At 42.9% G+C, this 72,089-nt stretch overlaps 1 protein-coding gene across 2 annotated transcripts; it reads right to left on the reverse strand.

Annotated features, from left to right (window-relative positions):
* Nucleotides 1-466: 466 nt before the first annotated feature.
* On the reverse strand, nucleotides 467-38,403 carry CCDC83 (coiled-coil domain containing 83). 2 transcript variants are annotated; one of them, XM_061628908.1, is made up of 10 exons: nucleotides 38,288-38,403; nucleotides 35,260-35,344; nucleotides 31,999-32,167; nucleotides 21,261-21,428; nucleotides 19,135-19,226; nucleotides 18,098-18,166; nucleotides 9,675-9,796; nucleotides 6,288-6,358; nucleotides 2,167-2,345; nucleotides 467-783 (listed from the first exon to the last, which is right to left on the reverse strand). In XM_061628908.1, the coding sequence occupies exons 1-10, from the start codon at nucleotides 38,386-38,388 to the stop codon at nucleotides 607-609; spliced, it is 1,233 nt and encodes a 410-aa protein (XP_061484892.1). In that variant the 5' UTR covers nucleotides 38,389-38,403; the 3' UTR covers nucleotides 467-606. The 2 variants fall into 2 exon arrangements, with proteins under 2 accessions (XP_061484892.1, XP_061484891.1); XM_061628907.1 differs by having other exon boundaries at nucleotides 2,167-2,351.
* Nucleotides 38,404-72,089: the final 33,686 nt, after the last annotated feature.

Genomic DNA, 72,089 nt, shown 5'->3' on the forward strand with positions numbered 1-72,089 from the left:
GTTCCTGCTGCTAATCTTCCCTGGGGAAAAAATCACATTGGTTTTCCTGGGGACAGTGAGTAAAGAAATGCTGCTTTTGTGTACACAAACATGAATTTTAAACACGGCATATGAGACAATGACCAAATTGTGAACCAGTAAGTCTATGATTCAAATTTCACCCCCTCCACAAACTCACAAGGTCGATTTAAACAAGCCACTATCCCAGCCTTTTCCTCTGCAATAAAGGAATTAATGTCCTGCCCTTACAAGTTGTTTTTAAGAATTACTGAGAATATGTGAAAGGCTTAGAATGCCCTGAAAACACTTAAAAATGCAAGTCAGTGTCTTCTCCCATGAAAGTTGTGGGTCCAAGAGCATTTCCATGGAGGGGGAAAAAACTGCATCAGAACCACTTGTGATAGTAATTCAGATCCTGCATTTGAGGCACATGAGTTAGGGGAAAACCATATATGCAATTTACAAATTCTTGTAAATATATCCAATTTTAATGTTTTAATATGAAAGTTGGCTGCAAGTGTCACTCATGGTGGGGAAAGAGCCCCAACAACCTAAATCCTATTTTTTTAAAATAAAATAAAATCCTAGTTTCTACCTTCCTCCCCTTTAAGGAAATACGGATTTGATCATCCGGTAGGTGATGTGGTGGGGTGGCCTGCTGGTGTCACATTTTTCTTCCAGTTTTGTTTTGCTTGGCATTTCTCTGGCATCTTCATGAATTGGCATAGCTTGGCCCACGGCGCTCATTAATTTCACCTCCAAAGACCCCAAATCCTTGTACTCCTGGAGTTTAATGGAGAAAGGTTATCATGTTACTCAGTAGCATGACCCAGTGTTCTAGATAATAACTATGTCCCAGATTTTTAAAAATGAAAAGTTCATGTCATGAATCACCATGGTGTAATGGCTATTGGAGTAATAATGACCAGGGTTCAAATCCCCACTCGCCCAGGAGCTCACTTTGGGCCAGTAAACCTAACCAGTCTTCCAGGGTGGTGATGGATAAAATGATGGGGAGAGCCATGTTGCTGTTTTGGCTCCTTGTGATGATAGAATATAACTTGCCTTACCCCAAGCATGCCCACTCAACTGCTTTGATCTGCGGAACAGGTACCACAGAATATTTATTCCACACTTGTAAGAAATCAACCTACTCTTTGGAATTCCCTGCCTACTGACATCAGGCAGATGCCTTCGCTGAATGCTTTTTGGTGCCTGTTAAATATGTTTTTGTTTAGACAAACCTATCCAGACATGCAGAAGTCAACATGTGTGCTTAGCTGTTTTTAATGTTAATTGTAGCTATTTATTTTTAATCCCTGTTTTAACTCGTTTTTAGTTGACCATTTTAATGTTTTTTGTTTTTTTGTAAACCACTTAGAGCAGTAGTTTCCAAACTTTCCCCCCCACAGGCCACTTGAAAATTGGCAAGGGTCTTAGCATACCAAAAGGATTTTTTTTCTGCCTACTGTAGAGATTCTAATGTGCTGTGCTAGATGCTATATGGTTTTTTAATGTATTTTCATTGCTGCTTTTATTTCTTTAGGTTGTGTTTTATTGTATTACAATTTGAATTCCATAAAATTTGGTAAAATTCAAATTGTACGTATTATCCACAGACATTCTGCAGACCACCTGCATGAAGTTTGTAGACCACAGTTTGGGAACCCTTGGCTTAGAGCGTCTATTTATAATCAAGCGGTATTTAAATTTTGTTAAATACGTAAGTATGCAAGGAAAAAATCTTAGGTTGCTTCATCAGAAAACAGCCAGCCCAAGCATAAAGGGCATCTAGTCATCTTCCCGGAGTATCAAAGCTCCAGGAGTGCCTTCTCTGCAAATGTCTGAGGCTGCAACCTAAACAGAAATTGAGGAACTAGGCTGCTTATCAACTCTTGGTCATTTTGTAGCACTGTATTCAGCTAAGTCCTACTCAGAGTAAACCCACTGATATTAATGAACCTAAATTAGTCATGTTAACTTCAATGGGTCTGCTCTGAGTAGGACAACCCATGACCTGCTATTATGTTGCTCAGCACATTATAAAGTTCAAAGGATATGCTAGTAGCTAAATTGTCTAGGTCAGCACATACTTTGGTGCCCCTTGCATAATCCACAATAACAATTCCAAATCCCAATGCATAGATGAGGAAAGTAGGTATCTACCTTGAAATCGTTTATGTCTTCATACAGGATGGGGGGGAGACACTGATCGGATAAATCTTTTTGCAGATAAATAACTTCAAATTGGTCTCTTAACACTGGTTCCGTTGCCTCCTGACTTCCTTGCTGATCTACAGCAACAATGATCTCAGATACTGAGGATCCACTGTCAGCCTCGACCTCTGCTCCTTGGGAGAGAAAACACTTCTGTAATGACCTTCTTACCTTTGTTGCAGCAACAGAGGGAATTCTGTTCAGTGCTACTTGCCATCCAGTCTCCATCTATTTTGAAATGTCATGCTGTGCAACAGAGGTGGGGGATCTTTCAGCCATAGGGCCACACTTCCTTCTGGGCAATCTTCCAAGGGCCACAGGTGGGTGGTGGGAGATGCCAGAGGCAAAAGTGGGCAGAGCAATTAACATAAAGTCAGCCTTTGTACAGTAGGCTGGTTTCTACACGAGCATGCCTCTCTCTAGCCTCCATCCGGACAAGCAAGAGGCATTATCAAAGTTGGCAGATGCATTCCATCCAAGCAAAAACATGGGGTGCAAAACAGCCAGTGATCGGCATGGCCTGGGCCAAGTTCCAAGGGCTAGGTGGAGATGACGGAGATCACATTTGGTCCCTCCGACGGAGGTTTCCCACCATGCTGTACAACTATGAAAGTTGTACAACTTGGGTTCTTTGCATTACCGTCCAACCTCATAATGGAAAATTAAATTGGGTATGTGCAGATATGACAAGTAGCCTTCCCACCCCACCTAAATGTGGTTGGTGACTTGTCTATGACTGATATTTATTCTAACTTCAGTCACGGGCCAAACGACTGACTGCTTAGTCCTCTTCTCCACCTCTGACTAACCCCTAAGGGGGGAGGGAGGGAGGGAGAGAAAATAAGGAACCTGTTGCCCTACAATTCGCATCTGCCAATGCTGGATGTTGAAATCCAACAACATCTACAAAATAAGAAAGTGCGAATTTGCTTGATCATCTTGTTTTATAGAGGTCACAGAGTTTCCATGCTGCAAAATTGTGTGTGTGTACATGCAAAACCCACATCTCCCTAAGCCACAGAAATCTTAACAGCTCTTAGCGTCTTCCCAAAACTGCAATTCCCAAGGCTGGCTGGGAGAAGCTATGAGAATTAAATGAGCATAAAATGGATGTGTAGGGCAATATTGACTAGGCATTGTGTCTCACAAATCTCAACAGAAATTCCCAAACTAGCCGTTTGTCCTGTAGCTAAATGACCACTTAGCAATCCACAGCTATTCAAAACTGTTCATGGCCTGTTACTAATTAGGGTAGTTAACTGAGCTCATTTTCACAGGCAGATGAGGATGGAACAGGCTGCCTGGCCAAATCCACTGCTATGCAGTGCTGCATTTACAATAATGACCTCAGTCTAACTGTGCATCAGTCACCTGCTTATCAGGGATGGGGATGAAATCTGAGCATAACACCCCCATTTCACTCCTGCTCAAAGTTTATTGGCAAGGTTATTCCTTTTCTAGGGCAGCTTCAATCAGGCAGCCCAAGGAAATGGATCAGAATAAGGAACTACCATGGGCACATTGGTGTGTGTTTATTTTAGTGTTTCTCGTCTAGGCATGGATTTGCACAGTATAACCCTGCTTCCATAGTTGGTTGGCCCTTGCTGGATTGCTGCAAGTGCACATTAACTGTACAGTAATGATTGAGCTTGCCTTAATAAGTGATTCCATGTGACATCCCCCAGGCCCAAGTCCAACTTCCTAGCTTTTGGATTACACCAGGACATCTATAATAGGGGAGTCCCAAAAGCAGAGCAAATACTTCTTTAAATTGCTTAGCTTAGGTTCATTCTGAGGCATTCTCTTCAGCAGGGATGGGGAAACTAAGTCTAGCATGTTGCTAGACTTGGACTACAACCATCATTATCCCTAACCATTGGCTATGCTGGATGGAGCTGATGGAGGGCGATAGTCCAGGAACATCTGGAAGGCTGCCAGTTCCCCACACCTGCTCTACAGCTATCAAATGGCTACTAGCCACCATGGCTATATGTTTCATTGGAGGCAGTAGACCTTTGAATGCCTCTTGCTGGGAACAGAGATGTAAAGGCCCAGAAAAAAGGCAGAAAAGGGGGGAGGGTTCTGAATTTTTCTCACCGGGCCTTCACATCTCTAGTTGGGAATCACAAGCGAGGACAGCACTCTTGCACTCATGTCCTGCCTGTGGGCTTCCATTAGGCATCTGGTGGGCCACTGTGAGGACAGGATGCTGGACGAGATTGTCAGAGCTGCTTTTATGTTACATGTTAATGTTTATCACCTTTGCTTTTGCCAGTGATCTCCAAAGTTCGGGTTAGTGGGGGACCAAACTAAACTTGACAGCTACAGTTAATTTATTAATTGAATAACTTGCACCCTGCCCTTCAATTTGTCTGTTCACATCTCTGCCTACTTCATGTCTAACCTGGGAAGCAGGTGCAGGCAACTGCACCTTCCCCCACCCTCCCTGCCTTATCTTCCAGGCTGGGAGTTCCAGCAGTCTATCACCTGCGGCACTTTTCTCCCAGCCCAGCTCTCTTCTGTCATCATCTAGGCTAGGAGGGCAGGGAGGGAGAAGGACTTCAAGTGATGGGACTAGAAGTAAAGGCAGGGGAGGATCCAGCTACCCTCACCCATACAGCCCTTCAGCCTCTGTTTGTATAGAGTCCCCTGCAGTGGGTAGGGAGAACTACCCTTGCTATATCTATTGATGAACAATGTATAAATTTATTGAAAAATATATATGCTGCTGTTTTGTTTGTTTTTACTATGTTGCATTCTTACTAGCAGCCTTGTACGTGGTGGGGAGTCTAAGGGCTCGTTTATATGGGATAATTTTTTGTAGCAAATATACTGCATTTACCTGTGTTATAGATTTGCACTGTCTGCAGTTCCTGCTCAATGTTAGTTGCCAATCAGTTTTTCCCATTCACACAAGTAGGCATTCCTCTGGGAAGAATTGGTCTTGCTGTTTCCTTGTGGCCCTGCCCTCTAATTATACACTTCCACTCCCTCTGTTTACACTCCCTCTGTTTGCTAGGTGACTGAGCATGCTCTGTCTGTTCTACCAGCTGCAGTATGTTCCTTTTTTAAAAAAACCAGAAGTGCTAATCTGTGTTTTCCCATGTTTGGTAGAATACAGATGAAATACACATCTCTGTTTGAGTAGTGTTAGACTTTTGCACACAAGTTAGGGGGAAAAGAAAATGAAGGCACTGTTTGCAGCTACAAAAAAAAAAAGGCCAGCAGAATAGAGGAGAGCAGTTGGAAGTTGCTTATCAGCCCACAAGAGACAAAATGAAAGAAGGGAGGAGGAGATAGTGGGTGTGGCAAGGGGAACGATTGGCACACCCACCTAAAAGCGTCTGAGCAAAGCATCTGCAGGCACTAGAGAAACGGAGTAGAGACTTCCCCCCCCCCGCTTTTCATATTATCAGTGGATTAGATTAATATGGATTTACAGGGGGGGGAAACTCTGATAGCTTCTGTTTGCCAGTAATGTCATGTGAACCATGCCAATTTAAAGATGTGAGTAGCACCAAACAAACAGTAAACCACCATGTAGATAAGCCCTAAGAAACCAAAAAATAAGTGTAGTTTTGAATTCAGTGCTTAAAATCAGTGCTGCTTTGAAAGGTCCAGTCTGCCATCTTGATTCAAAATGGCATCCACCTGAATCAAAACAGAGAAGAAATCCCACCCCTCAGTCACAGGAATAATCATGCAAAATTTAATTACAATATTTTAAGAGGTGTCCCAATGCATAGTGAACAAACAACTTTCCAAAATACATAGGAAATGGGTGGAGAGAGAACTGCTTTAAAAATACCCATGGAAGGACAATCTAGATATTCATCAAATAAATAAATTGGCCCTTACTCTGGTTCATAGTCTCCTAACTCCTTGTTGTATAGGCTTTCTTACACATCTCTCTCGCACTAGGTATCACATCCTGCGAGACTTTCTGGGCATATAAATCTGCTACAAGGGATAATACCTGAGAGCTGCAAGGGCCGGGCCACATTTCCTAGTGCAGTCCTGCTGTAACATTCATGTTACTGTTACTGTGATCTCAACTGAAAGAGCATTACCAGCACTGTCATCCTGTTCCTTGTCTTTCTCAAGAACCTGCAGGCCAGCTCCCTGTGTAAGGAATAACTTCCTAGAAAATTAAAAGGAGAAAAAGCAACATCAAAAGGTTGAGATACTGTTTTCCCTTATAACAGAGAATAATGGTCTCTTTTTAAAGTACTTGCTTATGCTGGCAAGTTACTACTGATTTACTGCTGGAATTATTCCCATGCTTGCCCTTGCTTCTGTTAGGTTCATATCCAGCTATACTAAATTAAAGAGCTGCTGTTCAGGAATGTTGGAAGCAGCTTTATGCAGTCAGACTTCTGGTCTGCCTAGCTCAGTATTGACTCCACCAACTGGCAGCCGCTCTCCAGGGTTTCAGACTGTGTCTCCGTTTGCCCGACCTGAGAGGCCAGGGATTGAATCTGGGACCCTCTGCATACAAAGCAAATGCTCTGCCACAGAGCCATAGCCTTTCCCCCTTGGGATACTTGCAAGAGACATTGCAGGTGCTGCTGGAGCAGATTCTGTCCTCCTGGGCAGAAATATTTTGACAAGGTTTCTCTTGAAAAGGCAGCATCTTCCATATTTCCTTACTCAAGGGATGGAAATGCATGAGAATGCCCCCCTCTCCAGCTGAGAGAAAAATGAATGTAGGACATTGTCTTAAACCAGGTCAAAGTATTTGTCCATCTAACTCACTGTTGCCTATACCAGGGAGTAGCCAAAAACATGCCCTCCAAATGCTGTGGACTCTCAGCTCCCATCAGCCTTGGCCAATAGGGCCAATGGGAGCTCTAGTCCAACAACATCTGGAGGACACCATGCTGGCTACCCCTGGACTCTATATGCACTTGCAGCAATTCTCCAGGCTTCAGACAGGGGTCTTTCTATGCCATACCTGGAGATCTTGGGGACTAAACCTGGGACATTTTGTGTTAAACATGCGCTCTTCCACTGAACAATGTTTTCACCTTTCAAGGTGGGTGTGGGGAGTCCCTGGCCTGTCAGATGTTGCTGAACTACAATTCCCATCATCCCTGGCCAATGACTCTGCTTGCTGGGACTGATGGGAGGTATAGTCCTACAAAATCTGTAGGGCCAAATGTTCCCCACACCTCTTCTAAGGGGACATGCCTCAGTAAGGTCCTAATGTTGTTTTTGCTGTTGTTGGAGGCTGTAAAGCAGCCCATGTTTTGAAGGCTTTTCAGTTCTGCATGCCGTAGGGTTCTCATTGCTTTCATCTGAGTCTTCCCCCATGTCCTACCCAGTCCCAGAGAACACGGGAGCCCAATGAATTGTCCCTTTGCTTTGCCTTACGTGCCTTTCACGTGTCATGTGGATGGGCTCCACGTGATTAAAGGGGCAGTGAGAGGTACTGGCACTATCCCTTACATTGGCCAGTTTTTTCGGCCCTCCTCCTAATAGCCAGTTGAGCAAAAGCCATCTGCAACAGAGAATTCTATAGAAGTAGATTTTTCTGCAGCTCGGGCATCCACAATCAAACACCAGGAAAACTGTACAACATTGTAGGATAGGGCCAGAGATGAGGCCTTGTTGATTCTTGGTTCCATAGAGACCCAATTCCATGATTAATATATGAAGGGGGCTTTCTGTTGTCTTCGGTAGGATTGCCAGGCTGGTTTGTTTACTCTTCTGCCCATTACCAGAAAACTCTGGTCCTTTTGTCCCTACCCTCACACGTTTGCTTTTATCTGCACATCTCAGATGAACGGTATTCTCCCCCTCCCCCCGTCACCATGTGTCCAGCCACTGAACTATAATCCTGCACCATGAACATGGCACTGGCTTGCCTATAGGTATCAGGTTTGCCACTGTAGGAACAGAATGCGGGATAAGATGGGCCTGTGGCCTGATCTAACAGGGCTCTTCTTATGTTCTTTTGGCAGCAGAAGTTTAATGTTATTGAAATGGTACTGCAAACGTCATGGGAAGTATTTCGCTCCCCCATTTAAGAACATAAGAAGAGCCTGCTGGATTAGGCCCAGGAAGCCTGCAAGCTGGACATGAGCACCATGTTCATGGTGCAGGATTAGAGCTCAGTGGCTGGACAAATGGTGTTGGGGGAAAGAATACCATTCATCTGAGATGTACAGATAAAAGCAAATGGAACTGTTTTTAAAGATGTTTTTAACGCTTTTAAAAAAATATATTTTTAAGATGTTTTGTTTTAATATCTGAAGGAGCGCCTCCAGCATCACCAATTATGCCGCCGGACGAGATCAGCCACACAAGACCTTCTCTCAGTCCCACCAGTTAAAATAGCGAGGCTGGTGCGGACTAGAGAGAGGGCATTCTCGATTGTGGCCCCCACCCTCTGGAATTCCCTTCCTTTCGACCTTCGCCATCCCCCCTCCCTGATAGGTTTCCGCCGAGCCTTGAAGACCTGGCTGTTCAGGCAGGCCTACGGGATCCCTGGGGTGGGTTAGCTTTTAATACTGTTATTAATCAGAATTGTAGCGTTTAGTCTAATTATTGATTGTGGCCCTCATTGTTTTATATTGTATTTTATTGTACTGATGTTCGTCGCCTAGAGTGGCTGTTAACTCAGCCAGATAGGCGACTCATAAATAAAATTTTATTATTATTTATTATTATAATATATTTTAAAGCCTGTTTTTAAGAAGTTTTAGAGTGTTTTTAGTGTTTTTGTTTGCCCTGGGCTGCTACTGGAAGGGCAGGATATAATAACAACAATAACAATATTTATTATTAGATTTATATCCCACCCTAATAATAATAATAATACAATTAAAATCAATAAGAATATTTAATGTTAACATGCTGTGGACCACCTGAATGAAGCTTGTGGACCACAGTTTGGGAACCCCTGTATGTATGTATGTATTTATATAATATTCCGCCCTTCCTCTCAGAAATGGCCCAAGGTGGCAAACAAAAACATTACAAGCAGTCTAAAACATCTTAAAACCAAAACATCTTTAAAAATATCTTAAAAAGCAATTCCAACACAAACACAGACTAGGATAAGGTCTCTACTTAAAAGGCTTGTTGAAAGATGACAGAGACAGCATTTGTCTGATATTTAAGGGGAGGGAATTCCAAAGGGTTGTTGCCACTACACTAAAGGTCCACTTCCTATGTTGTGCAGAACAGACCTCTTGATAAGATGGTATGTGCAGGAGGCCCTCGCCTACAGAGCGCAGTGATCAACTGGGTATATAAAGGGTAAGACAATATTTCAGATACAGGGGTTGTTTTATTCTTATGGTATTTTTTTTTAACAATGTTGTAAGTCACTTAGAGACCTTCAGGTAACAAGTGACTAATAATAACTGCCCTGGGCTCCTACTGGAAGGAAGGGCGGAATATAAATCAAATAATAAATAAATGAATAAATAAAGATGATGATGTCTCTTTACCTGGGTACTTTAAGATACTGTAGTCTACGTTCAAAGAGTTTGTCGATGAGATAGATATTTTCCTTCTCTAGTTCGTGAACAGAGGCTTCCAATTCATTCACTTCCTTTCGGTAAGCTGCAACCTGCCATGAGATAGAGAACTCAACATCCAGATCCTATGTTGCTGCCTTTTATCATTGGTCCACCTAGCGAGCCCTATGGTGTGTATTCCAACTGGCTGCAGCTCTCTGTGGTCTTTCCCAGGCATGCTACTCAACATCCGTTCACATGGAGATGTTGGGGATTCAAAGCATTTGTTCCACCTCTGACTAACCTCCTCCCTCCCCGCATAGGAAGCTGCCTTATACCGAGTCAGACCATTGGTCCATCTAGTTCACTATTGTACACACTGATTGGCGACAGCTCTCTAAGGTTTCAGGCAGGGGATGCTCCAAGCCCCACTTGGAGACGCTAGGGATTGAACCTGAAGCCTTCTGCAATGTGCAAAGCAGATGCTCTGCCACTGAGCTACAGCCCTTACCCTATGATCACAAGCAATGGGTATACAGCAATTAGCGGCTTAAATCTATAGGGCTGTATTCCCTAAGTCCTACTCAAAGCAGACCTGCTGAAATTAATGAACCTAAGTTAGTCAGGTCCGTTAATGTCAGTGAATCTACTCTGGGTAGGACTAGCACTGAATACCTTCCTTAGTTTTTGTGAATGGTATTAAATTAAACAGGCTAACCAACGGTTCAGCTAAGCAGTGTAACTATGCTGCCCTCTCTTCTCCCCATGCACCCCTAAACCTGCTCTAGGGGTTCCCCTAGCTCTCTGGAGTAGATTTAGGGGGAAATGGCAGGGAAGTTGCACTTTGCAGCTAAAAGTCATTGCACTCGTGCAACTGTTTAGTTGAATCTCCCCTGTGACTTCTCTTGTGTGGTAGAAGTCCAGTCTCAGATCAGCAGGCATGCTGGCATACCATACAAAGAAAGCATTAGTGTACATGAGAGTTTGCAGGGCTGACCTTGTGGCCTGCACTTTCTCCTTTACAGACCGTGCATGTCGCTTCTCAGATTCAGACAAAAATGTCTTGCTCTGTGGGCCTCTCCAGCAAATACCAACGAAGGAACCTCCCAGGTATTGATATCACCCTGCATGCCCTTTAGATTGGCCCTCAGAGTATTGTTACATTAACATTGGTTTGACCTCTGAAATGAGCTCCTCTGCCCATCTGACTATAGCGCATTAAGGCTGCAATCTAATACACACTTACCTGGGAGTAAGTCCCTTTGAACCCAATGGAGCTTACTTCTGAGCAGACATATATACTGGATTGCAGCCTAAATTAGGTATGCATAATGCCTCTATGTGCATCATGTATTTGACCCGATGTCCTGCATCCAGTAGTAGTTAATGGAGTCGCCTGGGAATAAGCCATAGGGAAGTAGCTCTTTTGCTGCTGGGATAACATGAATTCCACTAAGGCACACCAATTAGTGAAGGTGGGGAAGGGCAAGAAGAAAGAGGCCACAGGCACTGAGCTGTGAGGGTGGTTCCATGCCCCTAGTGGCTTCAGAGGCCAGTGCCCGTTGGCACTGCCAGGGCAGAAGGCAGGGAAGTCCAAGGGTAGGTGGAGCCAGAGTCGGAGATAGTTGGACCCAGAGCCAATGACAGGTGGCACCAACTAATTCTAGTTTCGTCCCCCTCCCCCTGAGTTCTACAAGGGGCAACACAGACTTAGGAAGAGGAAGTTGACAGGCAGGGCCAGCATCTGGACCTGTAGTAAGCAGGAAGGCAGGCAGACGGCTGAGAGCAGCAGTACCCCATTTGTCCTAATTGAGCAGCTCCTGCTGCCCTACTGGTCATGTAGGCTGGTGTACGTGTGTTTGCTGAATCAAAACCACATACAGCGGCGGGCATCACCCTGTCTCAGCATCCTCCATGAGGTGCTACTGCCTAGTCAGCAGCCGCATGCCTGCACAGTGCTGCTGACCCTGCCAGATCTTACTTCCACCGCTGCCTTGCAATGTTCACCCTGAACAGAGTACCCCACCCTGTTCACTTCTTGGCTGTGGTAGCCTCATTTTACAACTCAATCTGCCACTCATCTCTGACCCTGTTGCATATCAAATCAACATACTCTGCATATTTGTGCAACAGGAAAGGCAAGATGCATGATCTGAAGATTGACTTTTCTGTATGCTGACGAGGGACATGCTAGGATTCCGCCCAATTTGGATTTGGTACAGAATTTTCCATTAATTAGCTTATTCTCTATCATTATGGATTGGATTTTTATGTATCAATTTTCTGTGGCTTTTTTCAAAAATGGATATTGAAGTGGATTTCGATCAATACTGAACAAGTCTGACTGCCATTTCCCCTAGACAGGGGGTCACGTGGACAACAGAGAATAGTGCTGTTGTAGTGAAAATGTGCCAAGGACACTGATATTGCAGGAATGAAGGGAGGACGGATGGAACAGGGGGCAGAGCATCATTGTAGCATTGTAACATAGAATAATGCAATGTAACTGTTGCCATGATTGTGACGGAGGTAAAGGTATATAACTGTCTGTAACTAACCACCATTTTGAGGAAGAGAGTTGAGTCCTGTACTCTACTCTGGTTAAGCGCTTAGCTAAATAAACAACCTTAAAACAGGCTTTGGCTTCATTATTAAATCTCCTCAAAAAGAACTCAGTCGTAAATTCCACGACAATCTTGGTGGCAGAGGTGGGATGTGAGGATCTCCTGTCTAGGTCAACCCGAAGGGGGAAGGTCGGAGCGGCGGTTTGTGCACATTCTGAGAGGTAAGAGGACCTCATTTTGATCAAATCCTCCCACTTAGCTCCCACCTCCAACCCCGGGACTCCTGGACGGGCGGTAAGAATTTCCCATAGTTTATCGAAGCCCCTGCGTTAAGGTCCCTCCCTGGTTACATCCACACTCACGACAAAGGGTAAACAGTCCCACAGTCTCTGGTTTGAGTGTTAGGATTGGATTTTCCCCGGTTACATCCACACTCATGACAAAGGGTAAGCAGTCCCACAGTCTCTGGTTTGGGTGTTAGGATAGGTTTGGAGGACGTCCTAATGAGCCGTGAATGAAACTGATACTGTTCCAACTTTTTCTCTCTGTCTGCTGGGGACACCTGGCCTTTCTAAACTGCCCTTCTCCACCGCTTGATCAGTTTCAGCTCCGGACAAAACATGGGTGGAGGTGTGTCTTGTCCTGATGAAAAAAAACCCCTGGGGTACATGTGCCAAAATTATGGAACCCGTTTGGGTCCAAAAAACTGCTCAAAGGCTGGTGAAGCTGACTCACTGGTGGAGTGAGTGCACCTTCAACCGGCCTGAGCTTCAATTCCCGGAAACGGCACTTTTGACATGGACAAGCTCACCTATTTATGGGGAAAACTGGAGAAAACAAAGCCTAGGCATATAGATTTCTGGGTCCTGTGGACAGAGGAGGCAGAACACAGGAAACGGAAATCTATAGTAACAAGTCTTCAAGATTCTAACAAAAAGTTAAAAGCACAACTGGAGGAAAAGAAAAAGAAAACCGAGAAAGAAAAGGAACAAGAAAAAAAATGCATGCCAACGCCCCTTGCTGCCTCTGTACCCAAGCTTGCTAGCCACCGCCCCTTCGCCGCCCTATAACGAGGTACCAGAAGATATTTTGGATATTTTGGGCCCCAATGGCTGGGAATGCTCAGCCTTAAGCTCAGCCAAATGCTATTTTACAGTCAGAGCAGACACCACCTCTCCCAGCTCGAGCGGGTGCCATTTTAAGCTCTGGAAACACTCTAAAGAGAAGAAACACCCCCCCACACACCTGAACTTACTAGAGAAGAATGGCCACTGTCTCCTGAGGAATTAACATTTAAGGAGCAGTTTCCCCGTCTTGTCAATGCAAGAGTTACAAAAAGGGTTAAAAGCAAAGTTTGAAATTGTAGCTACATCCATAGACAGCCGCACCTGCCCCATTTGCCAAATAAAGTTGGGGAGAAAAAAGACAGTGATGGAGGATTTACCTCTATCCAGTTTAATCCGGAAAACTTCCCTGGGTGCTTTCCCCAAGTTCAGCCAGCCGGCATGGTTCAATATCTTCCCGAAACTCAGGGAGGCTCCCAATGAATTTAAAGAAAAGCTAAAAGCCGAGAAATACTACAAACCGAAAGTACAATCGCTCTGCCCTTCCCTGTTAACCCTTCCTTGGCTCCCCACTGCATTCTTGCAGCAGTAGTGTTCAAGAGGACAACCTTCAAGACAACTGGGCTCCTTACGCTCCATCACCCCCACAGTTGTTTCCAAAGGAATAGTTTCAAAAAGGAAATTTTTAAGCATGCTCAACTTTTAACCTGATGTTGTCTCAAACTAATTTCTCCACCTCTGATGCTACCATTCCTCTTACAGTTGTTGGCCAGCCGCAGCATTTCTCATAGACTCTTACGCTTCCAGATCCACAGTTCATCAAGCTGACCTGTCTCATCCACCATCAGGAGAAATAGTGACTGAGTTTGAAGTAGGAGGTCAACTAGCAACCTTTTCAGCTGCTCCACTCACCTATGACCATATCTTTCTTTCCCTGGTACCAGTTCTGTCAATTTCTGTGTAAATGCACAATACTGTTATTGTAGCTCTGATGGGTACATTTGGATCTTCCCTTTTCTAATCCTCATGATTGTTCCTTCTAAAGCTACAGAGGCATTCCCTTGGAATGATGTGGGAAAGCTGCTAACAGTGGAACCAATCGAGATTCGGTGTCCACCTGATAAACCTTACCCATCAGTAAAGCAATACACTCTCTCAGCTGAAGCAATTGAGGACATCCAGCCTGTGATTGCCTCACTGCTACAGCGAGGTATTCTTGTATGTATTGTGCTTCCCTGTAATAGGAAAAAGCCGCTTCGTGGGTTTTTGGGAGCGGCTAAATACTAGGCATTGCATCCCAAACTTTATAGCCTATTGAATGAAAGGCAGAATGTGAGGCTTCCTTTGCGGATTTAAGAAAGGCTGTGGCCCAGACTCCTGTTATGTTAAACCTTTTTTCCTCTTTTGCCATGAGTCTCAGGGTTCTGTTGCAGAAGTACTCTGTCGACCTGGTGGCTAAAGGATACCCTCCTTGGTTACAGCTTTGCTTGTCCAGAAGTCTGAGGACTTGGTGCAAGGACGTTCCCTCGCTGTGTTGGTTCCTCATTCTGTGCATTCTCTCCTGCTGCACAGAAAAACTCAGTTCCTTTCTTCTCAATGTCAAACTTCCTATGGAACTGTTAGTGTTCTTGTACCTCACAGCATTTCTTACTTCAGCTAGTTCACCTTGGAAGGTGGATAGCTTTCCTTATTTACAAGGATATGATGACAATGGAACTATTCTGCTTACCCCACCTAACAACTCTGTGCCCCTCTCAACCCTGCTTCCCTTCCACCCCTTCCTTCTGATGGAGAACCTCATTCAATCTGTCCTCAAGATTGTTTGCAGGTCATTGAACATCTCTCCACCCCTCGCCCCGACCTTCGTGACGTTCCTCTGGATAACCCTGATCTTATCCTTTTCACAGATGGCTCCTGCTTCAGAGATGACACAGGAGTTCTCAGAATTGGCTATGCTGTGTGCTCTCCACATGAAGTCCTAGAAACCTTTTCTCTGCCAACTCTCCAGTCTGCCCAAGCTGCAGAGCTCGTGGCTCTACAGAGAGCCTGCATTCTGGCATCCAGTTGCTCTGCTAATATCTATACAGACTCTTCTTATGCTTTCAAAACCTGTCATTTTGTGGGTCAAATTTGGTCACACAGAGGATTCTTGACTTCAGCTGGCACACAAATTTCTCATTCAGCTCTTATTTCTGCTTTACTGTCTGCTCTTCAACTTCCTAATTCTATTGCTCTCATGCACTGCTCTGCCCACACCACTGCTAGTGATCCTGTTAGTCGTGGCAACCGCATGGCGGATGCTGCTGCTAAGGCTGCTGCTCTTAGTGCACCTCCTTCTCCCCACCTTCCTTCTCAATTGATTCTCCTCCCCTCATCTGTTCCTGAATTACCAGAACTCGCTTTGCTTCAGAAAGCTGCCCCAGAGCATGAAAAAGATCTTTGGGTCCGCTTTGGCTGTCGCTTACATCTTGACTCTGTTTGGAGGAATGTCTCAGGCCGCTTTGTAGCCCCACAAGTACTTCTTTTCCCTCTTGCTCAGGCGACTCACCACTCTTCTCACCTGAGCAAAGGGGGAATGCTATTGCAAATTTCGACTCTCTGGTTTGCTCCTAAGATTACACCTGTTCTGGCCCAAGTGGCATCCACTTGTTCAGTATGTTTAAAACACAATGCTGGCAAACCAGAACGTCCTCTTACTGGCACCACTCCTTGGGCCTATGGACCATTTCAGCATGTTCAATTGGACTTCATAGAAATGCCAAAATGCCAGAACTACAGATATGTATTGGTCATCATCTGTCATTTTCTGGTTGGGTAGAAGCATTTCCATCACGACACGCAGATGCTGCAGCTGTCTCCAAGGCACTGCTTAAACACATCATCCCCCGATTTGACTTACCTCTCTAATTGGATTCTGATCAAGGTACTCACTTTACAGCTAAAGTAGTACAACAGCTTTGCCATGCCTTAGACATTAACCCAGCCCAACCCAATTACAGTCTTTATTGGAGGGTCACAAAGAACTTCTGGTCTACTGCACTAATCTTCCCAAAATGTTGAGAACTCTTTCCTCCCAGGTCCAGGAAGCCGCTCCTGTCCTGCTAGACGTGCCTGCTCATCGGTTCCAACCTGGCGATTGGATCCTGGTTCGTGAATTTTGGAGAAAAGATTGCCTTCAGCCTCAATGGTCAGGTCCTTTTCAGATACTCCTGACATTTACCGCACTGCACATCGCTGAGAGGCCAGCTTGGATACACGCATCCCATTGTCGAAAGGCCCAGCCGCCAGGCGAGAGTGAGAGAGGCCAGCTGGATCCTGACGAGACACCAGGAGGAAAGACCAAGGGAAAGGAGTCCCTTCCTAAGGACCACCATCCCTACCATCTGAGGAGAGGCCCTCGCGCTGCCAGAGGACTTCATGAGTGACATCCTATCTACCTGGGAGAAGTTAGGACTACGAAACCGAAGAGTGTCTGAGAAGACAAGACAAATAACATCTATCCATTCTAGAGCCAATGAGGTGCAACCCCTTCATCAGATCAGCTCCCCAGATAGACTTTGAGCTTATTGAAGTAGTACGTAGCCCATTGGACTCTTTTGGACCTTCTCACACCGAGGTGGGGAGGCCAGTGACTTGTATTGCTGTTTGCTTGCTATTTCTTATAACCACAGTCATAATATGGCTCCTGCGGGAGTTAGGCTTGCTTTCCTAATATTGTATAGCCTCCTTTTTACAGGACATCCTGATTGGAGTAGGAACACATACCTAAGGCTAATGGTCGATCTCGCTAGAGGGATGAACAAGAGTACTTGCTGGATCTGTATGCATACCCATTAACGCAAAAGGAACTTGTTATATTGGACTTCTAGCCCCTGGAATCAGGATTGTGGACACCTTTCCTAAGGGTCTGATATGAAATTATCGAAGGGTAGCCCCAAGTCATAAGATCCTGGAAGCTTATAAAGATCTTAAAGCTCCAGAGTACCATGCAAAAGACCACCCAAATGTTAACACCAGCTGAAGTGAAACAAATGTACTTGGAATGTGATAGACAACGGATGGAGGAAGAAGAGAAAGTGTTATGTATCATGCAAATTGGGATGGGACTCGAAAGGAGTCCCATAGGGAGGAGTGAAGTGGATTTCGATCAATACTGAACAAGTCTGACTGCCATTTCCCCTAGACAGGGGTTCACGTAGACAACAGAGAATAGTGCTGTTGTAGTGAAAATGTGCCAAGGACACTGATATTGCAGGAATGAAGGGAGGACGGATGGAACAGGGGGCAGAGCATCATTGTAGCATTGTAACATAGAATAATGCAATGTAACTGTTGCCATGATTGTGACAGAGGTAAAGGTATATAACTGTCTGTAACTAACCACCATTTTGAGGAAGAGAGTTGAGTCCTGTACTCTACTCTGGTTAAGCGCTTAGCTAAATAAACAACCTTAAAACAGGCTTTGGCTTCATTATTAAATCTCCTCAAAAAGAACTCAGTCGTAAATTCCACGACAATATTTAATCTGTCTCAAAATTATCATACTTAATATTGACATTTTAATCAACATTTACATTTAAAATATCAATATTTCCTTTCAAAATATCAATATTAACAATATTTTTTGTGAGGGGGGAAACGGATTGGTAAAAGCAGTGGCTAGCAGACAAAAAGCAAACTGAAACTGATACCGGCCTGTTAGGTCGATGGAATGCTTTCAAGCTGGCACTGGCTAACAGATTCCGTTTGACTGACAAATCCAGGTTTCCCTTCCAGACATACTTACCTCTTCTTTTAGCCACTCATATTCTTTAATCTCCCGACAGCTGATCTTGTCAATATGCTTAACAGCATTCTGAGGAAAGAAAGAGTGAAATCGCAGTTGAAGATGGAACCTATGCTTTGAAGGATGTGAGAGGCGGGAGTCTAGACAGGATACCCACAGAGGAACATCAGAATTTTTTTAATATCCCCCCATAAAACTTCCTTTTATATATTAATTTTTACATTTGTTACACTTTCCAATTTGTCAAGATACTCACAGCTGCTTACAATGACATGCCATGCAAAAAAAGTGAACAATAAATCATAATGATAAACGTGGCAAAATAAAACATGAACATGATCGTGGCTATTCTGAACGCTAGCCTAAAGAAAACAATTTCATGCAGTGTATGGAATGCCTGAAGAGTGGGCTACATCTCAGATGTTAATGGATGCTCATAAGGTTGGGTCCACTACAGAGAAGGCCCTGCCACAAGACACACCTAGCCTCCCCTCTCCTGAACAGGATTTTAAGGAATATTTAAGGTAGATCTTGGTTGGATTGCAAAAGATTGAGGCCACCACAAAGAAGACTCTGCTGCAATGGCCAACCAATCATTTCTCTTAAGAGGATTCTGAGGAAGGCCTCTAGGGGGTACACAGACATTTGAGGAGACAAGAATGTTAAGATCTCTATTAACCTTCAGAAAGCAAGTCAAAACTTTTATTTGTTAAGCTTTTGGAGTACAGTACAGAGTTTCCTCTTTTCTCACTCCTATCCTACTGCCTTGGTTACTTTTGTTGCTTATATGTTAACTCTATTTCAATTACTGCTATTTGAATGTATTAGGGATACATGCTTAGGGATGCAATCTTATTCCCATTTATCCGTGGGTAAACCCCACTGAATACAGTGAAACTTAATTCTGAATAAACATGAATAGATTTGTGCTGTAAATCTTTCCCCAGAAAAACCTCCCGAACTTGAAAACACTTAACCTTTGGTTAGATCATGCCCATGATTAGGAAAAGACTAAAACTTCAAAGCTGTATCAATACCTCAGTGGCCCATTCCTTCTTGAGCTCCATTTGTTTCAGAGTGTATTTGTCAATTTTTTCCTTTGTTTCTTCTAGAGAAACCCTGAAAAATTCTGAAGGGAAGAAAAACCACCATTAGAAGAAGAAAAATAGAAAAACAAAAATGGTAGAACAGAACATGGGGAAGTATTTTAGAACAGATCTAAATAGATGCCTTTTATGAATACTATGAGAACGTTAAGTTCTTGACAAATTAGCATTGGCTTTTCTCATGAAAAGCTCTGGAGCAGATTTGGGAGTGGTGCTTGAGGAGAGAAGATGAAATCCCATTGCCCAGGTGAAAGTCCTTGCGCTAACTGGATGACTTTGTTGGACACAACGTTGTCATTGCATAATTTACCACCAATTACATGAGTAATGAAAATACAGACTCAATAACGTAATGCAAGTTTTTGGACAACCTTTTTGGATGAAGTACAGTTTCTGCTTTGTACTTTCATTTGTCTTGCAACTGACTTAAAGCCCTGGATGGAATGCATAACACAACCAGCATAGTTTCTGGATGTATCTTAACTTTCTAACAGAGTGTTCAGCCAGTGATATAGAGGACATCTTGCTCAGGATCAAGCACGGCGCACGTAGGGGAGGAAATAATGAAGGCACCTGGATGGATAAAGACGGCACCTAGATGGTTCTCATCTGCAGTAGTGATGGATTAATCTGTCAATTTCCTCTCAGTTTCTCATTTTTCCAATCCTAACTTCAGTTCTCTATATTTCTACATCAGTTTACTTTTTAAAAAAAAAAAAGTCCTCATGAAAATTCTTAAGCATTTTAGTGTGAAATTTTCCTAAATTTTTGTATGCAATTTTGTGTCGCGTACTCATTTTTGCAAAGCATTTCCTCCCAATGTAATGCATTTTTGTGTGCTATTCTCACTAGCACATGCACTTTTATGCACACTTTACAACGGTGTACGCATTTCTGTACACATTGCTTAGTTGGAGAACTGCCAGTTTCAAAGGATGGCTACGATTTGGTTCACGCATTGTTTCAGAAAATGCTAACGAGGCAAGTTTGCCTCCAAATACATACTGGATGGGATTCCTCCCCCACCCCTATCAGCAGCCCATCAGGCTTGGTAAGAGTTGCCACTGACTCCACAGCAACTTTACAGCCACTTCAGTGTATTAGATGTGGGGTTTGGTGAGAGTACCCTTTACTCTTCTAACTTAGAAAGGATTTCCTTTGGCCTGCCTGTGTTCCAATTTTGCTGCCTCATATTGTTTCACCAGCTGGTTGGTTAATTGGTTGGTTTTATTGTGTACTGCACTGTATTTTGATTTAATGTGCTGTTTATTTATTATTTTTACATTTCCATCCCACCTCCCCTCCAAGGAGCTCAAGGTGACATCACACTTCTCCCCACTCTTCATTTTATCCTCACAACAACTCTGTGAGGTAGGTTAGGCTCAGAGATACTGACCAGCCCAAGGTCACCCCAGTGGGCTTCATAGGTGAGTGAGGATTTGAACCTGTGTCTCCCAGGTCCTAGTCTTTGAACTGAAAAGTGGTATATAAATGAATCTTAATAATACTATTAAATAAATTATCTTCCCAATTTCTGTCCAGCAGATGAAATGGGTACTACTGTGTGTCCCAGATATGTTGTTATTTTATTTATTTATTTAATATCCTGCCCTTCTTCCTCAAGAAGCCTGGGGCAGTAAACATAAACAAAACAATCTAACAAGAAAATGAAGAGCATACTAAAAAAAAGTCAAACTTTCCAACACACGATTATATGTGGCGCAGGAGATGAAATATTTTCTAACCATGTCGCCATTGCTGTCTACCTTGGTTGAAGAAGGAGCAGGGGAAATGAGGCAAGAATGTGAGGCATGGGCTGAGGAAGCCCAAGATATATTTCTTCTCATTGGGGATTTAGGAAGTAACCTCTGACTAGTCCCAGGATGGAAGATCTGTGGCCCTCCAGGTGCTGCTGAATCACAGCTCCCATCATCCCTGACTAGTGGCCATGGTAGCAGAGGCTGATGGGACTTGAAGTCCAACAATGTCTGGAGAGCTGCAGGTTCCCCATCCCTGGACTGGGCCTCTAGTTGAAGTACAAATGAAGATCAACTCACCTGTCATTTCTTCAAGATCTTCTTTCAGTTTCTTGATGTCCTGTTCCAGGAATTCAATCTGTTTGGCATGTTCGGTGCTCCCCACATTTTTGTATGCCAGCCAGTAATCCATCTCTGCTTGTTTCTGCAGAAGTTTTTGTTCAATATAATGTATCTGGCAGCGCATGTCTTGTTGGAAGAAGCACTTTATTAGTGACAGTTGTAGCTTACCAAAATTACTATCGAAAAGTTATTATTTGAAAAACCATATACGTATCATCTCCACTTAGGATTTCAGTTCAAGGAAAAAACGCTTGAGGTTTGCTTTAGTTTGACACTGGACAACAATTTCCCTTCCACCTTGTATTCATCATATTCAGCCCTGTTTCCATTCTGCTGCAGTTCGGTTTCCACTAAATACCAGAGCTTGGAAAAGTTACTCAGTCATTGGTGAAGCTGGCTGGGGTTGATGGGAGTTGTAGTGAGAGCTTGGAAAAGTTGCTTTTTTAAAACTATTTATTTATTTATTTATTAAATTTATTAGTCGCCCATCTGGCTGGTTGTCCAGCCACTCTGGGCGACGTACAAGATAAAAACAATACATAAAAACTACAATTCCCATCAGCCCAATCCAGTGGCCAAGCTGACTGGGGCTGATGGGAGTTGTAGTTCAAAAAAGTAACTTTTCCAAACTCTGCTAAATACTATGTTATTTTTCTTCCTGTCTTCTATTTTACGTACATTACATAAGTTACGTAACTCTTTTTCAATGTAAAGGAATCAAACCAATGTAAAGAAAAATGTCAATTATGCATTGTTTGTGGATGTAAAAAACAATAATGTGAACAAATACTGATCATATTCACTTGATTTCTGTTCATGACTACAGATGAGCACACAAACTGCAGCCATTTCAGCTTCCTTTTCTGTTTTCGTCTGAATTCTCTGACATCCCTACTTGATAATGTCTTGGTTTGCACATTGTGTCAGTCAGAGCTTGGAAGATTACTTTTAAAAAGCAATAAATTACAGTTACAATTACTTGGCCAAAAAAGTAGTAATTACAGTTACAATTGCAATTGCTCTGAAAGTAACTGATTACTTTACTTTTTCTCAAAAGTAATCACTACAATTACATTTCAGTTACTTTTTTAAAAAAATGCCTACAAGGTGCTGGCCTTGGCTGCTTCACATCTAAGTAGCCTAAAACAATATTAAAACTAAACACACACACACAGGGGGTAGTAGAAGAGTTTGAATCCCCACATAGCCATGAAGCTCACTGGGTGACCTTGGGCCAGTCACTGCCTCCCATGAAAATCCTATTCATAGGGTCACCATAAGTCGGAATCAACTTGAAGGCAGTACTTTTTTTTTTTTTTTTTTGAAGAAGATGATTATGATAATGCAGCATTTCAAATTAATTCTGTATGACAAGTATTCCATGCCAAGCTTTTTGTACACCGCCCAGAGAGCTATTCGCTATGGGTGGTTTAAAAATGGAACAAATAAAAAAAAATTAAAAAAAATAAAAAACCAAGGAGGAGGTATAAAATGTAGGCAAAAATACTTTTGACAAAATGCCATTTATCCTTTATATCTATATCTATAATTAACAATACAGCTGAATGATGTATGTAAAGTATTTTTTCTCTTTCCCTTTTTTATTAGTATTTTAGTACTACTGCTAAAGTTCTGATGAAAGAATAAAGCATTCATTAGCCACACTCAAATGGTTAGAACACATCACATAAATTCCACTGAAGTTGGAGTTTTTGCCATAGAAAAGGCAAAAAATACATACCCTATGATAGCCCAATAGACAATCAGAACTAATATAAAACCCTATTGCTTCTCATTTGCAAAAGTTGCAAGATCTAAGGTAACTCTAGATCATGTGAGTTCAGGTGATGCATGTTATGTAAATTTGTATAGATATTAGCAGAGATTGTCAACAGTCTGAGATGTGTGTGTGCCAATGTGTGCGTTTACCTAAGTGGCAGGCTTTTACCCTGCACTGAGGTCACTGAGACTTAAGACTTAGTAAAATAAGAAAAGCTATTTTATTTATAGAAATACATAGTAGATAGGAAAGGCATACCTAGTTCTAACTAACTTGGAGGCGCAACACTCAGGTTTGGGAGTTGCCCTCCTGGCTCAGGAGGGAGAGAGCAGAGACAAAGGTGTCTCCTCTCTCTTGGATTACTTTATTGCTTAACTGCATTCTGTGTTTGCCTCTGTAATTCTCACTTTTTTTTACCCACTGTTGGAATGTCTTTTGGGAATGCCTACTGATTATTTGTTATCATTTTGGACTGATTACCTTCAGCTATTATCTCATCAAAGTTGCATACACATGACAGATTTAAAGCACATTTCCACCACCACCCCAAAAAAGAATCCTGGGAACTGTAGTTTGTTACGGGTGCTGGGAATTGTAGCTCTGTGAGGAGTAAACTACAGTCCCCAAGATTCTTGGGGAAAAGCCATGTGCTTACATGTATGGTGTCTACTGGGAGACTCTTACGGATTGATTCTATACTCCCAGAAGTAAATCCTATTTACTGCTATGGGAATTACTTCCAAGTAAGTATGCTTGGAATTGCAGCTTTTAGGTCATGCTTAATAGCCACCTTGTGTCAAACTGAACAGTTTCCAATCAGATTTAAATACTAACCACTTAAACTGGTCAGAGTGTCATTCCCTCTATTTCTGAAGCTCAGGCTGGAAGTGTTGTTGCTTATGTAGCCATGGTATCACCATCCATACCACACATAATAAAGAGTATTAGTGGGCAAGAGGGAACCCCAAGTGTTGCAGAATACAAAAAAGTGAGAGAGAAAACAGAAAGGGGATGACTCCCAAAACAGCCCAAATGAGTACTGAGCATGCTCTGTTATGAAATGCTCAGTGGCTGTGTGAGTGAGTGAGTGAGTGAGTGAGTGAGTGAGTGAGTGTGAGAGAGATGTCTCAGCTAACAGAAAATTATAGAATAGTAGAGTTGGAAGGAACCTTTAAGGTCGAGTCCACACCCCTGCTCAATGCAGGAATCCAAGTTAAAGCACACCTGACAGGCCAATTCCCCCCACAGAACTCCAGCCACAGAATTGTCTGAGAAGAGGGGCTGACTGTTAAACCACTCTGGACATTAGAGCTCTGTCGGGAGAATAGGAGTCTCCTAATAACACTCAGCACCTATTACAAACTACACTTGCCAGGATTCTTTGGGGGAAGTCATGACTGTTTAAAGTGGCATAAATGTCTGGCGTGGGTGTGGCCAGAAGGTCATTCGGAACTGAAACAGCCTTGGTCACTCTGGTGGATGATATGAGGAGGGCGTTGGATAGGGGAGAACATACTTTCCTCGTCGTCCTGGATCTCTCAGCAGCTTTCGATACCGTTGACCATGGTATCTTGTTAAATCGCTTGGAGGGATTGGGAATGGGAGGCACTGTTTTACGGTGGTTCCGTTCCTATCTCTCCAACAGATATCAACGAGTAGCGTTGGGGGATGAGGTTTCAGACCCTTGGCCCCTTAATTGTGGAGTGCCACAGGGCTCTATCCTCGCCCCCATGCTATTCAACATTTATATGAAACCGCTGGGAGCTATCATCAGGAGTTTTGGGCTGCAGTGTCACCAGTATGCGGATGACACGCAGCTCTATCTCTCGTTTAAATCCTCACCAGAGTTGGCTGTGGAAACCTTGTCCAATTGCCTGGAGTCCGTAAGTGGATAGATGGGAGAGAACAGGCTGAAGCTGAACCCCGACAAGACCGAGGTGTTACTGGTGGGGGATAAGGGAAGGTTGGGAAACTTTGACCTGGTGCTTAATGGGGTGAGATTGCCCCTAAAGGACCAGGTCCGCAGCCTGGGGGTCATTTTGGACTCTCAACTGTCCATGGAGCCCCAGGTAGCTGCAGTAAGTCGGGCAGCCTGGTACCAACTTCATCTGGTACACAGGCTGCGACCCTACCTTCCTATACATCTGCTTCCACGAGTGATACATGCCCTGGTCTCCTCTCGATTAGACTACTGTAATGCGCTCTACGTGGGGTTACCCTTGAAGACGGTCCGGAAATTGCAGCTGGTACAGAATGCGGCGGCACGCTTAATAAAGCAAAGCCGTCGCCGGGATCATGTCACCCCAGTGTTGATGGAGCTACACTGGTTGCCAGTTGTATACCGGGCCCAATTCAAGGTGTTGGTATTAACCTTTAAAACCCTAAACGGTTTTGGCCCAGTTTATCTGAAGGAACGCCTCCAGTATCACCAAATATGCCGCCAAACAAGATCGGCCTCACGAGACCTTCTCTCGGTCCCACCGGTGAAAACAGCTAGGCTGGTGCGGACCAGAGAGAGGGCCTTCTCGGTCGTGGCCCCCACCCTCTGGAACTTGCTTCCTTTTGACCTTCGACATGCCTCCTCTCTGATGGCTTTTCGTCGAGCCTTAAAGACCTTGTTATTCAGGCAGGCCTACGGGATTTCTGGGGTGGGTTAGGCTATTATGTTGTATTACTAACGGGTGGTTTAGATGTATTGTTGTTTAATATGGTGACTGTTGTATGAATATGTTTTAAATTGTATTTTATATTGTGTAAGTCGCCCAGAGTGTCTGTTAAGTCAGACAGATGGGCGACTAACAAATAAAATTTTATTATTATTATTATTATCCAGCGAGTTCATGGCTGTGGTAAGATATGAACTCAGAACGTCCCAGCTGCACCCAGCATGGAACTACACTTTCAGCAGCAAATACCAGAAAACCAACTAAATGTGTGCTGTCAATGTGCAAAGCATTTGCTGGGGTGCATTTGGGTAGGTGAAGCAGGAGATAGATGGAAGGGGCTGTTTTCCATGCTTGCCACTTTACCAGTGCAATGCCCCATGTTTTTCCTTATTGACCTCCATCAGCTAGGGAAAAGTGGCCAGGGAAGGGGTTGCAGATAAAAAGTTTCAGCAGCAAATTACCCCCTCTCATCACTTCTCCCTAACAAAATGCCCCCCACATCAGTAGCAGACACCAGCAGGGAAGTTCTTTTTTGAGTTGTAATTCAGCTCTCATTCTGTTAATTCCCAACTACACCAGTTGTCATTTTGACCTACATGCATAGGGAGAAAGACAGTGTAAAGGGTGTGCACAAGGGGGAGGGGATGACAAAGGATTTAGGACTTAAAGATTTAATATTCCATGAGTAGAAAAAAATACCCTATGCAAATGTCTATATTATTGCAGAAAAGTTCAGTTCTACATATGTTTGCCATCTTTTCCTCAAGCACAACTGTTTTTGAGATAACAGTCTTATTCTCTCTTGCCCTTCACCAAAAAGCCATGTTAGTTGTCCAGTATGTGAAATGACTGCAAGCAGGTGCAGCCCAAGACATTTTGCTACTTGAAGCAGAAGAGCAAATGGTGCCCTGCCCCCAAGTCAAGGTCATAGTACCATAGCTTGAAAAGTTATGTTGGCATTTGAGGCAGAAAATCTCACAAGTACCTCTTCCTGACAGTAAATATACAACAACCAAAAATTAAAATAGCTAATAATTTGTTGCATGGTGCCCCAAATTAGTTGCTTGGGGTAGTCATCTCTTGCTGCCTAGTGAGAGTCGCTCTATGAGAGGCACATAACTGAAGCAAAACACACAAACAGAAGTATGAGACTGCACCTAACTCCTAGTCTCTTGCCAGTTCCCAATTTTCACCCTCTCTGGAGGGGTGCAAGGACAAGCGGAGGGGACGCAAAGAGGGTGCAAGGACAAGCGGAGGGGACGCAAAGAGGGTGCAAGGACAAGCGGAGGGGGCGCAGAGAGGGTGCAAGGACAAGCGGAGGGGGCGCAGAGAGGGTGCAAGGACAAGCGGAGGGGGCGCAGAGAGGGTGCAAGGACAAGCGGAGGGGGCGCAGAGAGGGTGCAAGGACAAGCGGAGGGGGCGCAGAGAGGGTGCAAGGACAAGCGGAGGGGGCGCAGAGAGGGTGCAAGGACAAGCGGAGGGGGCGCAGAGAGGGTGCAAGGACAAGCGGAGGGGGCGCAGAGAGGGTGCAAGGACAAGCGGAGGGGGCGCAGAGAGGGTGCAAGGACAAGCGGAGGGGGCGCAGAGAGGGTGCAAGGACAAGCGGAGGGGGCGCAGAGAGGGTGCAAGGACAAGCGGAGGGGGCGCAGAGAGGGTGCAAGGACAAGCGGAGGGGGCGCAGAGAGGGTGCAAGGACAAGCGGAGGGGGCGCAGAGAGGGTGCAAGGACAAGCGGAGGGGGCGCAGAGAGGGTGCAAGGACAAGCGGAGGGGGCGCAGAGAGGGTGCAAGGACAAGCGGAGGGGGCGCAGAGAGGGTGCAAGGACAAGCGGAGGGGGCGCAGAGAGGGTGCAAGGACAAGCGGAGGGGGCGCAGAGAGGGTGCAAGGACAAGCGGAGGGGGCGCAGAGAGGGTGCAAGGACAAGCGGAGGGGGCGCAGAGAGGGTGCAAGGACAAGCGGAGGGGGCGCAGAGAAGGTGCAAGGACAAGCGGAGGGGGCGCAGAGAAGGTGCAAGGACAAGCGGAGGGGGCGCAGAGAAGGTGCAAGGACAAGCGGAGGGGGCGCAGAGAAGGTGCAAGGACAAGCGGAGGGGGCGCAGAGAAGGTGCAAGGACAAGCGGAGGGGGCGCAGAGAAGGTGCAAGGACAAGCGGAGGGGGCGCAGAGAAGGTGCAAGGACAAGCGGAGGGGGCGCAGAGAAGGTGCAAGGACAAGCGGAGGGGGCGCAGAGAAGGTGCAAGGACAAGCGGAGGGGGCGCAGAGAAGGTGCAAGGACAAGCGGAGGGGGCGCAAAGGGGGTGCAAGGACAAGCGGAGGGGGCGCAAAGGGGGTGCAAGGACAAGCAGAGGGGGCGCAAAGGGGGTGCAAGGACAAGCAGAGGGGGCGCAAAGGGGGTGCAAGGACAAGCGGAGGGGATGCAAAGAGGGTGCAAGGACAAGCGGAGGGGATGCAAAGAGGGTGCAAGGACAAGCGGAGGGGATGCAAAGAGGGTGCAAGGACAAGCGGAGGGGATGCAAAGAGGGTGCAAGGACAAGCGGAGGGGATGCAAAGAGGGTGCAAGGACAAGCGGAGGGGATGTAAGGACAAGCAGGGGGTGCCAGGAAGAGCAGAGGGGGCGGGCAAGCAGGCTGAGGGAGTCAGGACGAGAGTAGGCTGGAAAGGGTAACACATACACTCACCTCCACAGCTCTTCCATTCTGTTGCTTCTGCCTTCTACTCCTCCTTGCCCTCCAGCTCTGTCTGACTCTCCACTTCCTCCCTCGTGCCTCCATAGAGCATGAGGGAAGAGCTAAACAGCGCAGAAGCCCAGTTTGAGGCACATATCTTTCCTCCACCATTCCACCAATCACAGCAGCAGATGATTTCCCCTGCTTTCCCCCCCAGTAACGTCCAAATGTAACGCAAAAAAGTTACATTTGCAGCTCAAAAGTAATGAAATTACCACTCGTTCTGTTACATACAAAATGTAACGAAGTTACCTACTCGTTATGCAAAATTGTAACAAATTACAAGTAACTCGTTATTTCTAATGAGTTACTTCCAAGCTCTGGTGTCAGTGTTCAGGCTCTAGGAAAGAGCATCACAGCCACTTAGCTCCTCCCCACCCATTCTGCTGATGCACTGTGGTGCTGTGCTGTAGTTTGGCTTAGGGTGTTATCCGGACCCGGCTTGTAGGTTAGCTCACCCAAACAAACCATGAGCTGTAATTCATAGAACAAACCTTGGTTACAGCTTGTGGTTAATCTGGAGAGAGCTAAATTGCAAGCTAAATCAGTTCAGACAACATGCTCAGCCTGGGGTGGGGAACCTTTTGCCCTGCAACCCCCATGATCCCTGGCCATTGGCTATGCTTGCTGGGGCTGATGGGAGTTGTAGTTGAGCAGCATCTGGAAGGCCAAAGGTTCCCTATCTCTCCACTAAGCCAAACCAGAGGCAAACAGCAGACATTCCTACAAGACAGCAGGCCTGCTACTCCACATAAATTCTTCAAAAAAAGACCCTGCACCCCCCACAATTTGCCTTCAACTAATTCACATCCCTCTCTCTGCCTCTGTCTGTTCCAAACTGCCAAACTGGGAGTTTTTCTGAACAGATGCCTTGGGGCCAAACTAAATCTGACAACGATTACATGAATGAAATAACCATGTATGTTTTTGCTGTGGAAATAGCAGCCAGGAGAGTGTGCACACATAAGCTCCAGCACTATTGGAACTGCAGGGGGGAACGGGAGGGGGAGTTTAACTCTTTACTCTCCTGCCCCTCACTGCACGTTGCATGTGGGGGGAGCCTCCATTGGCAATGCTGCTGCCCCCACTGCATCTGGTATTTACGGAACACGCTTAGCCCTAATGTTGGTGGCTTCTTTTTTTTTCATCGAATGAACTTTATTTCCAATTCAAGCCAGACGTACTGTACAATCATAAACAAACTAAATGTAACAAATCAAAACATAGAAAAGCTGTAGGTATTGTTTGGAACTATCCCACTTACCCCACAATAATCAAAAACTTTCTGCCACTTAACCAAAAAACACACTCTCTCTATAATTACATTCTCTAAATCTTACATAATAAGTTAATTTTGCCATCAATGCATACTCCCATGTTTTATCATACCACTCTTTTATTGTGGGAATTATCACCACTCTCCATATAGCTCTTATGGTATTCAAGCAGCAGCAAACATATAAGAAATCAATTCTATATGATCCTTCCATACTCAGCTTTCTAAGTAATTTAGTAAAAATAATACAGGATGAAATGGGATCTCGTATCCCAAAATTCTTACTACATGAGATTTAATTTTCTTCCAATATGTCTTAGCCACTTCATACTTCCTTCCACCAAATGTGGAAGAAATCACCTCTTTCTTTCTGGCATTTCCAACAAATAGGTGGATAGTTTTTATTTTATTTATTTTCTCTGGGGTCACAATACCAATTCAATATGATTTTATAGCAATTCTCTCTTATCCCTGAGTTCAATGAAAATTTACATCCAGTTACCTTAACTTTTCTAACACCTGTTGGGCCCATTTCACCATATACCCTTTTACTTGCTCATTTTCTGTATCGTACTTCAACAATAAATGATATTTTTTGCCAGCCTATGTTTGTATTTAATATAGCCTTCTCAAATTCTGTTGTTTCTCTGATTTGATTGATTGATTAATTAATTAATTGATTAAATAATTGATTAAATAATTGATTAATTGCATTTATATACAGCCCCATAGCCAAAGCTCTCTGGGCGATTTACAACAATTTCACATGCTGAAATAGGAGCTATGAACGCTCTAAATAAAAGTTCATAATAATTCTTGTATAAATCCTGTAAATCCAATGTCAATCTTATTCCAAAATATTTTAGTTTGTCCAGTTATACTGATATTTCTCTTATTTTCTGCTTTGTTTCGGTTGATATATTTAAACCTATAATCTCTGTTTTACCCCTATTGGTTTTATAGCCAGCAAATATCCCATAATTATTGATGTTCTCCTTCACTCTGGCTTCGTTGTAATTAATAATGCATCACCTGCATATAATTTAATACCAGTTCCTGAGAATCACAAATGGGGAGAGTGATATTGTGCTCAGGTCCTGCTTGCAGGCTTCCCATGGACAGCTGGTTGGCCACTGTGAGAACAGGATGCTGGACTAGATGGGCCACTGGCCTGATCCAGCAGGGCTCTTCTTATATTCTTATAATAGGTCCTTCACATACCTCAGGGTACAAGACAAACTACCATTTAAGGGTTACTGTTTTGAGCTAAACATAGAGACAGAGGAGGCTGCCTTACACAGAGTCAAACTGTTGGTCCATCCAGCTTACTACTGTCCTGCCCGAAGTCAAGTGATCCAGCCTCAGATGCAGCTGTGATTTTTCTCTCTTTTTATTTAAGTTACAGTTACATCAAAAGCAGTGCGCCTCATTAACCTAACTATACTTTCTAGGAACCTTTTCCTGACTAACTCTGACTAAGCATGACTCTGCAGCGCTACAACATTGACTCAGCAATAAACCCCTCCCCTGCATCCCCTTAAGAAGGCTTAGCTTTTGAGTGAAGCCATTGGCTCCTCCTTAATGTCTGTTGAATCTCCCGCTTCTGCTGCCAGCGCACACGGGGCGACAGGGGCTGCCTCTTAGCTTCCCCCTCCGAGAGTAGAGGATGGTCAGCTTGCTTGACCGTGGGAACCTGCAGGGCGCCCCGCTGGGAAACATCAAGTGAAACAGGCGGGGTCTCTGCTGCCGGCATGGGCGGGGAGGGTGTGTCTAACAGAACAGTCTCCAAAGGGGCAGTCTCTGCCAGTTCTGGTTGCACTTCAGTGGGGGGGTGCAGGATTGGGGGGAGTCAAGGTCTCAGTGATTGGGATTTGTGCGCTCTGAGGGCTATTCCTGCTGCTTGTCTCCTCCCCCAGCTCATCCTCACAGTCCCCCATGTCAGAGTCTGGTGCCTCAAAGCCTCCCCTCCCAACCTGGGTCACAACAACTATTTATTGTCTATACTGACTAGCAGAGGCTCCCTAGGCTTTCAAACTAGGGTTTCTCCCAGTCTTACCCGGAGATGCCAGGTAGATGCTCTCCACTGGGCTATAGCCCTTCCCCATACATTATGGATGCACAATTGGTGCTAGGGAGAAAGGATGTGAAAGTGTGATGCATCTAGAAATGATCAAGTTCTATGTGAAAATCTCATCTTCACTGGAGCAGGCCGAGCTTATTCAACGCAGAACATATGTGCTGTACAACTCACCTTTAATAAGTTTTTCCTGATCCTTAACATATTGCCACTTGTCCTTCATGGCTTTCTCTACATCATCCCTGGTAACAATTTCAATTTTCTCCAGTGCCTTCTCCTGTTCTTTCAGGCTGCTGAGGAGTGCTCGGATGTGCGAAATTTGTTCTTCCTTTAAGTGCTGATTCTGAAGAAAGATGTTGTGGGATTAAAATGAAATAAGTAACGCCAACCTCTCCACTGACATGGTGAAGCTGGCAAACAAAAGAGTGCATATTTGATTATCTTAAAGAAAGGTGGGATATAGATTGTGACAATAAATAACAAATGACAAAATCGAATATCCAAAAAAGCAATTCACAATCAACCCCCCCCAAAAAAAAATTATATGGTGACGACTGTCAGAATAATCCAATGGAAATAAATCAATGGATATCCCTCATTCTACTGCATAGCCAATGGCCAGCAATGATGGGAGTTGTAGCTCAGTTTGATACTTGTACAAGATTGCCGTTGACAAAGGGTCGTGTTATCACCCGAAATGTGTTGGGCTTCAATAAATAATTTTTCCTATTCTTAACCTCCTGCTGTCTGCTGGTGTGGCACCTTGAGGGTCCCCCTCTTTTTGGTTCAAGTGTTTTTGGGTGTTTCCCTCCTTGCTTTCCTGACAAAGATTCTCTACATATGAACAAAATAATAACAATGACAATAACAATAATATAAAACACATCAGTTTAAACATCGGTTGGTTCCTGTGCAAGATGAAGTATGTGGCACCAGGACCCATGGAAGAGCCTTTTCAGTGGTGGCTCCAGATCTGTGCAATTCTGTCCCCACTGAGATATCCTTATTGTTTTCTTTCAGGAAACAGGTGAAGACACACCTCTTCCAACAGGCTTTTGGATGAGGGTATCAGTAACTGAAATAATAGTTTAATCATTAATAGTTTACTGCGCCTGTTTGAATTGATAGCACTGTTTTTAATACTACGTTATTATGCTACAAACCACCCTGTGGCCGTTTGGGCAAAGGGCAGCATATAAATGTCTTAACAAACAAATTAAATAAATAAAACTAATTGTTAAAAATCAAATAAAATACCTGAATACTAAATTGAGTTGATTGTATACTTAGTACCAGTTCCTTTTGATATAAGATTATAGAGTAACTGAATTATTGTCTCCTGGATATGTAATCCAGGTTGGAATGTAACTACATGAATGTGTCTGTATATCTATACCTACAAAAAATTTAAGTATTTTTAAAAAAGCAAAATCTAAAAAAAGAAAGAAGAGCATTTACAGGTAGGGTTATATGGCTACACTGCTTTTGCAGTAAGGATAAATAGAAGAACTTCAGTCAGATCCAAAAGTGAGGATGAGGCCCTGCAAACTAAGGTGGGTATTCAATGCTAGTCCTACTCAGAGTACACCCACTGAAGTTAAGAGACATGATTAACTTAGGTTCATTCATTTCAGTTGGTCTACTCTGAGTAGGACTCAGCGGAATACAAGCCAAAGGCTGAAATCCTATGCACATTTACCTGGAAACATCCTACTGAATTTGGTGGAAATTATTTCTAAATCAGAGTTGTAGGTCATCAAGTCCTACCCCTGTTTGCACAGGAAATTCAGAGCGAGAGAATCTCCAACAGTCTCTGCATGAAGACATCCAGTGAGGGAGAGCCCACAACACCTGTACAGGTAATTGGCTCCATCGTCAAAGTGCTCTTCCCATCAGGAAGTTTCTCCTAATGTCCAATGTAAATTAATTGCCCTGTATCTGAAGCCCTTTAGATCTAGTCCTGCCCACTGGGCAGGCTGGCCCCACCATTAGGCAGAGTGAGACAACCACCTCCGGTGGCAAATGCTAGGGTGGGGGGCTGTGGCAGCCCCATGGCTGTTCCTCCCGAGCCCCCAGCCATTCTCCTGTGGTGGAAGAGAGAGCTGTGTCTGACATGTGTTATGTTATCATTTATTTCAATGCTTCCTTGTGGCTAAAAAGGTCCCCAAAGCAGCTCACAAAGAATACATACAAATGCAAGTAAGAAAAAAAGCCCAATGCAAATTACAAAAATTTGAGACAATGAAAACTGAACATTAAAAGAAACCCTTCAAGCCAACATTAAAAGAAAACACAACCTACAAGCCAAATACATTCGTCTTGCTAGCAGTCCCCAGAAAGAGCAGGGGTGAGGGTGCAAGGCAGATGGGAAGCTTGCCCCTTGATGAATCCAGCACAGTCTCACCCCTGCAGCCCTCCCTCTCCTAAACTAGCCTGCTGCCCTTGGATGTGCTGGAGGATGCTATCCCGTGGTCAAAACTGAAGTAAGTTTCTGCTGTCATTCCAACCGCTTCTATATGTAGAGTGGGGTGTGGCTGTAGCAGCTGGTGTGATAGGTCAGAGTTGCAGAGCTACCCTCCAGTACTGGTGTCACTGCTGCTTCCCCAGACAGGGCTGGGCTGGATTGGACTGGGCTGGGGCAGGGTAGGGCATTGGCTGAAGCTGCACAGATGCAATAGCAGAACTCATCTGGTGCTCCCACCAATGCATCTGTGCAACCCCGATTATGCCAATGCCCTGTCCTGATGCAGTTCCATCCTGGTAAGCTGCAACGACTACTGAGACATTTTCTGTGTGGGGTGCTCTCTTGCCTTTTGCCTCAGGCACCAAAATGTTTTGGGCCAACCCTGCCCTTAGGAAGCAGAGAACCCTTCCTCCTCTTCTATGGTTGCATATGCACCATATATTTCAAGCACATAGTCCCATCCCCCCCAGTTCCCCTCTAAGCACAAGTGAGTAGATGGAGCAGCATCCTCCACTCACCTTGCCCTCCCAGTGCACGGACTGTGTCCAAGATAGAGGGCCATCGCTCAGTGGAAGAGCATCTGCTTTGCATGCAGAAGGTCCCAGGTTCAATCCCTGGCATATCCAGGTAAGGCTGGAGATATCCCTGCCTGAAACCCTGGACAGCCTCTGCCAGTTGATGGAGACAGTACTGAGGTGGGTGGACCAATGGTCTGACTCAGTATAAGGCAGCTTCCTTTGTTCGAAACAGAGAGGGCAAACAAACAGGCAGCAGTGATAAGAAGGAGTCACCCCAAGGGTATTTTGTCCGAGGGCTCCCCAAAACCCTGGAACCAGCACTGATTCCCATCACCTACTGCCTGAGTATTTTCACTGGAGATGCCAAGGGGTTGAACCTAGAAGATTTTGCTTGCAAGCAGCAGTGGGCTGTGGTTCCTCCTCAGATCAAAGGAGAAGCATTTGTTTACATACCCTTTCTTTGTTTCTGTCATTCTGTGCTTCCAAGCTTTTTATTTCATACAGAAGCTGTTCGATGATCTCGTCCTTTATCTGAATTCTGAAGGCAATTAGCATACAGAGGATAAGTGACCATGCTACCAAGATAAAAAAAGCTACCTGAGACTCTTGGAGGGCCTTCTTGGTGGTGGTCCCCCATCTGTGGAATGCCCTCCCAGGTGTGCTGTGTCTTGTCTCCCTCACTGCTGTCTTTCAGGAGAAATTTAAAGACATTCCTGTTTACCCAGGCTTGTGATGACTGACAGATATTGGCCATGGCAACCTTGAAATTAGCAACTGTGAGTGTATAGGATTGTTTTAAATGTTTTTAGATGGTTTTTAATTGTTTTAACTATGTTTTATTTCATTTTAAGTTGTATAATTTAACATTTTGATGTCTGCTGCTCTGGGCTCTTTGGGAGGAAGGGTGGGATACAAGGATTTGCATATATTTTTTAAAAAACTACCCTTCCATTTAAAAGGAGAGAAGCATTTACAAATTCATGCATCCAAAAGCATGGAATCTGTAAGTTTAAGGCATCTGGCTTTAACGTCTGTGTCATGAAAGCAGTTAACAAATTCTACAACTATGCCATAATACTGTGTTCACTTTCAGTTATGCTGCAATCCTGATCCCACTTACCTGGGAGTAGCCCTCCCTGAATTCAAAAAAACTTGAGTCTGAGTAAACACATTTGGTTATGCAGCCTTAGAGAACAATCCTGTAGGAACCCAGTGTAATTTACACCAGCTTAAATTCAGCCAGCTCAAAGTATGCCAGATCCAAACCCTGTTCAGTAGCAAGGCTATTGCCAACTGAGCTGGCCAAAGACTGGCAGAGGGAAAAGAAGCCTTTAAAATAGAATTTGACTTGCACCACCTTTTTGCCAATGTAAGTTCCTCTGGGTTGCCAGGTCACGTGACTGAGCTGAATGGAGTTAGGATACAGCGTAAGTTCTCCACTGCGTAATTGTGTGCCCACCACACCAGCAGAATGCCTGCTTTTGGGGGATTTACTCTGGCCTTGGCTGAGACCCAACTGAGATGGAATTGGGGACTTATGCGGCGTATCTCTAGTGAGCTAGGGTTCAACCGGCTGAGCTGGGGTTCAACCAGCTGCCAGATCCTAACTTGCTTATCCGGGCAGATCTTGGTTCTGGACTGCTCCCTTAGCCTCCCTACACCCACACTTTCCCTTGGCCTTTCAGCCTGCTATCCTTTTTGTCTGCAGGCTGGAGAAACACAAGCTGGGGGTCAGTGTTATCTAAGACATTCACTATATATATGTGTTTATATTCTAATTTTTTATTCTGATAACCAGCCTCTTGCATACCTTATCTTAAGCTTTAGAATACAATCTTGGGCACAGGGAACCAAAAGTAAAATCAGCAAAGTAACTGTGCAAGCTTATCATCGCCTCCAGTTTGCTCTGTTCTGCTTGCAAATGATGTGTAATTCTTTCATTTTAAATACAGCCCACTTGCTGGCAATGCTAATGCAATGCTTGTTTAGTAATAAAAGAAGGTCTCTTCTCTTTTCTCTTGCTGACTTCTAGGGCCTCATGATGGAATGGACACCTGTCAGTTTCAACTCCTCTCTGTATTCTCAATCTATCAACCTTATTCCCCCCGTCCCATAGACAGCCCATCACCCCTAGCATATGCCATTCTCCCTGTTCAAAGTGAAAGCACACACAGTGCCCTGAGTTTCAGTATTCCCCAAATTGCACAGGAAGAGAACTGAGGCTGAAAGAACAAGAACAAAGAAAAGTGTGGGTACATGGAGGCTGTATGTGAGCACAACATGAGAGACTGCAGATTGTATTTACTACTTCTGTGGTGTGGAACTTAAGGCAGGCACCATGTTATTTGAGAATGAAAGTAACTAAATTACTTGAGCACCTCTTGGGGTATTAAAATCACTTTCACACATGTTGGCCTCATTCACACATAACACTAAGCCATGGTTTGTTTAGCCAAAGTATGGTTTGTTTGAACACCGGAACCCAGCCCAGCAAATTAACCATAGGTTGTTTTGTGTAAATGAACCACAATGTGAAGCTATGGTTTGTTGTTTGATTACGAATTGTGGTTTGCTTTAACTATGGTTTGGCTAGTTTCAACTATAGTTATGTCCAAATGCCACAGCCTTGCTTAAACATAGTTTGTTTGGCTACCATATTCAGACATTTGCCATACTACAGAGGCACAAAAGAAGAGCCGCTAGAAAACCAACAAGCTTGGGAGAAGCAAGCCACGACATGTTTGCTCATCTTTGAGATGACTCATGGTTTCTTGAACAAACCATAGTCAAAGTAAACTGTGACTTAGGTTTATGTGTTAATACAGACTTTATCTCAGTAACATCTACATCAGCCCAGCAAACTAGGTCATCATTATTATTATCTTGTCATGATGCCTATTTTAGGTATAATCTTCATAGTTTTCCAAAAGTTCAAAAAGTATATGAAGCATATAATGTATTCCTTTGGTGTTTAGCTAGTGGAGGAGGCTCTAAAGCTGAGACAGATTGTTGTTGTTAGGAGACCCCTATTCCCTTCACAGAGCTACAGTTCTCAGAGTTCCCTGCAAAGAAGGATTGATTGTTAAACCACTCTGGGAATCGTAGAACCCAAACCAGCCCAGTGACGAATAAGAAAGCTCAGTGGGCACGGAATAGTCATGGATTTGGGGTGGCGTGAGAAGGAAAACAGGTTTAGGGGTGGTAAAATGGAGTATCCTGGGGCATGGCTAGCTGGCTGGCTGGAAGCCTGAACAGGAGTACTCCAGAACGCAGCGTTTTGTTGCAGTTCGCACATGTGTAACAGAATGCTGAAAACGTTGCATGCCTTAACCATAGACCTGTTCCTGCAGCTCTGTAATAAGGTAAATGGAATGAAGAGGGAAAGTCCTACTGTCTACAAATGGCCAATATGGCAGAGGTGCCCATTGCCCACTAGACATTTCTGCAGTGAGATACCTAATTTCCCATGTACTATACATACTGATATGCTAACAGAGCTTCTGGAAAATAAGTTCGAGGTTCTTTGGATGTCAGCGAGGAGCCCTTTTTTTTCTTCTCCTTCTTTTTCTTTTGCTTCGCCATGGTTTATGTCTTTGTAGAGTGAAAGAGATCTAAGAAAAGCAAACAAGACAGATTAATGTTGCATATAATTGCTTTCCCTGTTCTTACTTTGTTCTGGAGCCATTCCATTCCGTACTAATGACATTGTGTGTGAAGTGGTTGCAGGTAAGTATGTAATGGGTGTTATTCAATGCCAATCCTATTCAGAGTAGCCCACTGAAGTTAATGGGCATGATGTAGCTTCCCAAAGTTGAGCATCACTGATGGTTACTGAGAGAGGGGCAAGGAGTGGGAAGCCCAGTGCAGTGTATTTCCTAAAACATGCCTAACTGAATAGGGTTGGGCTGTAGTGAGAGAAAGGCCCTCTAAACATTCTCAGAGACACCTTTACTGTTTTGTTCATCCCAGGCCTATGTGCTCAGCCTCAAATAAAAACCAGTTTAAAATACACGAGAAAATTGACCTGCATTGTAATATTGAGTATTTCCTGAAGCCACAATAAAACATTTTGCATTCAAAACTGCTTATACATCGAGCCAGGTGTGCTTCATATTAATGTGTAAAAGGATCTTGCATTCCAATAACAATTTAAAATAAATTCAGTGCACGTGTTGTAAACCAATGATATGACCTTGAAAATAGGCCAGTCACCTTAAACTTAAACGGTATCTGCTGTGTTCAGGTATCATGAGATATCTGAACATAAATACATGGTTACTAGCATTTGATAAAAAATCTTCATACATAACATAGGGGCTGGGGGGAAATCATAGCTTATTCCAACTTGTCAAATTTGATGTTAAACAGAGCAACTGAATGGTCCTGCTCCACCAGCAAGTGCTAACGCTGGTATAATATCAGCTCAGAATCCCCAAAAGCAAGACAAGGCTTCTGCATTTTTAATAATTGTGCAAAAGAGGGGATTCTGGCTTGTCCTACAGGGGTGAAAAAAGTGCAACTTCCAAAATCACCCCCCCCTTTTTTTTTAGAAACACACATCTTCAAGTTTGCCTGCCTATTTCAAGATAGGATTTTGTGTTAAATGTCAAGGCAAAAATAGGAGAAAATGATAAAATGACCCCTTGTCCTCCTTTGGATTGTTCAGCATCTCATGATGATTTTTTGCATTTTTCGTTGCTTTCTACGAAAAAAAGGCTAAGTGACTTACAAATATATGAAGTAGCAAACATCTTGTCTGTCATTTAGATTGTTGTTATTTAGTAACTTTTTCACAAAAGGGGTTCAAAGCAACTTACAAGACAAACATTAATGCCATTGTGGTGTAGTGGTTAGAGTGTTATTTTGCCCCCATGTACCCACATCTCCATGGCTGGTGATGCCTAATGCACAAATGCCTAATATTTCAACGTCTCAGGCCTAATTAATTCCCTCCAGGGCTGCTCCCCCCCCAGCAGACACCTTACCCAGGTTTTCTCTTGTTTGAAGGGGATGTCTGTTACTGGTTGCTGCCTTCTAGTTCCAGCTACAAACTCTCTCCGTTACCATGGTAACCATGCCAAGATGGCCCCCTACAGGCCAATTGGTTTATCCTTTCCTGTATTACTTGTTCTCCTCCTCTGAGGCAGGCTCTTGACAAGCTTTTATGAGGAGACAGCTCCCTCTTCTGCTTCAGTTAGGGAACTTTAGAAATGTAAGAAAAGGCAAACATGCAAACTGCGTAGACACTCACAAAAAGGAGTCTTAAAATCAGCATTACTTAAAAAAAAACATTTTATAGGGCTGTCCACCTGTTAATTCTTTATTCCATGTATATATCCCACTTTTTCTCCAAGTAGCTCAAGTGGTGTATATGGTTCTCCCCTCCTGATGTTTTTTCACAACAGCTCTGTGAGGTAGGTTAGGCTGAGAGGCAAGGCTGGCACCAGCCTGCCCTGGGCCCATGGCGCCCTCCCATACCTACCTCTCCAGCTGTGGTAAAAGCACTAAGATGCCGGCAGAAGCATCAGCCTCTTAGGAAAGCCTTGGTCACCATCTTGGTTGATGGCAGGCATGCGTGCAGTATGGCCAGCATTTACCCCAATGGGTGAGGTAGGTGGGGTGTGCAGGAGAGTGTTGCAGGCCTACACTGTTGTAGGGAGGTGCCTGGGAGCTCCCTCCCTGCGATTCACGGCTGGGTAGGGATCTGCAGCTGCCGCGGATCGTGGAATAGGAATGCTACCCACCAACCCACCCTAAGGGCCTCTCTGGCCCCCGGAGCACTCAGCCAGGGCCCGATGTGGTCGTCCTCTGGCACCAGCCCTGCTGAGAGGCAGTGACTGGCCCAAGGTCACACAGTGAGCTTCATAGCTGTGTGGGGATTTGAATCCTGGTCTACCAGTTCCTAGTGTGCCATCCTAACCATTATACCACACTGACTCTATACAGAATGTTAGTCTCTTAATAATCTGCTTTTTATTTGTGACCTTATTTTTATTCTGACTTTTCTGTTGTAAAACATGTACAATTAAAGCAACTGATGAGGATCAGAAGTAATTAAAAGACCCATACAGCTACAATTCCCAGAGTCCTCTGGGAAGATGCACTGACTGTTAAACTACTTGGGGAACTGTAGTTTTGTTAGGAGAAGAGTCTCCTAATGCCTCACAAACTACAGTTCCCATGATTCTTTGGGGGAAGTCATGACTGATTAAAGTGGAATAATAGTGGAATAAATGTCTGGGGTGAATATGGCCATTGTTGATGGCAGCGGGTCTCGAACCCAGACCAGTGGATCCTAACATGAAGGACACCATCAAAGAGTCCACATTCAGGACTTGGTTGGGGACCTAAGTGAAAGAGCTACACCACAGGGCCCACTCAGCATCGCCCCAGTACTGTGATAAAAAACAAGCTTCTGAGAGCTCTTTTTCTCAAGCTTCTAGAACTGCCTTCCTGTTTTCATAATGGTGTCAGCAAGATACCACAGACAAAGGAGTAATCTCTGGAACAAGTGTCACATTATGCATTTTGATAAACGTGCTGAAACTGGACACTTTGAGTCTGAAGAAAAAGTGGCTTAGGGGCCCTGACCTGGGTAGGCATACTTTTTTTTAAAGTATTGAATTTGTCAGAATGTGTATCATGCTACTCAGAGGAACCTCCCTTAAGATACTAGACATTTCTAACAAGTCACTGACTTAGCAGAACTGTGGACTTAAAGGGTCATGGGTAAGACTGATGGTGTACAGTGTCAATAACCCAAGGTATTTTGCTGCATGAAGTAGGGTTGCCAGGTTCCTGGCCTGAGATTGATCCTGTAACTTTAGGAGAAGAGAAAGTCAGCCAAGTGCAGGTGTTCTTGCAACACTTTAATGAGAAAAACCACAAGGTGGAATTCTCCCTTCCCCCTGCACAATTTTTAAAGATACAGAAGACCTCTTGGAGGCCGTGAAGTGAAGCTGAAGCTGAAATGGCACCCACCCCCTCCTGCAATGACCAACACTTTGAGAAGTGAATTCACACCATACATTTAAAGCATCCCAACACGCATTTGAAGCACATGACTACTTCCAAAGAATCATGGGAAATGTAGTTTGCTAAGGGTGCTGGGAATTTGTATCACAGTCTCCAGAATTCTTTAGGGGAAGTCATGTGCTTTAAATGTATGGTGCGGATCTGCTCTTGACTCCAATTCTTGGCTTCACCTATCTTTCTGAAGTATATTGATTCACTTTGCTGCATGGGAGGGCAGGGCCTATTTATATTTAAATATAAACCTTTTTAAATATATTTATTTTACTTATATTTATACAGAATATTTGTTACAAAGTGATCAATAAACTTTGACAGTTCAATATAACAAATTCAAAATATTCTAAATCTCTATACATATAATTCTATATGATATACATCTTGATACAAAAACATCAGGTATTTTTACATACATTCTGATTAGGGTTGCCAGGTTCATGGCCTGAGACTGATCCTGTATCTTTAGGAGATGAGAAAGTCAGCGAAGTGCAGGTTTTCTTGCAACACTGTAATGGGAAAAACCACAAGGTGGAATTCTCCCTCCCCCCCTCCCCGCATAACTTTTAAAGATACAGAAGACCTCTTGGAGGCTGGGACTGGCAACCAAGAGGTCTTCTGTATCTTTAAAAGTTGTGCAGAGGGAAGGGAGAAATCCACCTTGTGGTTTTCCCCATTACAGGGTTGCAAGAACACCTGCACTTGGCTGACTCTCTCTTCTCCTAAAGATACAGGATCAGGATCAGGCCATGAACCTGGCAACCCTAATAATGATAGGTCACATTATTTCATCCTTTTTTGTCTGTTGGTTTTGTTTTACCATGGTGGTGCCATTAATCATTCTGAATATGGCAAAATATTGTAAATCCATAGGCTGTATTAGATATCCATCTCTGCCTGTTGAGAAACAGCAAGCACAGAGCTGATAAAGTGCTTTCCAGCAGGCTTGAGCTCTTGACCTATCAGCTGATGGGCAGCAAGTTCAAATCTGCTGTCTGCAGGGATAAGTAGCACAAAGTGGTTTTCATTGGAAACCACTGTTAAAACTGAGTGTTTCCTCTACATTTCAGCAGCAGTTTTAATGCAAACAGCTTTGTGCTTTGTGTAAATCATATTATCACATTTAGTAGAGAAACAGAACCCCCCAAAAAGCAATCTGTTTTCATCTTTTATAGATTTAAAATCAGCTTTTGATCAGCTCTCACATGAGAGATTATGCAGTAAAATTAAGCAGTCATAAGAACATAAGAAGAGCCTGCTGGATCAGGCCAGTGGCCCATCTAGTTCAGCATCCTGTTCTCACAGTGGCCAACCAGGTGCCTGGGGGAAGCCCGCAAGCAGGACCCGAGTGCAAGAACACTCTCCCCTCCTGAGGCTTCCGGCAACTGGTTTTCAGAAGCATGCTGCCTCTGACTAGGGTGGCACAGCACAGCCATCATGGCTAGTAGCCATTGATAGCCCTGTCCTCCATGAATTTGTCTAATCTTCTTTTGAAGCCGTCCAAGCTGGTGGCCATTACTGCATCTTGTGGGAGCAAATTCCATAGTTTAACTATGCACTGAGTAAAGAAGTACTTCCTTTTGTCTGTCCTGAATCTTCCAACATTCAGCTTCTTTGAATGTCCACGAGTTCTAGTATTATGAGAGAGGGAGAAGAACTTTTCTCTATCCACTTTCTCAATGCCATGCATAATTTTATACACTTCTATCATGTCTCCTCTGACCCGCCTTTTCTCTAAACTAAAAAGCCCCAAATGCTGCAACCTTTCCTCGTAAGGGAGTCGCTCCATCCCCTTAATCATTCTGGTTGCCCTCTTCTGAACCTTTTCCAACTCTAGAATATCCTTTTTGAGATGAGGCGACCAGAACTGTACACAGTATTCCAAATGCGGCCGCACCATAGATTTATACAACGGCATTATGATATCGGCTGTTTTATTTTCAATACCTTTCCTAATTATCGCTAGCATGGAATTTGCCTTTTTCACAGCTGCCGCACACTGGGTCGACATTTTCATCGTGCTGTCCACTACAACCCCGAGGTCTCTCTCCTGGTCGGTCACCGCCAGTTCAGACCCCATGAGCGTATATGTGAAATTCAGATTTTTTGCTCCAATATGCATAATTTTACACTTGTTTGTATTGAATTGCATTTGCCATTTTTCTGCCCATTCACTCAGTTTGGAGAGGTCTTTTTGGAGCTCTTCGCAATCCCTTTTTGTTTTAACAACCCTGAACAATTTAGTTGAAGTCACCCATTACTACCACATTTCCTAGTTTGGATGCTTCCTCAATTTCATATCTCATCTCAAGGTCTCCCTGAGCATTTTGATCAGGGGGACGATAGATCGTTCCCAGTATTAAGTCCCTCCTGGGGCATGGTATCACCACCCACAACGATTCTGTGGAGGAGTCTGCCTCTTTTGGGGTTTCGAGCTTGCTGGATTCAATGCCTTCTTTCACGTATAGAGCGACTCCGCCACCAATACGTCCTTCCCTGTCCTTCCGATATAGTTTATATCCAGGGATAACCGTATCCCACTGGTTTTCTCCATTCCACCAGGTCTCCGTTATGCTCACTATATCAATACTCTCCTCTAAGACCAAGCACTCCAGTTCTCCCATCTTGGTTCGCAGGCTCCTAGCATTAGCGTACAGGCACTTGTAAGCAATGTCTCTCTTCAAGTGTCTTTGGCACTTGTGGTTTGGCCTGTGGTAATTTTGCTCTTCTGAATTTATATCCTGTGCCCCTGCTCTCACAATGCCTACTTCTAGGTCTACCCCTTTTAAAATTTCATCATTTCTTTGGTTTTTATCCCAGGGGGGAGGTTTATTCCGAACCGGACCTTTCTCAGCTCCTGTCGGGTTTCCCCCCTCAGTCAGTTTAAAAGCTGCTCTGCTACCTTTTTAATTTTAAGTGCCAGCAGTCTGGTTCCATTCTGGTTCAAGTGGAGCCCGTCCCTTTTGTACAGGCCCGGCTTGTCCCAAAATGTTCCCCAGTGCCTAACAAATCCAAACCCTTCCACCCGACACCATCGTCTCATCCACGCATTGAGACTGCGAAGCTGGGCCTGTCTGGCTGGTCCTGCGCGTGGAACCGGTAGCATTTCAGAGAAAGCCACCTTGGAGGTCCTGGCTTTCAGCATCCTACCTAGCAACCTAAATTTTGCTTCCAGGACCTCACGGTTGCATTTCCCCATGTCGTTGGTGCCAACGTGCACCACGACCACTGACTCCTCCCCAGCACTGTCTACCAAACTATCTAAACGACGGGCGATATCCGCAACCTTCGCACCAGGCAGGCAAAACACCTTGCGGTCTACACGCCCATCACACACCCCACTGTCTATGTTCCTAATGATCGAATCACCCACTACAAGGATCCCTCCACCCCCTGGAGATATATCCTCGGCACGAGAGGATAGCTGCTCATCCCCCAAGGAATGGGTCCCTTCTAAGGGATCATTTCCCTCTTCCTCAGCTGGATGCTCTCCTTCCCCGAGACCATCGTTCTCCATGATAGCAGGAGAGCTATCATCGTTGGAGTGGGACACAGCTATAACGTCCCTGAAGGCCTCCTCCACACACCTCTCTGCCTCTCTCAGCTTTTCCAGGTCCGCCACCTTGGCCTCAAGGAAATGAAGTCGTTCCCGGAGAGCCAGGAGCTCATTGCACTGAGAGTCAACCTTGGACAGGAGACTGCTGTTCCTGATCCAAAGTTTATATCAAGATATTGGCTCAGGTGTGATGCAGTGGTTATTTATCTGAGGTAATGTCTTCCACAGGTGGAGTAAGGCAAGGTTGCATCTTAGTCCCCACCCTATTTTATTTATACATTTCTGGTCTGCTCATAAATTTGAGCTCCATAGCTGCTCATCCTCCTAAATTAAACTTCTCCAAAGTATATATCCTATTATATGCAGACAATGTAGTTTTAATATTGCAAATCCGGTTAGGTCTTAGTTTGTTCACGGGATTCGCAGACTACTGTAGGCAAGAATAAAACTATGCAAAAACAAAGGTCGTTATGTTTTCTGAAAAGAGGGTTAAATACTCTGGGTCCATGGATGGACACAGGCTAGAACAAGTCGACTCTTATAAGTATCTTGGGATTTGTTTGTTTTTTACTCTTCCAAGTGGACTGCGCAGACTAAATTAGCAAAGGCAAATGCGGCACACACAGTCAAAACAATCCTTAGGTTTTTCTATACAAAAGGAGGCAAATATTTTCCAGCAACTTTACAAGTGTATGAAGCAAAAATTGTCAGCCAGATTCTATATGGAGCCTTAATCTGGTTCCCTGGGTTTAAATTTTCTCTAGAAGGAACTCAGTCCCTTATTATTTAGAGCTACATTGGGTATACCCAAATGTGTTGCCAATGCTGCCCTCAGTTTGGAAGCTGGACTCAATTCATTAAGCAGCTTAGCTTGGACGCACTAAAAACATTAAAACATTATTAGCTTGGAATCTGTTCTTCTGCTTCTCCAATGTCTCTGGTTTATCAGGTACTATTTGATTCTTTTACGTCTACTTGGAAAAGACAGCTAATTGGGAAAATGAGTACTGTTGGTTTGTCTCTTCCTTATCTATTGTCCTTGGACCCAATGCAACCTAAATCCATTGTTAAACAGAGAATAAAAGATATGGCTGACCAAGAGCTACCTGCCTTAGCAAGTGGCCTTGTTCACCATGCTCACTGGGCCTGATCTGATCTGCCTCTAATCAATGTATGCCATACCTGCACTTTTTAACAATACCAAAGTATAGAAGAGCTGTTCTGCTAGCACGTTTTAACATTTCACCCTCAAAGGTGTTAGAGGGCAGATTTGCTAAAGTTCCTATGAAGGATAAGTGCTCTCTGTGTAATCAACTGGAAACAGTTTCCTATGTGTGTGTTTTTTTACTGTAGTTTTTTATAAAGGAGTCAGAATGTATAATCTTCCCCCTTAGGAGGCAGTTTCCCAGTTGATCCTCAGAGCCTCTTCTGAGCATTTTCCTTGAGGGATCTAATAAGTCTATTACTGAACAAAAAGCAATATTTCTGAATGTAGTAATATCTCTTAGACATACATTCAGTGATTGGTAGCTCTTAAATCCTCACCTTTGCTCTTTTGATTTTATCATTATGTATTTATCCAGTTGTGTACTTTTTAATGGTTGGCTGACTTCAATAAAATGTTGTTTGTGCTACTGGGGCAAGGCATGTTCCATTGCCCATCAGGTGGGAGCACGCCTTGCTTCAGCAAAGGAACAACTGGGAGGTCACTTTAAGTTCCTCATTGTTTCTTTGTTAGCCACATTGGTACCTGTGTACCTGCCTCACCCTGGACAACTTGTGACATAATGTGTGGGGCAGGGATGTGTGGTTTGGGGAAAACTGTTGTGTGCCAGTTTGGGAACCCTACTGGGCCAAATGTGGCCTACAGGCTGGAGGTTTTCCACCCTTACTTTATAGCAGCCTTTCCCAACCAGTGTGCCTCCAGATGTTGTTGGACTACAACTCCCATCTTCCTGGCCATTGGCAATGCTGGCTGAGGCTGATGGGAGTTGTGGTCCAACAACATCTGGAGGCACACTGGTTGGGAAAAGCTGCTTTATAGCTTCAACATACATCCCAGGTGATTGTGAAAACACACCTAAGATCATATGCAGAACAGCACTCACAATGTGAAGACACCCAGAAGAATGGGACAACATCTATGAAGAATATATGATTGAACTGGAGGACACATTTGTATATCCCAAAGCAGTCAAGTCTCAAAGGAAATACTTTAAATAGGTTACACAAAAATGTTCTTCTGCTTGATTAAAAAGCACCAGTGAATCTAGGTGGCAATGTCTGAGTCATTTATTAAACTGACTCTCCTCCTGTTCCCTGGCTCCAAGTTCTGTTTTGCAGGTTGACCGGTGCTTCCACATTCTCTCTGTAAGGATCTCCTCCTACAACATAAATATTTGCCAAAGGTTAATTTTCCTTTGCTGGGGAAGGAGGACTCTTGTTTATACAGGCTTTCTTTCTGCTAAGAATTGTTCCAGTTCTAACAGTTGCTGAATTCTGTGAAGAGAGAAAGATTGTGCCTAAGTTAGTTGTCATTGTCATTTTCCTAAGGTATGGAATATGGGAGCCGGCAGCCCTGATGCTCACTCCAGCCCTATGAGCTTTCTGTTTGGCCCCCAACATTAGTCCCCAGCCCCAAAAAACCATTACTTGTTCACTGTAGTTTCTTTCTCCCAGATAGGATGGGGCTAGATGTACCAATAGGCTATCAGTGTCGCCAACCATTTTAGGCCTTTATGCGCAATGGGATTTTTGACAGAGTGTTGTGAGTGCCTCCAGCGGCAGTGGAGTCTGCTTCAGGTTTTAGTCTGAACTGTCCAAGGTGCTTCAAGCATACATACTTCACTTTTGCAATAGGTCTGGTAAAAAAGTCAAATTCAGTAGAATTAATCTGAATCTTAAAAAGAGCTGAAAGAGGAAATGAGGAAGAGCATAACTCTTCTAATTTCCTCTTTCAGTTGTATTAAAGGGAGAAAAAGGTAACCATGATCACCACCAAGGGGGCAGTGAGTTAGGGGGATCAGAAGCCTTGTGGACACCAGGAGACAGAGCTTGGAAAAGTTACTTTTTTTGAACTACAACTCCCATCAGGCCAATCCAGTGGCCATGCTGGCTGGGGCTGATGGGAGCTGTAGTTGAAAAAAGTAACTTTTCCAGGCTCTGCCAGGAGAAGACCTTGAGGGCATCATTGAACCTTGGTGCCACACTGATGACCTTTGGGTAGATGTAGTCAGGGAGGTCTCTGCCAAAAACTGTCCCTAGTCACACTGGAGAGAGAGGGAGAGTTACCCTTGCTTTTGTCTTGGTTTAGGCAGCAGTGAATAAGTGGGCAGAGCTGGGATAACTTGGGCTTTCAGCCCTTTGCCCCATTCAAAATATGTCCCTCACAATTTAATTGATGACCATCGTTCTGGAGATTGTCTTTCACACAGCATGTGAGGATGGCCTGTGTTGTTATCAGTGTTGGACTGAGCTATTTCCTTTGCTGTTGCAAAAACCTTTTCAGATAAGATCCAAATTGGTTCCACATATAGTTTTATCTAAGAGGTTAAACTAGATGTGATGTTGAGATACGTATGATTGACTCTCCTGTGGGTTTCCCAAAATATTTTCCCCATGATTGAGTGGTCCTCCAAACATCTATTTATGGAGCATTCAACCTGATTTGCTTGCACAAAGCTTACACAGAAGCCAGATTGTATACGGCCTTTGCTGAGCGTTCATTTTGATCTGTTTGTGCGGAGGTTATATGACAATGAACATTCTTCCTATATTCATGCTGATTTGCTTGTGTGGCGATATGTCTTCCACTTAGTCATTCATTCCTCCCACACTTTTCAATCCATTTCCCCATCACTTTCTTAACCACAAATAGTATGTTATTTTTTTAAAAAAGTGGGTTTGTTGAGCTAGGGTGACAGAGCATTTTAATTCACTTTAATTACACAAACCTAGCACCCCTCCAGATGTCCTTTTTTATCGAGGTTTCATCATGGTTTGTGCTCATTATGTTTTTGGGACGGTTATACACAATCACGCTTTCAATACCATTTGCGCCTGCAAAAGTTTTGGGTTGGCCATACTACTTCACTTGCAATAGATGCATATCCTGTAATTTCCTGTGAAAATCCTGTAACCATTACAGCACATATTCTGGGTTTGGTTTCCCCCCCCTCTTTTGTTGTGCTATAGCGCAAGAATGCCCCTCTAGACAGTAACAATGTGGAAACATTGAGGAAGCATCACAGAACAACTAATGAAGTGTGGATAGTCCCATAGAAATCCACCACTAATCATTCATTCATTCATTGGCGATCACTCATGGCTGAGTAAGATTGTCTTCCAAGATAAGGTCTTTAACAGTGGGACCGTAAGTGACTGTAGAGGCCAATTCCAGATCCATACAGCCTCCCACAGTGACGACATAGGTTTCCAGATGGAAGATGGTCGCGATGAGAATTTGTTTGATGTGCGTTCCCATTAGCTCGTTTGCCCCATTCGCCCTGTATTCGTGCTTCTTCGAAGTCCAAAGCACCTTTGATAATAGCCGACCTCCATTTGGGACGTTCATGGGCCAAGACTTCCCAGTTCTCGATGTTCATGTTACATTTTTTTAGATTCGTTTTAAGAACATCTTTAAACCTCTTTTTGCTGTCCACCGATATTCTGTTTTCCATCCTTAAGTTGGGAGTAAAGTAGCTGCTTTGGTAGACAGTGATCAGGCATTCGAACAACATGGCTGGTCCAGCAAAGTTGATGTTGAAGGATCATTGTTTCAACACTGGTAGTCTTTGTTTCTTCCAAAATGCTAACATTAGTCCGTCTGTCTTGCGAAATAATTTGCAGAATTTTCCAGAGGAGGCGTTGGTGGAATCTTTCAAGAAATTGGGAGTGGCGTTTATAAATGGTCCATGTTTCACAGGCGTACAGTAAGGTTGGTAGTACAATGGCTTTGTAAATAAGGATTTTGGTCTTCCTGCAAATATCACAATCCTTGAACACTCTATGCTTCATTTGGGGGAATGCAGCACTCGCAGAGCTCAGACGATGTTGAATTTCAGCATCAATGTCAGCTTTTACCGAGAGATGGCTGCCAAGATAGGGGAAGTGATGAACATTCTCCAGCGTCACACCATTGATGATGCTACCACTAATGCACTATTGTTGTGTCAATGAAATGTACACCCACAAAAAAACCTTCAAATCTGGAGATTTCCCAAAATTTCCTGCTAATGCTTGAATCCCTCTTGCAAATACTGGCGTCTGGAGGTGCCCATAATCTGTGGTTTCCCCCCAATGTAAAAGAAATAAATGGAGATGGGAGGGTTGTACCTGCCTGTCTTGTCCCTTCCTCAGAAAGGACTGGGCTTCATGAACCTCAGTGGCTGCAACTGAGCCATCAGCTATCATTCTGTTAGTTCAACAATGCGTTGATGTGTTCTGGAAAAAACAAGATGGCAAGCACTTTGTGGCTCCTTACAGTCAGAAAAGAAAAAAAGTCCACTGCTCTGCCTCATGGTGGAGCCCTCAGCGAACCTCAAGAGGGTCCACCCGTATAAGAGACCACCAAGGGCACTCTGCCAAGGGTCCCCTCAAGCCTAATGCTGGCCCTGCAAAGTGCACATTGACCCTCAGTTCACAGAGCAACAATGAAGCTCTATAGGTCTTGCCTGAACTGAATAGGTGCCTTAGAACATTTCCCAGAATCTTCTACAATCCTCAGCAGCTAACTCAAATATGGAAAAAGATCTGTTGTCACTTCTCAAATGGGAGTCATGGTGGAAAAAAAAGAATGCAAGGCTAGTGTGTCACCTGTTAACCAAATAACATACGCTGGGCTAGCCCTGCAAACAGATGACTCAGAACAAGGTGACTCAAGATGCTTGATTAAAACATTTATTGACAAAAGAATGATAAATCTGACATGATCTATAGCCATTAAGAATCATGAGAACTAGAAACTAGACATAGGCATGCTTTGGGGCATGCAATAGTTCATTTGTATTTGGAACTTTGCAAGTCCCAGGGATAGACCTGTCAACGTTCCCATTTTGAGCAGGTGGAAAAACGTGATTCCAGAACTGATCTCTTTCTCTCCCAGTGTGAAAGCTAATACCTCAGCTTCACCTTTGTTTTTATCTAGTTCACATCACTAAGATTTTCTAAACAATATGATTGAGTATTAAGGGAAGCTGTCCCAACAGCAATGTTTGCAAATAGTTTGCAAGGCACCTGTGCCTTGCAGGAACCTGAACAGATAGATAAAATAGGTGTTCCTTCATAGATCTCAGCTTTCTTGCAAATTAAACTTTGTTAAATATGCGCTGCTAGAAGACTCTGATCTTGCAGGACCTTAGTGATTTGTGTAACATTGGCTAAACTGAGCTAATAAACAGTTCAGAGAAATAAGGTTCTGTAAACACATCTGAATGTGGAACTTCAACCAAATCTGAGCAGGACCCATCCCTCTATAAATCCCTTCTATCCATACTCCCTCTTTCAACCCCTGGATTTTAAATGTGGAAAAGATATCCTCCAAAATTAGAGATGAAACACATTCAACAAGGTGTGCTTTGAAAATAAAATGAGTGAAGTGTATGTATGGTTGCCACCTTTAAAAAAAATGCTTTCTGTTCTTTGTTTCTGACCTGCCCCCTTATAAATTGATGAGGATTCTTCCTTTCTTTTTTCCTTTTATTTTCTACCCATTGCTTCTCAAATGCCCTCAGTCAGGAGTGGGGAACCTGTGACCCTGCCAATATTGTTTGACTCCAACTCCCATCAATTGCAGGCAGCATAGGATCAATGTTCAGGGATGCTGGTAGATGTAGTCCAGCAGCATCAGGACAGCCACATGTTCTTAATCCCTGTCCTAGACATCTTATTGCTACAAAGAAGTCAAAAGTAGAGGAAAAGTAATACACTTTTAAAGAAAGATAAGTGACCCAGGTTTTTTTTTCCTAAAAAGAAAAGAGATGCATGCAAATATAAGAGAGCTGAGGTTTGAATCTGTAATATTTCATTACAGGTTGAGTGCCAAAGTAGACATTACTTTAATTGTGTGGCTAGCAGCTAAATCAGAGTCCCCCCCCCTAAAACCAAGCACAAATGTGTGTGTGCAGATTTTAACAGGGACTATGCAGATGGGGAGGGGACATTTAACTTTTCCTTTCTTAGCTAAGATCCCAAGGAAAATCCTCTGTGCCACAATTAACATTAGTGTGGGAAGGTTGGTACTGACACCTATGGGATAGGACTATTTTTGGGGATTGTGGCTGGGGAGGGGAAGTTAAGAGTTTTAGACCTGTGAATAGCACCATTCTTCCACATTTGGGAAGGAGTGAGCCAGGGACTTAGCAGTGACAGTCTCAAGAGTGGGAATAATTTATTTATTTTTAAAGATCAATTCTATACTGCTTAATATATAAAATACCTCCAAGAGTGTGCAGCAAATTAAAAAACACAAATATTACAAAAGAATTCAATGAAATCATCGTTACAAACTACTAAGAACAGCAATAAAGAGCACAGAAGCGCAATAAAGCATTGTAATATACAGAAGATAGGGAACAGGTTTAACAATCAGGGAAAGCGTGTTTGGGGAAGGTGTGTCTTCAAAAGATGACTGAAGGATGAGTGAGAAATTCAGTTCAGTTCACATTTAAAGCTGAATTTATAAAATTTGCACGTTCAGAAACAACGTGAGAACAAAAAGAGAGCCATCCTTCAAAATTTGCACTTATTTGAATGGGATCCTTTGGGAGGAAAAATGGGATATAAATTTAATTCATAAATTAATAATACCTGACAGTTATTGTTGTTATGTGCCTCCAAGTCGACTATGGCTTATGGTGACCCTATGAATCAGCGACCTCCAAGAGCATCTGTCATGAATCACCCTGTTCACATCTTGTAACTTCAGGTCTGTGGCTTCCTTTATGGAATGAATCCATCTCTTGTTTGGCCTTCCTCTTTTTCTACTCCCTGCTGTTTTTCCCAGCATTATTGTCTTTTCTAGTGAATCCTGTCTTCTCATGATGTGTCCAAAGTAGGATAACCTCAGTTTCATCATTTTAGCTTCTAATGATAGTTCTGGTTTAATTTGTTCTAGCACCCAATTATTTGTCTTTTTGGCAGTCCATGATATGTGCAAAGATCTTCTCCAACACCACATTTCAAATGCGTTGATTTTTCTCTTATCAGCTTTTTTCACTATACCTGACAGAGGTGGTGACAAAAAGTAGCAATACAGGACTCTTTTGAATCTAATGAGTGTATCTGGAGGAAACACAACTGAAACCCTGGAATGAGCATCCATTGGAGTGCATGACTGGGGCCAACAGATAAAGGAGCTCTACCATTTGAATTTTGGCTGATAAAGGCAGCGGAACCCGTTCTAGAAAAATGGGGTGGCTATCCTAGTCCTTTCCCCCATGCCCAGTGGCTGCACATGGACTTTTAATGAAAGGGCCAAGCGAAAAATGGCAAAAGATTGATCTGTGATGCTCAGGAGCGAGAGAGCTGTCACCTGTGCAATGAAATCATGCATTTTGTTAGGGTGAGCCCATCTCTAAAAGGGCCTTGGATGTTTCCCAACAATTCATGAGCATTTAAGCAGTGCTGGAACAGAGGTAGCCAGAGGTGAGACGGGGAGTGGGGTGGGCGGAGGCAGTAATCCTGAGCTATTCATTAATCTCCTGGACAGACCTGCAGAGGGTCACAGGTGGAATTGCTTCACAAGCCCTTTCCTTGCAAAGCTATTTTTAGTTGTCAGGATTTTGGACTCTTTAGAAACTTCAGTTTTCTATATCTTCCCTTTATCTATTCCACAGTGGTGGTGGTGGGGCAAGGCGAGGAGACAGCCAGGGACCCGCTGCCCCGTTGAGATCTTAAGGAGTTGGACCAGGATTTGGAACAGCGCTACTGGATGCATGTTCTCCGCGCTCAAGGGAATGGAGAGCTACAGGAACTTCTGAGCATTTTACCCCAGGAACACACAGACTACCCGGATTTCCTGAAATTGGTAAAGGAACATTTTGCGTTGTCAGCTGAAGCGTGCTGCCAGAGGTTTGAAGCTTTACACAGAAAACCCAAAGAGAGTTTTTCAGCGTTAGGCGCATGCACTGTAAGAACTGTGGAGATGTGGCTTGCAGCTGCGGAAGCAACGACGCTTCAGCAGATCCAGAGTGTTTATACTCTTGAGCTTGGAAGATTACTTTTAAAAAGTAATAAATTACAGTTACAGTTACATGGCCCCAAAAAGTAGTAATTGCTGTTACAATTACAATTGCTCTGAAAGTAACTGATTACTTTTCTTTTCCTCCAAAGTAATCACTACAATTACATTTCAGTTACTTTAAAAAACGCCTACAAGGTGCTGGCCTTGGCTGCTGCACATCTAAGTAGCCTAAGACAACATTAAAAATAAACAAACACATACAGAGGTAGTAGAATAATTATTTTCATTCATAAGATAGCAATGGTGGTCTCTCTGCTGGTAAGGGTGGTGGGGAGGGAGGCTAAGGCCACTACTCAGATCGTTGCACGTCAAACCAAGTGCAACCCACCCTCAGCCAGCAAACATAATCTCTCTCACTTAACCACCTCCCCGACCCTGCCCTGCCACCAACTAAGGGACACTCACTCAAGCAAACATATTCCCCTGAGATGCAAAAAAGTTAAAATACTGCAAATGCAGCACAGTAGCCAGAGAGGGTGGTGGAGGCCACTTTGTGTGCCAAGTGCAAACACAGTATTCACACACACACACACACACACACACACACATGTTGCCATCTTTCACCTCCACAGTTCTTTATCTCCATTGGCTAGTGCCTCCTTCTCCTCCTTTATCAAATTCAAATTCAAATTCTTTATTGTTACAGTCATAGACCAAAACATTTATATAAATAAAGCTATGTACATTTATAACAAAAATACATCTATACAATCATATCAAAAACATAGAGAAGTATAAAAACAATAAAACAGTTACATGGAGAGCGAAACATCTGAAGGGGTAAGTACCCTCCGGACTGATTGAGCCGCAGAAATATATTTGGCTACAAGCAAGGTAGTATCCCTGTTAGCCGCAGACAGAAGGTAGCAGAGTAAGCGTTCAAGCGGTTTATTAGGGAATTTATTTATAATAGGAATTATAAATTTAGAGCGAAATGCAGCATATAAGGAACACTCAAAGATGACGTGGAATAGGGTTTCTATGGCGCTGACACCACATGGGCATAAATGATTTGCGTAAGGAATGCGCTGAAATCTCCCTTCTAATAAGGCGGAATAGAGACAATTAAATCTAGCCTTCATGAAGGCTAGACAGTATTTGGGGATCGTAAGGTATTCCAGATAAGAGGCGCTGGATGATGGCGCAAAACTCAAACCAAAATGAGTGGGGGAACAAGTCAAAGTGGCTGCAGTGATGAAACTATGCAGGTCCATATCACTGATACGAGTCAGGATTGAAAGCTTAACTGACTTTGGATATCCTCCTTTATCCATGTTCTTCACCTCCGGATCCTTTTTCCCTCCACTCCGTTATTCACCACCACTATCCGTATTTTAAAATAATTGTTTTCTCCACTCCACCTTGTCTCACTCTCAACTCCTGGATTGTGCTGGGAATGAGAATTTGCCCCTCGTGTCAGCTGGTTGTGTCCCTGTTTTACTAAGAAAGACTTCTGCTGAGGGGTTTTTGCAGCCTGTTCCTGGTGTGACTTTGGGATTGTATTTTTTCCAGTCTGATGCATGTAACAGACCTTGTGTTCCTCAAAAACTGCATTCTACTGTAATGTTATTGCTGATGCGTTATTTAATGCTGAAGTTACTAGTAATTCTGATTGCAAACCTGTTTTGTTTAATGTTCCTGTCATTCCTAAAGTTAATCTCATGGGAGGAAGGGGGAAGTTAAACCTTCAGACAAAAAGGGATTGGGAATCTCATGTTAAACACTTGGAAGCTGTGTTCCAAAGACTGCAGAATTCTGGTTTGACTGTCAAAGCTCAAAAATGTTAATTTCGACTGGGGGAAGTCATTTATTTGGGACACCGCTTGAGGAGGGGGAACATGAAACCCCTGGAAGCCAAGATTGAGTCCAGTCTTTTGGGGAGCTTGCAGGATACTATAGGAGGTTTGCCCCCCACTTCAGTACCATTGCCACTCTCTTGACTGATTTATGTAAAAAATGCAAGCCTAAACAGGTGCGATGGTCTGACAGTTGCCAACAGGCCTTTGTGATTTTAACTTGGTTTTAGGATCCTTGTGATGTGGATTTTGATGATTTTATGTTTTATGCAGGAAAATGGACCTGGGTTATTGGAAGTGTCCTTTTTCACCATTCTTTTCCTTTTTATTCATTTTTATGCCCATTTACCTCACTGGTTTAGGAACCTTTTTATTCAACTTGTCCTGTAAAGAGATTTTTCCTTTTTTTCTTGTAAGGATTTTCAATTTTTGTTAAAGTTACCTTTTTTAGTGGGCCAGAAATAGCATGTTACGCTTAGGGATTAAGTAAATGATTTTTCTTTGTTGTCAAGTTTGTTTGCCTGGTTCTTCTGCCATCTCTGCTGAGAGCTAATGATGAAATAAGAGGTGTTGAACCTCTAATGTCGTCTTTAAAAAAAGGGGAACATGTCATGAAAACCTGCATCCAAGATGGTTGTGTAGCAGGGAATTGTGGGATCTTCACAGGTTAACATTTGGTTTTTGCAATGAGGCCATGAGTGGCAGTTGTCTGCCCAGCTTCAGGGAGGATGTGTAAGCAGAGGCCCAACCTAATACCTTCTTATCAGCAGAGGCCCGGCTCCAACAAGATCTAAAGTCTGGGAAGTTTTAGGGAGATGTGTAATCAGAGGCCCGAATTAACACCTTCTTGTCAGCAGAGGACGGGCTCCATGGAAGACTTGACATCTGGCAGGCTGCAGGGAGGATGTAAGATTTGGCCCCATTGGTTAATTGTCTCTGGCCTGTGGCTGGGGGATTTTGCCATAAGTATGGGCAGAAAACTCTAATTTTTGTTCCTCTTCTGGGTCCCATCATACCTACTTGATGTTGCCCGGTGAGCTTCCATTTTGCCATCGACTATCCTGACTGTTATCTCTCTGAGGAGAGGTGGCTAAACATCGGAAAGGCTTTTTGTAAGTATTAGGCTAGTTATTCTTTGTTGTTTTCTCTGTTGTGATTGAACTCTCTCTGTCTTACCTTGCCCTCTCGGGTGTGGTTATTAGGAAATCATTTTGCTACTGTAACACTGCACCTTTCTTTTTCATTCTTTAATAAATGTACTTCTATTTACCAGTGTGTGTTCATTTCAGGAGAGGGTTGGTTCTAACCCAGTACCTTGACCATGGACCAGGACTACTGTGTAAATGGGGATGTTTGTTTAGGGCCCCAGAGCAAGGAGTGTCTGCTTGTCTCTTGACTCTAGGGATCCCAGGCAAGTTACGGGGCTCTGAGCTTCCCCTTGGCTCAGGGTGATTAACCAGATAAGGGGTGGTGGCAGCTACGTACACTGCAGGGCCGTTGTGAGTGTGCACAGCCTTGGCAGGGAAGGATATTTGCCAGGATCGATTGTCCAGGGCGGGGAGTTGGCTCCTGGGACGGTGAAGGGCGGGGGGAGGACCCACGTCAGTCATCACAGCGCCTGTCTAATATTTAAGGGGAGGGAATTCCACAGGGTCGGTGCCACCACACTAAAGGTCTGCTTCCTATGTTGTGCAGAACGGACCTCCTGATAAAATGGTGTTATTATTATTATTAATATTATTATTAATATTCATAATAAAAGGTTACACCACTTTAAAAATCAATTTGAAAATAACAAAACAAATTAGTTATGTCTGTTACTTTTAATATCTCTTTTAGTCTCTGTTTTTAAATCAATCTTTTGATTATATTTCTTCCTTTCTTTCTTTATTAAATATATATCCCACCTCAGAAGAGCCAGGCTGTTGCTGGGTCAGGCCAAAGGGGACCCACCCTGTTTTCACAGCGGCCAAGCAGATGACCCAGCCAGAAGCTTCCAAGCGGGGCAGCCCTTCCTCCCACAGGAGCCAGGGCAGAAGCGATAAAACAATTAAACCATTGGAAAACATGATGGTTTGGAGATCTAAAGAGTGAGACAATCTTTGAGGTATCTTTTCAGATATATTAAACAGTTTTAAGTAAACCACTTATTCTTTTATTAACTGGTATATAAGTCTTGTTAGATAAAATAAATCCTGCCGTGTAGTCTAGTGATCTTAGCCCCACATTGCACATCGGGGGGGGGGGCGTCTATGTTTAGCGTTTAGGTCTGAGTTTGGTCAGAGTGGGGCGTACACAATGACTCTCCTTAAGACCTTCAGCTCAACTTCAAGACTCCAGCTCAACCCTTCATTGGTTGAAACTCAATTAATAAACAAACAAACCCTTTCTGGTTTTACATGTTGTGTTAAGGCCTCCTTCCATCTTCAGTCAAGCACCAAAAAGCAGCCGGGAAATTGCAGCCACTAAGTCTGATTAAAAATAGCTAAACCCATGGCAGTGGAAGGTGGAACCTCGCTCATTTTCTGTGCTGTTTGGGGTTTGCAGCAAAAGATCCCAGAGACCTCCACACTCCTCCTGTCCTTGGTGGGCAGGTTTCTGCTCCCCTCTTCAACTGCTGAGAAAGAGGGGGGTTACAACAACCCTGCAATGTAGCCCAGTGTTCTTGTAGCCCTTCATTGCTGTTGGAAGTGGATGGTGTGAGGCTAAGGGGGTGGGCTATAAGGGAGAGAATGGCCAGTATCCTTACAGCCACATGTTGCTCAGAGGAAAAGTATGGATCTTGCTGAGAATGACCCAAACTTCTCAAAGGGGACACTTCTCCTGGCTTACTGATGGCCTCAAACCTCTCATTAGGTTCTCTTTTGTAGCCCGCTGACCTCTTTGGACAAACCTCTCAAAACATTATCTTTTTCTGACACATTTCAGGAGGGGACTTCTCACATGGGAGGGAGGAGGAATTCAGATAAATGTGGAGATGCAAAATAGCTCCTGTCATGAATCCACACCATCAAGGCGCAAGGATCATGCGTCAGACCCAATTCCCACCCTTGGGGTAATTGATCTGGAACCAAAAAATACCAATTCACCCTTGCCAAGGCTGTGTACGCTCACACCAACCCTGCAAGGTAGAAGGTAGGCTGCCACCACCCCTTTCACTGGTTCCACTCAGAGCTAGGGGATCTCTGAGCCCAGACACTAGGTCAACCAAGGTCTAAAAAGACAAGAGCCAAACTTATACTCCTGGTCAGAAAACCTCTAGTTAAACCCACAAAGTAGAATTAAGTTTTTAACTTCTTTTTCCCTCTTTGGTAGTTACGTGACTGAGATGGTCTAGGTGCTGAATTCAGAACCACCCTTTCTCTCAATGAACACACCAGGTTAAATAGAAGTAGCTTTATTAAAAATAGATAAGTGCACATCAAATATATATAGCAGCAAGTAATCCTTTAAGACCATACACCCAAACAGGGGTTTAGGTACACACAAGAGAGTTCATACACACAACAGGAAAATAACAACCTTTTCTAACCTAATACTTACACATGAGGTAGATGGTTGAAGTGGCATCCCTCCTAAGAGAGAATGATGTTAACCACAAAGCAATGGAACCCTGCATAGGTTACCTCCAATAGGCAACACCATGGAACCACAAAAGCAGAGAAGTATGGAACTCTGGAACCAAGGCAGCAGAGAACAAAGGCTATGGGTCCCTAGCCCTATACTTAAGGGGAAGAATCCTAACGGTCCAGGATTCAGGAACCAATCAGAAAATGTCTGATGTAACCCCCTTCTAGATGTTTCTCACTCTTTCGCGCCTTTCAGGCCCCCCTCCCAAATGGTGTTTCAACTGCACCGGCCAAGAATGACCTTGAGTGCCAGGCACTTGTTAATCAGCACAGATAGCCAGGTGTTTCTTGTTTAGGCTTCTTCTTAACCGTCCTCAGCTGGAAACCGAAACCTAAAGTGGTATTCTATCAGAGGCCTGTCTTTCTTAACATTTAAACTCCCAGAATTCTTTGCTTGAACCAAGATGTTTCCTTTATGGATTTTTAATAACTCATGAACATATACAGGTTCATGACAGCTCCCACAAATTATACTCCAAATGAAGGCCTTCTGGAATTTGTATTGATCCAGTTTTCGTTTTTGGAAGACTTTAGGAGGTGGGTGTGTTTCAACCTTATATCGCTATAGATCTGTAATTCTATCATCACCACTACCACCCCGATCATGATGATTTTCTGTAATTTATTCATCTTTATTGTCTTTGGAAATACGATATTCTGTGTAATAGGAACTGGGCTCCCACTGGGAGGAAGGGCAGGGTATGAATGAATGAATGAATGGTAAACATGAGAGGGGGCAATAGATGTAGCTACAGACTATCCATCTGACCAGATGAGGCAATGCCCAGTCACCTGGGGACCTAAACATCTGGTGCTATCTGGGCTGGCTTGCTAGGCAGCACACTTCCAGGGGAGAAATGTACAGTTACCACAATAACACACGGAACCTTCAAAGAGCAGAACTTTGTGTTCTCCTGTGCGGTTGCCGGAGAAACTTTGAACAGCCACAGGAGTCTCAGCTGCACATAGAAGGGCTGGGCTTCGGAGGGGTCATTTTGTGTCAGAGTCCCTGCAGTGCCTTCTCTCTCAACTTTGCCTTTACACACAGGTCATGCATTGTGCATTAATTTCAACATTCCCAACTGGGGCAAACGACCTCATCGACTGCCAACTGCAATATGGCAATTATTACATCACCAGTGATGTCTCTTCTGTGAGGTGCTATCCTTCCCTGGGCCATAAGTCAGGACCATTCGGCATGGAGGAGGAAGGAGCAGGCAGGCTTGAAAGGATCACCTGCTCAGGAAGAAGAGATTGTTGCAGAAAGAGGATGGATCTCTCTTTTCAGGGAATGGATGGATTTTCTTCTCCTGACCCAGTAGCCTTCTGACCATCGACCAGGGCAGAGCTTGGAAAAGTTACTTTTTTGAACTACAACTCCCATCAGCCCCAGCCAGCACATGCACATGCTGGCTGGGGCTGATGGGAGTTGTAGTTCAAAAAAGTAACTTTTCCAAGCTCTGGACCGGGGGAGGTCATTTGCTTCCATGCCTGCTGGCTCCCTCAAACCGCACACTGGGATGGGGATCTCTTATTTGCTGGCCCACTGCCTTCCTTCACTTTAACTCTCTTGTGTGTGTGTGTGTGGTTTTTTCTTTAAGCCCTGGCCCGGTGCCTCCTTCATTGCAACTCTGGGGGTGGTGTTATATTTGGTATCTCCTCTTCCTTCGAGGCCTGCTGGCCATGTTCAGCCCAACCCTAAGAGTCATCCCTTCTCTTACTTCCTGGCCAACGGGCTTCCTTTACCCTCACCCTCGAAGAGGTCTCTTCTCTTAATTCCTGGGCTCCTTCTATCTGATCCCCTGGCGGTTCTGTTCTCTTGCTTCCTGGCCCGCTGGCCTACTTTACCCCAACCTCGGGGCTGTCTCTTCTCTTACCTTCTGACCCACTGGCCTTCTTTACCCCAACCTCGGGGCTGTCTCTCCTCTTGCTTCCTGGCCCGTTGGCCTCCTTTACCCCAACCTTGGGGCTGTCTCTTCTCTTACCTTCTGACCCACTGGCCTTCTTTACCCCAACCTCAGGGCTGTCTCTTCTCTTACCTGCTGACCCAGTGGCCTTCTTTACCCTAACCTTGGGGAGGTCTCTTCTCTTACTTCCTGGCCCTCTGGCCTCCTTTACCCCAATCCTCCTTAGAGCTCTATTCTTTTAATGCATACTGGCTGCTCTCCTCTTCCCCTGGTCTCTTAATTTCAACTCCACTGGCCTCCTTTCCTGACTCCCTGAGGTCTCTTCTCTTAGGGGATGGCATGACTCTTACGGTTGGGCCAGCAGGCCTCGAAGGAAGTGGAGAGATACCATGCCCAGAGTTGCAGTGAACGAGGCGCCGGGCCAGCGCATCAAACCACACACACACATACAACACAGTTTAGGTGAAAGAAGGCAGTGGGCTAGGAAATAAAAGAAGAGATCCCCATCCCAGTGTGCGGTTAAAGGAATGGCATGGAAGCAAATGACCTCCGCGAGTGTGGGGTCAAAGCGGAGAAAGAAATGAGGTGCCAGGAGTCATCTCTTGAGAAATGTGCCATGGCAGCCAGCATAAAATGGTTTCCTTGGGCAGCAACAAAAGAGGTGACGGGACTCTGCACCGGTAAGTAGCATTTCAAAGAAAGCACTGTAGGAATGACAATATATTCATCCCACATATCTCCTTCCTGGCCTACTAGCCTACTTCATCCCCACCTTCGGGTAAGTCTCTTCTCTTGCTTCCAGGCCCACTTGCCTCCTTTCACCCATACCTTTGCGTCTCTTCCCTTACCTTGAGGCCCAATGGCTTCCTTTACCCCTACTGTGGGCTCTCTTCTCTTCTTCTGGTCTCCTCCTCCCCTGTCCTGGGGTTGCTTATCTTGCTTCCAGGCACTCCGGCCTCCTTCATTCTGCCCTGTGGTCTCTTCCTGTACTTGCTATCTCTGTTCCATAGAATAAGGTCTCACACCAATGTCCTCTACCATAGATTCCAAAGAACAGCCATGGATTCTGCAGCAGTGAAGACATCTCTGTCAGAGTCTGGGGATTCCACTGATATTGTGAGAGAGTCCATTTGAAGCTTGTCTGCTGAATTACCTTTGGAATCTCACCTTCCCTGAAACAAATCAAAGGTGATCCTGTGATTGCATGGCATCGGAAACCTGTGATATCATCATCGCACATGCCAATGAACAATTTGTATTCACCAGTCATCTTTCAAGTTCATCACTGATACAGGGGACTTTGATTCCAACTCACAGCCAAAGATTTCCACAGCAGGCATTTATTGCTGGAGAAAGATTGGTTGAAGACAGAGCTCTTCCTCCTACACCAGACAACAGAACTGTACAAATGTAGGGATGTTTCCATGCTCCTATACCTTCTTTTGGAGAACAATCTGGAGCCAGCATTGGAGCAAACGTTACTCAGAATCCTCATGACTATACCTATGACAACAGCAGAAGCAGAAGAGGATGAAGAGGATGAAGCTCTGAAGAGGATGAAGCTCTGAAGAGGATGAAGCTCTGAAGAGGATGAAGACATTCTCGAGGAACGCTGTTTCAGATGACAGCCTTGGTAATGCTGTCAGTTGAGAAATGACTGAGCAAACTTTGTACATATGACATCATGAGAAATCTTCTGAAGAACTGGAGGATAGGGGTGGCTGTAAGGGGTGGTGGAGGCCACAAACCAATCAATAAATAGCCAAGTGCGACAGCATGGAAACCTTCTGCACCAATGCTCCAAATAGTGGAAAACGTGGAGGAAAGGGGTGGCTGTAAGGGGAGGTGGAGGCCACACACCGTTTCTCCCAGCAGAGAAGCAGCTGTGACAGGACCCCTTCTGAACCAAGGCAAGACTCTTTAAGGAACCTTGAAAAGAAACGCTAAGCAATTGTACTATTGGACTACTTGTCTACTGTTTCTTGAGAAGGGAGAAGGAGGATAGAGAGAGAACCAGAAGAGGTAGAAGCCACACACACTTTCTCCTCAAATATCTCTTCAAAAAATGTTAATAAAAATAACCAGGATTAAATTAACCTGAAAAGGAAATAAATGTATTGATAAATACTTTTTGACTCCTTTGCCTTTTTCATTATATGATCTGTACAAAGTCTGGGTTTATTTATTTATTGCATTTATATACCGCCTCATAGCCGAAGCTCTCTGGGCGATTTACAGTTAAAAACATTAAAAATAAGTATACAAATTTAAAACCATACCAAATTACAACCCATAAAAACCGACAGGCAAGTTAAAAACATGCTATTTAAATGCTGTTAAAAATGCCTGGGAGAAGAGAACAGTCTTAACCTGGCGCCAACACTGTTATCTTTTCGGTGCCAGGAACACCTCATCAAAAAGATCATTCCATAATTTGGGGGCCACCACTGAGAAGGCCCTCTCCCTTGTTGCCAGACTCCCAGCTTCCCTCAGAGTAGGCACCTGGAGGAGGACATTTCATGTGGAGCGTAGTGTATGGGTGGGTTCATGTCAGGAGAGGCGTTCCATCAGGTATTGTGGTCCCAAGCCGTGTAAGGCTTTATTGGTTAAAACCAGCACCTTGAATTGGGCTCGGAAACATACAGGCAGCCAATGCAAGTGGGCCAGAATCGGTTTTATATGTTCCAACTGTCTGGTCCCTGTTATCAATCTGGCCACTGCATTTTGCACAAGCTGCAGTTTCCAAACTGTCTTCAAAGGCAGCCCCACGTAAAGTGCATTGCAGTAATCTAACTTGCAGGTTACCAGAGCATGGACAACTGAAGCCAGGTTATCCCTGTCCAGATAGGGGCATAGCTGGGCCACCAACCGGAGTTGGTAGAAGGCACCATTCTCCCAATGAAGGAATGTAGAAAGCACCTCCCCCAAGAATTAGAATTTGCACCTGCACTTTTAAACTTGTTCATAAACCACCTGGAGTTTGGAGGCAAGCAGTGAAGTTTCTTTCTTTGCTGGTGACAGCAAATTGGTCAAGGTGTTTAAAACAAAATTGGAATGCGAAAAGTCACAAAAGGATTCTTCACCAAACTGGGTGAATGGGAAGTAAAATAGAAAAGGCCATTCAATGTGAGCAAGTGTAAAATGATGTATATCGGGGCAAACCCCCCAATTTCCAGTATGAGCTTATGGCAACTGAACTGGAGGCAACTGACTAGGAACTAGACTTTGGGATCATAGTGGATAACTTGATGAAAATGCCCACCCAGTGTGTGACAGGTGTGAAAAGGACAAATGCCACATGAGGGAACATTAGCAATAGGACTGAAAAGAAAACTGCCAGTATCATAATACCATTATTCGAATCTATGGTGAGCCCTCGCAAAGGATGGAAAGATCGGTCATTTTCGGTTCTCTCCATTTCTCATTTTCCCAATCTTAAATTCAGTTCTCCACATTTCTGCAGCAATTTGCAGGGTTGTTTTTTTTTAAATCTTCAGGAAAATTCTCCAGCAGTTTAGTGAGAATTTCTCCTACTAAATATATTTTTGTAGGCATTTTTCACCAATGTACACATTTCTGCAACCAGTTTCTTGTCATATAATGCATATTTGCATGTTATTTTCACTCCTGTGTTCATTTGTATGCACACTTTCACCTAACATATGCCCTTTGGTAAACATTGTTTGGTTAGTGAACTGTGATGCAAAATTTGCATAAGTATGAACTTGGAAGGATGGCTGTATTTCTGTCCTCATATTGTTTCAGAAAGTGTGAATTTGTTAGAAATGCAATCTGAATTGAATTTCTCACCCATCCCTAGCCCTCCCTTGGAATACTGTACACAGTCCTGGCTGCCTCACCTCAAAAAAAATATTGCATTGTTGGAAAGGGATCGGAAAAGGATAACCATGTTGGTCAAGCGGTTGGAGCAATTTGCTTATCAGAAAAGGCTATAGCATTTGAGGCTTTTCAGTTTAGAAAAAAGGCAACTGAGAGGGGACATTATAAAAATGTATAAGATTATGCATGGAAAAGCAGGTAGGGAGAACTTCTCTCTTTCTTACAAGACTAAAACTCATGGACATCCAATGAAGCTGAATGTCAGAAGATTCAGGACAGACAAAAGGAAGTTCTTTTTCATGCACAGCCCAGTCGAACTATGGAAGTCACTCCTACAGGAGACAGTGATGGCCACCAACTTGGCTTCAAAAGAGGATTAGACAAATTCCTCGGGGATACAACCACTATGAGCCACAATGGCTATGTTCTGCCTCCATTGTGAGAGGCACTTTGTCTCTGAATACCAGTTGCTGGGAATCACAAGCAAGGAGAGTGTTGTTTCACTCAGGTCCTGCTTGTGGGCTTCCTATTGGCTTCTGGTTGGCCACTCTGAGAACAGGATGCTGGACTAGTTGGGCTATTGGCCTGATTCTTATGCTCTTATTAGCCTATGCAAATTCTATGCAGACCTGTGTCTCCTTTTGGCCTCTCTTTGCGCAAGTGACCACACTATCTACAGCAGGGATGGGAAGCCAGTGTCACCAGTAGTGTAGTGGCAAATTCAGAAGTGCAGGGTCCCTTCATGATAGGCACAGCCACACACCCTTTTCAGATTATCCATCCTAAAAAATTTTTTTGTAATAATTTTTATTATTCAAATTTTCATAAAACAAACACAAACAAAATCAAACAACAAAAACAATACAACAAAAATAAAAAGAAAAACTTGACTTCCGATTTGTTACAGATCAGCTATAAGTATATAATATATATCAAACCTGTCTCCTAAAACATACGAAATTCACTTTTTTCCATAGTCTATCTTAATTAATCGTCAAATCCCATTATCATCATTTCATTTTTTTCTTTCAACAAAAAGTCCAAAAGAGGCTTCCATTTCTTAAGAAATGTATCTGTCGTTTTTTCTCTGAGAAGGCATGTCAATTTGTCCATCTCAACTAAATCCATTAATTTCAATAGCCATTCTTCCATTGTTGGTATTGATTCCATTTTCCACTTTTGTGCATATAATAATCTTGCTGCCGTAATCATATATAATATTATTCTTCCATATTTCTTTTCCTTTTGTTTATCCATAAAACCCAATAAAAAAAATTCTGGCTTTGACTGAATATTTATCTTTAAGATTTTTTGCATCATCCTACCTATCTGTGCCCAAAATAATTTTGCCTGTTTACACGACCACCACATATGATAAAAAGATCCTTCTTGTTGTTTACATTTCCAACATACATTAGAAACATTACTATACATTTTTGACAACTTTTCTGGAGTCATGTACCAACGATACATCATCTTATAAAAATTTTCTTTAAGATTATAGCATAATGTAAATTTCAAACCTTTTTTCCACATATTTTCCCATTGATCCATTTGTATATTATAACCAAAAAATTTTGCCCACTTGACCATACCTTCTTTTACTTGTTCTTCTTCCATGTCCATTTTCAATAAAAATTTATACATTTTTGCAATTATACATTCATCATTTGTACACAAACCTATTTCAAAATCAGATTTGTTTATTTCAAACCCATACATTTTCTTATCCAATTTGTATCTTTCTAACAATTGTAAATAGGCAAACCATTGTGAACTATATCCTTCCTTTATTAGTTGTTCTCTCTCTTTCATTATATATTCTCCATGCACATTTTCTAATAGTTCTTGGTAAGTTAACCATTTCTCTTTTCCAGCCATTTCTCTTCTATAAAATGCTTCTTGACTTGAAACACATAATGGTATTTTCGAAAAAAACCTTGTTTTGTATTTATTCCATATTTTCAACAAAGGACGTCTTATAAAATGATTATTAAAATCCACATTAACTTTTACTTTATCATACCATAGATATCCATGCCATCCCCACTTCAGGTTGTGACCCTCCAAATCCAATAATCTTTTGTTCCTCAATACAATCCATTCCTTTATCCAGACTAAGCAACAAGCAGCAAAATAAAGTCTCAAATTAGGTAATCCCAGTCCTCCTCTTTCTTTGGCATTTTGTAATAATTTAAATTTAATTCTTGGTTTTTTCCCCTGCCAAACAAATTTAGAAATATCTTTTTGCCATTGTTTAAAAGGTAAATCAGAGGATATTACAGGTATTGTTTGAAATAGAAACATCATTCTCGGCAATACATTCATTTTTATTACAGATATTCTACCCATTAATGACAACTGTAATTTATCCCATCTTAACAAATCTTTCTTAATCTCTGTCCATAATTTTTCATAATTATTATGAAACAACTTTGAATTTTTATTAGTCATAATAATACCTAAATATTTCACCTTTTCTTCTATTTTAAAATCTGTCTTCTCCATTAACTCTTTTTGATCCCTTAAAGATAATTTTTTCACCAACATCTTTGTTTTTTGGTTGTTAATCTTAAATCCTGCTAATGGTCCAAATTCTTTTAACTTATCCATCAATACTTTGATTCCTTCCAAGGGATTTTCTAATACAATTATCAAGTCGTCAGCAAATGCTCTCAGTTTATATTCCTCTTTTTTTATCTTTATTCCCGAAATTCTTTTGTCATGCCTTATGTCTCTAAGCAGCACTTCTAGAACCAAAATAAATAAAAGAGGGGACAGTGGACATCCCTGTCTTGTACCCTTTTGTATTTCACATGAGTCCGTTAAATCCCCATTGACAATTATCTGTGCCTTCTGTGATGTATAAATCGATCTGATCCATTTTATAAAATTATCTCCAAAGTCCATTTGCTCTAGAACCTTAAACATAAATTTCCAATTCAAATTATCAAATGCTTTCTCAGCATCCAAGAAAATCAAAGCTGCTTGTATGTCATTTCATAGTTCTAGATATTCCAACACATTCAAAACATTCCTGACGTTATCACGTAATTGTCTTTTAGGTAAAAACCCCGCTTGATCTTCCTGAATAAATTGTTGCAATATTATTTTCATTCTTTCAGCCAAAATCATTGTAAAAATTTTGTAGTCATTATTCAATAAAGATATTGGCCGATAATTTTTTGTTTTGGTTAGATCCTGCTCCTCTTTAGGTATTAATGTTATATTGGCATTTTTCCAACTATCCGGTATCTTCCCCTCTTGCAAAATAGAATTCATTGTATACTGTAAAGGTAATAAGAGTTCCTCCTCCAAACATTTATAATACATTGCTGATAGTCCATCTGGTCCTGGCGCCTTTCCTAATTTAATTTTACTTATAGCCTCAGATATTTCTCTTGACGTAATAGGACCATTAATAGCTTGTCTCTGAAAATCTGTAATTTTAGGTAAATTCTGTTTAGATATATACTCTTCTATTTTTTCAGAGGGAATTTCCTGACACTTGTACAAAGTTGAATAATATTGATGAAAAACCCTTTGGATTTTTACATTATCTGTCAACATCTCATCTCCTTCTTGTATCTTTAAAATAAGATTTTTTTGTCGTTCTTTTCTTAATTTATATGCTAATAATTTCCCCGGTTTATTTGCAAATTCAAAAGTCCTTTGTTTGGCAAAGTTTAATTTCCTTTCAATTTCTCTAACTGTCAACATTGACACTTGTTTCTGTAACATTTTAATTTGATTTACAGTAGAAACTTTAGTTGGATTCTTTTTCAATTCTTCCTCTTTTTGTTTTATTTCTTCCAAGATTAATTGCATTTTCTGTTGTTTCTTCTTTTTTAATTCAGAATTACATTTAATAAAATATCCCCTCATAAATGCTTTACTTGTATCCCAAACAATATTTTCATCTGTTCCTTTATGTAAATTGTGTTCAAAAAACTCTTTTAATTTCTTCTTACATTCCTGCACTATTTTATCATTCTGTAATATAGATTCATTTAGTCTCCATCTAAATCCAAGATTTTCTTTTTTTTTAAAGTCAATATCACTGGATTGTGATCCGAAAAAGTTTTTGGTAATACATCCATCTTGGAAATGTCTTTCACTAAATTTTTAGACATCCAAATCATATCAATCCTCGAAAATGTTTTATGTCTTTCTGAAAAGTAAGAAAATTCCTTTGCATTGTCATTTATATATCTCCAAGCATCCACCAATTCTAAATTTTCCATCAATTCAAAGCAGATCTTCGGCAATTTGCCCTGCGTCTCTTTAATATTTTTCTCAGAAAGTCTATCCATTTTTGGTGAAATTACCCCATTCCAATCACCCATAACACACCAATGATCATATGCAAACTCTGATAATTTTTCCATGAGTCCAGTATAAAACCTTGTTTTATCTTCATTAGGGGCATAAATGCCCACTATCAAAATTTTTGTACCCTGTATGGTGATTTCAACTCCCACAAATCTGCCACTATCATCCAATAATATCAATTTAGGAGACAATTGTGAGTTAATATAAAGAACAACACCATTTTTTTTTTGGATCCTGCAGAAATAAATTCTTCACCCAAATTTTTACAAATTAAATATTTAGAATCTTTCTTCTTAATATGAGTTTCTTGTAAACAAATTATATCCAATTTTAATTTTTTCAAATAATGAAATACTTTCTTTCTCTTCTGCGACGAATTAGCTCCATTTATATTCCAAGTTAGATATTTGTAATCCATTTTTAAGCATGTATTTTAGAAAAGTCTGTGCCTGTTGCTCCCTTTAATTCATCCTCATCCTTTTCTTCCTCTACCTGTTTCTGTTGACTTTGTTTCCCGGGAATTATATCCATGTCTTTGAGTTTATCTTCTTCCATGTCTTTTGAAGCTTTTCTCAAGAAATCCCTTGCTTTTTGAACAGTATTTAATCAATACTTCTGTTGTCTAAATGTAAAAATCACTCCCTCTGGAACATCCCATCTAAATTGAATTTTACATTGTTTGAGTTTTTCTGTGAAGAAAGCGTATTCTTTTCTCTTACGTAGAAGTCTAATAGGAATTTCCTTCATCACCAGTATTTCTTTGCCGTCAATTTTGAAGACATTGTTAAAATGATGTTGCAAAACCATATCTCTGGTCCTCTTTTTTAAAAAATAAACAAGCACATCTCTTGGAATTTTTTTCATTGTTGCGTATCTGGAATTAATTCTATAAACTTTATCTATTTCAAATTCCATCCGATCTTCATCCCAGTCCAAGGATTTTACCAAGGCATTAACAATTTTCTCTCTGATATCTTCACCTGTTTCCTCAGGAATTGCACGGAATCTCAAACAATGTTCTTTATCTCTAAGTTCCATGGCAGCAATATAGTCCAAATTTTTTTCCAATTCCACATTTGTAATATCTATTCTATTCTCTAAGGTTTGCACCTTATCTTTAACATTTTTTACATCCTGTGTTAGTTGCCCAATGTTATTTTTAATCTCACCCACTTCTGTTTTGATATGATCTTGTAAATCTTTAAAATCCTTTTTCATATTATGAAATTCATCTTTAAATTGTTGTCTGTCCTGTTTCATCTCTTGTTTCATACCTTGTTTAAAATCATTAATCCCTTCCATAATTTTCTGGAACATGTCTATCCCTTCCTGTGTATCAATTGAACCTCTTCGCTCTAAAACTTTGGCTGCTTTCCTGGCTGTCATTCTTGGGGGAAAAAATACCCTTTTTTATTATTAGCCAATGTTCCCAAACTTAGAGGCAAACTATTTCTTTTTTTCCCCAACAACAAAAAAGTTAATATTCCAGGCCTGTTAATATGATCTAACCAGCACAGTTCTTATCTCCAGCACATTCAGGAATGTAAAACAAATCCAGTTCTCAGCATCCAGCAGTTAGTAACATACACGAACAGCAGATTCGTTCAAAAAAAATAAATAATCCAAAATAAAAAGGAATAAAAAATAGTCTCTTATCTAATAAATTGCCTCTTATCTGTTTTAATCTTTGTAATTCCAAATTTAAGCCAGCTTTTTGTCATAAAAAAATAAAACAAGTTCTTTGAATTGCTCCCTTCTTCTTTAACTTTATAGTAAGAGAAAAAAAGTGTGACTCACCCAAGTTTCTGAGTTGCTGAATTGTAAACAAGTCTCTTTTACGGTAGTAATTTAAGTCAAATGATAAGATTTAGACAGAAGGAGGCTAGCTCGTTAAAAACGTTTTTTAACAGAGAAAAAAAAGTCTCACTTATTTTCAGCACAGCTTGTTGGAAA

The sequence above is a fragment of the Rhineura floridana genome, chromosome 5 (genome assembly GCF_030035675.1).
Source record: "Rhineura floridana isolate rRhiFlo1 chromosome 5, rRhiFlo1.hap2, whole genome shotgun sequence".
Classification (NCBI taxonomy): Eukaryota; Metazoa; Chordata; class Lepidosauria; order Squamata; family Rhineuridae; genus Rhineura; species Rhineura floridana.

Coding starts and splice junctions, on each gene's coding strand:
- CCDC83 (XM_061628907.1), bottom strand. CDS start 38,388: ATGGCGAAGCAAAAGAAAAAGAAGGAGAAGAAAAAAAAGGGCTCCTCG. Junction 21,429..31,998: donor TCAGGAAAAACTTATTAAAG/GTGAGTTGTACA, acceptor TCTTCCAACAAG/ACATGCGCTGCCAGATACAT. Junction 9,797..18,097: donor ATGAGTGGCTAAAAGAAGAG/GTAAGTATGTCT, acceptor ATCTCATGGCAG/GTTGCAGCTTACCGAAAGGA.